General features: G+C 38.5%; 1 protein-coding gene across 1 annotated transcript; it reads left to right on the forward strand.

Annotated features, from left to right (window-relative positions):
- Positions 1-3,451: 3,451 nt before the first annotated feature.
- Positions 3,452-31,276, forward strand: LOC123252405 (leucine-rich repeat-containing protein 66-like). Its single transcript, XM_044681734.1, has 6 exons — positions 3,452-3,539; positions 9,246-9,316; positions 11,258-11,384; positions 13,807-13,943; positions 25,486-25,672; positions 28,231-31,276. The coding sequence occupies exons 1-6, from the start codon at positions 3,452-3,454 to the stop codon at positions 30,156-30,158; spliced, it is 2,538 nt and encodes an 845-aa protein (XP_044537669.1). The 3' UTR covers positions 30,159-31,276.
- Positions 31,277-72,089: the final 40,813 nt, after the last annotated feature.

The raw sequence follows: 72,089 nt of genomic DNA on the forward strand, positions 1-72,089 counted from the left end.
GCTTGAAGTTAGCAGGAAGAAGTTAGTTATAAAGAAATGATGAATTTGATTTTTTTTTCTAATCGGAAAGTAGCTCAAAAAATGTAATTAAAGAACATAATAGATTTAGAATGGAAATCATCACCCAATCATTTTTTTTTATTTTTTAAACCCCTTACCTTCTGTCTTAGAATCAACTCTAAATATGGGTTCTAAGTCAGAAGAGTGGTAAGGGCTAGGCAATGATGGTTAAATAACTTGCCCAGGGTCACACAGCTAGAAAGTATCTGACTCCAGGCCTGGTTCTCTATCCAGTGAACTGACCCGCCCCTCACCCAGTCATTTTTAAACAAATTAAATATTTTATGGCAAACTTAGAAGGGAAATGTGGAATAATGGATAGAGAGCCAGCCAGGAAATTGGGAAGTCCTGGTTTCAAGTCTCATCTCTCATATGTATTGACTGTGAAACGTTGGGCAAGCCACTTAACCTTTCAGTGTAATTCAACTCTCTGAGACTATATAAATTGCAAAGAATTACTGACCTTCCATAGTAGAGTTTTTCCCCACCTCATACTGCTGAAAACCATAATTCAGTTGATCCCTCTCCCTGTTAACAAACACCATTCATCAGCAATACTACCTTGCTTAAAAACAAGTTAAATGTAAATTAAATAATTTCATAATTTTTCCATACATTCACTCTTCCTCCTATGTGACCATAGCCAGTGTGTCACCTTGTATTGACTCATAAAAGTCTTCCCATATCTCTGTATTTTCCTCCTGAGTCTTAACAACACTGTATAGTATTCTAGTTCATTAATGTACTATGATTTATTTAACTACTTCTCTGTTACAACCCAGCCAGGTTCATGTGTGAGGATAAGGAGCCAGGGGGCAATCTGGGGAGCTTTTTCCAAATTAATTTAAACCTAACTCTTCTTATAGAATATATACACATGAGCATACCTCTCCCCCATAGTCTGTGGGCTTCCCCTTTGATATCTTGGAGAGAAGATGTAGAAAATTCCTATATCTCAGTGGCATCCCTAAGATTGGTGATTGACTGGAATTCTTGTCAGAGGACCTACAACGAGCCATATGACTTGCTTCCAATATTTTTGTCTTTTTGCCTTTTTCTTTGCCCCTTTCTGTGGAAGCATTATAAGAATTGGAGATTTCTTCTTTCAGACTCTCTCCCCCCAGGAGCAGTTGATAACAACTTCCAGCAGAAGGACATGATGGAAGGAGATAGGCTTGTCAAAATGGCCTGATAAAAGTTGAGGTTTCCCAACCCCAGGTATAGCAATAGGCTTGGCAATGATAAAATTACTGCAGAAGCTATTTGGAGAGAGACAAAGGAATTCAAGGGCAGTATTCCTGAATTCTAAACTCTTATGTATAGAAGAAGAAATTTCTGTTTCCTAGGCAACACGATCTAGAAACCTTTCATTCTAGGTAGAAAAGGGACATTTCCTTGGAAGCGACCACCTTGTGGGTAACCTCCAGTTTAAGTTGGAGAACAGACCTTCTGGAGAAAGGGATTCCCTGAGCAACAGGAGAAATAAGATAGTGCCTCGCATGGTCCTAAAGGCAGAAGAACTAAGAGAATTGAAGCCATTTCATTGAGTGGAGAGTAAGGTATTGGAATCCATCACCTTTTGCTGTTTTCAGTGAGTTATTCAGAAAGTGAAAATATAGAGGGAAAGGTATTGCTTGGTTGGAAGTGTGTTTACTTTTGGGGAGGAATCCAAACCACAGAATGGTACAAGTCTCAGAGAGGACTCTGTAGGTGTCTGTAGGAAAGAAAGATCTCCCTGGAATACCAAAGTATTTCCCCAGTGGCAACCCTAAAGTCCATTTCTTTCCAACATGGAGTTTATGGACTTTTTTGAGTCTTTGAGTGCCTTTTGAGTTCTTTGTAACTGTGTATAGATTCCTATGAGTGCCATGTATTTTCTTCTGTGCAATGAAATATAAGCTATCCTCTATTCAATATGCATTTGTTTTCAGGAGTGCTTGTATAGGAGCTGGGGATCCTTTTTATCTACATTTGTGGAAACCTAGACATGAATTTTCCTAGATCAAATTCTAGGCAAGAGCAATGCACCCCAAAGGAAAAAATGCCTTCTTAGGTCAGCCCCAAGGACTAAACTTTTTTCCATATATAATATTTTATTTTTCCAATTATATATAATAACAATTTTAGCATTTTTCTATAATTTTGAGATCTAAATTCTTTCCCTCTCTCGTCCTCTCCTCTCTTCCTGAAACAGTAAGCAATTTGATCTAGGTTATATATGTATGATCATGTAAAACATTTCCATATTGGTTGTGTTGTGGAAGAAGACATAAAACAAAAAAAACATGAAGGAAAAAAGTGAAAAATAGTGTGCCTCAATCTGCATTCATAAACCTGGCTTTTATGAGGTTAGCAGTTGGGATAGAGGAATAGAGGGAAGGACAAACAAGGACCACAAGTCACAGTCCAAAAATGAAAATTGAATTTACCTTGGTGGGAATTTGTATGCTTCCTTGCTTATTAAAATAAAGTATTTGTGAGGACACCACAGCATACAGGAATCAAGCTTGGCTCAACTCCTTTTCCATGGCCAATATGAAGCTCCTCCTTTTTGTCAGTGCTCCATCTCAAAACTGATTTGATTTTACTTATAAGTGTGTCCAACCAGTATAATATAAAATCCCCAAGAACAAGGGAGGCTTCATCTTTTGGTCACTGTATCCCCAACCTCATGAGTTACACTTACTTCACAAATGTTTGGTGAGTGCATGCAGCTAATGTTCATGGGATATAGCCATCAGTTTGTATATTCAGGAGAGGATGCCACACATTTCCAAAAAATGATGATGGTCTTCATGTCCTGGTAGAAACCATTTCTTTGGGTAAGAAGCTCTGGACTTGGAGACTGAAGGTCTGAGTTTTAAGCCTCCCAGCTATTAGTAATGCCACATATTTCCAAAGCACTTCATGGCTAATGTAGCATATTCTTCCCAACCCTCTGATGTAGACAATGTAAATAGCATTGCTTTCATTTTTATAGGCTCACAGAGAAGTGATTTCCCCAGGGTCACACAGTTAGGAAGGATCAAAGCAGTCATTTGAACTCAGATCCCTTTTATGTCAAGACTAGCACATCCTTTAAAATGTTCTTCAGCTATAAAATTTATGGCGGTTGGGCTAGACCAATGGTGACAAACTCAAATAGAAACAGGGCTACGTAGCCCTGTAGCTACATATTGACTTAAAAAAAAACAAAAATTGACACCATCTATGTTTTATTTTATTTTTACTTGTTTGGTTAAATTTTCCCAGTGGTTCAACAAAACCTCTGGAGTAGATGATTCTAAGACCCTTTCCAGGGCTGCCATTTTGTGATTCTGATTCTGTAAAAAGTTGATCTCATTCAACAAAACTCATTTCTAAACACTAAATGTCACCTGTTCCTGACCCGATGACAGCGATTTCCCTGAGATCTGTGACAGCTGTGATGCTCGCAGCATGTTGCAAGTTTGGACAAAACCCAGGAAAAGAACTGGCAGGTGCGGCTGAGAGAAGCTTTTGGTGAACTTAATACGGGTGAGACATCAGCCCTCTTACACATACTTTTTCCCTACAATATTCTTGGCTCCCCTACTCCCAATCAATTTAAAATGGTTTTAAATCATGGAATCTATCCCAGGTCAGACTGTCCCAGCTTAATCTAGCAATCCCTTCCAAATGCCTGCAGGGGACTCAGCGGTGTATTGGCCAACAAAAATTTTTATTATTCCAATTAAGTTTATAATCCTCATGCAACCACCCATGATTTGGTGAACATTAGAAACAGAAGATGAAAACTATATGGAAATAAAACGCACAGCCACTTAACTTTGAATCTTTATAAAAAATAAAACGTAGTTATTGAAACATACTGAGATGTTTAACCACTGGATCTTCAGGGGGAGAAATGAACCCATGGCACTTTTAAATCTAATCTGCAATTATTAGCATTTTCCCAGTCATTTTTGTTAAGTATTAGAAATGGATCCCTGCTAAGTGGATAGATAGAGAGCCAAGTCTGGAGAAAGGAAATACTGGGTTCACATCTGAATTCCAATATTTCTTTGCTGTGTGACCCTGGGCAAGTCACTTAACCCCAGCTCTAGCTCTTCCCACTTTTCTGCCTTGGAACAAGTATCAATTCTAAGACAGAAAGTAAGCATTTTTGTTGTTTTTTTAGAGAAAAAGAAGAAGAGATGGATCCCAAAAGCCTTATTTTGACTTAGAAAACCATAAATTATCATAAATTATCTAAGTTTTGGTGTATGTTTTTATGTATTTTATTAAATATTTCAAATTACATTCTATCTGGTCCTATCTTCTCTTTTCTTCTCTGGTCTAGACAATCAGCAAAATAATAACTGAAGCACCGATTTATAGCATTTACTGATATCCAAGGTATAAATGCTGGCATTGGAAAGTTAACCATTGACTTTTGAGCCGGTACCAGCTGGCTCCAGCACGCCTTTGATTGTTCTACAAAAGAAAGATGCAGTTTTTAAACTTAGAGGCTTTTGGTTACAAATGGTTCCTCTTTTTGTTTAAGTTTTCCTGACAAATGTGGATTTTAAAATTAATATCCAATATTCCAAGTATTATATTTTAAAAGTTTATTAATAATAATTAAAGTAAGAGACCGAGCTATTCAGCCTGCTCAGGAGAGAAAACGAGGAGGAAGAGGGAGGAGCTACAGAACTCATAAAACAATAACGTGACCACGCAAACATGGAGGTGCAGGAGAGATTAAAGAGAATTTTAGGAAATACTAAGGGACTTCTGGGGGATAAAGTCCAAGGTTCAAAATCTCCATTTATACAGAAGTTATACTAATATTACAAAAATTGCTCCCAAAAGTAAGCTCTGAGTTACTATTGCATATAAGTATGTGATACATGGACTTATGAATTTCAATTTGATTCAACAAACATTTTAAAGTATTTACTATATACCCAGCACTTATAGATGCTGGGAACACAAAGATAAAAATGAGCAAGTAGGAACACCAGTCCCTGCCCTCAAGAAGCTAAGAAGCTTACATTCTTTTATTTTAATTCAAAGATATTTTATTTTTCCAATTACATGTAGTAATAATTTTCAACTGTTTCCCAAAATTATATGATCCAAATCATCTCCCTTCCTCTCTTTCCTCCGCCAATATAGCATTCTCCTTCATAAGTCCTTTAGAATTATCCTAGATCATTGCATTGCTGAGAAAGCCTACATTCTATTTGTTACTATTTAATTGTTTAAGTCGTGACTCCATTTGGGGTTTTCTTAGCAAAGATACTGGACTGCTTTGCCATTTTCTTCTCCAGCTCATTTTATAGATGAAAAAACTGAGGCAAACAGGATTAAATGACTTATCCAGGACCAACCAACTAGCAATTGTCTGAGACTAGATTTGAACTCGGGTTTTCCCTACTCTGGACCAGGAACTCTATCCACTGCACCACCTCATTGACCTCCTAGATGATATTCTATTGGGCCACAATGGAAGAAAGAGGAAATGTGCCAAATATGTAGAAAATCAGGTAGGAAGTGTTCAAAGAGAAGAGAAAGGAGATCAGTGCTTTGGGAGCCTTTGAGGAGAGAAACATTTTAGGATGGAAATCAGGAAAGGGCTTTGTTGAGGTGCTACCTGAACAGAGCCTGAAAAGCAAAGGAGGATTCTGAGGCTTATTTGGGGAACTCTGCTCAGGAGAGATTTCAAGTAACATGGGCTATACAGCAGGCAGTTCTTTCTCCAGTTCCTTCTCTTGTTCCCAGTGCTCTTTGGACCTGACATAATTATATCTGCGTCCCGTTGAGTTGTGTTTCAGGTTACTAAAACTGGTTCATTATTCAAAGGAAATGTTTACTCAGGGAGTGTTCCCTCCTTAGCAGAGAGCCTGTTGGGGACATTTTTCAATTAAGTTAGAGCCAAGTGGAATGAATTTTTCAATTCACTTTAGCACGCGTTTATTAAATACCTACCACGGACAAATCTCTATATCAAATTGTTCAAAACATATTTGACAAACTATTTCTTTTCTATTATCTTAAATTTAAGTCATTTTCACCTCAATTCTACAATATCCACTTGATTCTTGCTACTTCCAACCTTTTCCCCAGTCCGTACTACCTTACATCTGGCTGATAAATTTTACTGAAATACTTCTAAGCATTCCCTGCTCACAAATCCACTGTAGTTTCCTACTGTCTATCAAACTAAGTTCAGACTCCTTTTCTTGGCTTTCAAGTTCTTCCATAACCTGGCCCCTTAATCCTACTCTTATTTTATTTTCTAATTTTCACCAATAAGTTCCTCTGCTCTTATGAGGCAATGATCTGGGACAGTTCTGAAGGACTTGGGACAAAGAATGCTATCCACCTCCAGAGAAAGAATAGTGGGAGTCAGATGCAGATCAAAGCATATTATCTTTCACATGAGTTTATTTACAGTTTTATTTTGGGATTTGGGTTCTATATGGAAATTCTCTTACAATAATAACCAATATGGAAGTATATTTTGCATGATAATACATGTGTAATCCAGATTGAATGGTTTACCATCTCCAATAGAGGGGAGGGAAGGGAGAGAGGGAGACAATTTGGATCTTATAATTTCAGAAAACACGTGGGAAATTGTTATTACATATAATTGAGAAAATAAAAAGTTTTGAATAAGAAATTTTTAAAATAACCATCAAAAAATAATAGCACCTATCTTGCAAGGTAATTGTGAGGATCAAATGAGATATTTATAAAAATGCTTAGCACAATACTTGGCAATTATTAGGTGCCTTAAATCCTGCACTCCCTCTGAGGCTCAGTTTTAGTTCCACTTTTCTTTGAAGATTACTAATGAAGTACGGTTGACATCTTCCATCTTCTCCATTGAAGCCAAAAGCCAAAAGTGACTGGAAAGCCCAAACAGACTAAAGACCCTTACAAAGACTTTACAAAGAAGGACCAGCCTCTCCTCTCACCAACTTGGCACTGCCCCTCACACAGAGCCAGGGCGTTGATCCTCTCCAATGAGGAGAGAGCCCCATACCAATGGTCTTTGGAAGTTGGGTTCCAAGAAGACTACGTCAGTCTGCAGTGCTCACATCACTTCTCTGCCAAAAATGCAGCTCACCCCCTTTTTCTGTACATCTCNTGATTTTTAAGAAAAGATCCCTTCTATAAATTAGATACAGATTTTATAAAAAATAATAAATACAACCACATTTTTGGTTATTTTTCAAATATCACAAGATTAAAGGAACTTCTTCCATATGTGCTGCTGACATCATGGAAAATTACCATTAGGCTCAACCTATACCTTCTCATGAGGAAGGGCACTAACAGTTAGATCTCTGGATAAGGCAAGAGTGAAGAGACTCTGAGGTTGCCAGGGTTCAGCTTGGCCACCCTGAAAAACAGCTGGTCACCACAGTAGTCACAAAATTGTCTATATAGCCACAAATTGTGGATCAGCACTGATGTGGCGTCCAGTGAAAGGCAGGGATAAGAAGCCAACAAACTGTCTTTTATCAGAACTATCTTAGCCTCACATTCCCTGGATATCAATGCAAAAGATAATATCCATTGCTGGTGAATCTCCCCTAATTTATCATTCCTACAATATTCTTCCCTAAATTCTTGGACTAGTGCCTGGATAGAATCTTTCACGGTTTGGATTTCCATTTTGATATAGACAAAGGTTTAGGTAAAGATTCTACATTTATGAAAGGGCTACATTCCCTCTGAGATTTCTTTCATTACAGAATATCTCACTGTGACTACTTTTAATTTTTATCCCTTTAAATAGCTCAACCATCATTTCATGCTATCTTCCTGTAAGTGGAATAAATAATACCATAAGTACCATCCCTCTAAAGTACTTTTAGCTACAGTAGCTATATGTGTACTTCCTCTACAGGGATTCTGAGTTTCATGTGATGGGCTAGTGGAGCCCCATTTTTATGCTTACTTGCTGCTGCTAAGACAATTGCATCCTGCATGCTACTAATCCAACTATGTGAAATGTGTAACTAATGGAGTGAGTGATGAGAGAATAAAGAAAGAGTCAAAGAAGTGAATGAAAAGCCATCTATAATCCAATCCAACATTTATTTGATGCCCCTATGTGTTTAACATTCAGGTGGCATTGACATCCATTTAGCAAATAGGACCTAGCTCATAGGACCCTGACAGTTATGTGTCCATCATTCTAATTACCCCAGAATAGACAGCCTTCTGTTCTTCGGCTGCTTTGCAGGTTTGGTTCAGCTTACAATAGAAAGGATATTTATTATGGTGGATTTACCCAATCAGAATTAGCTATAGAGTCTCCATATCTGCCAAATCCCACTTCTTCTCTGATGCTATTGTATTTCACGGAAACCTAATAATAAGACTTCAGAATAATCTAAGTGGCTCCCCATTGGAACATAAAGAACATTTTTGGATGCTATGTGTTGTCATTTGCTTTTTGCAAAAAAAAAAATTTAAGTATACAAGAAAACATCTGAATAGCTATGTAATCTTCCTAGTGCCTGGGAATCCTTAGACGGTACATATATTACTCAAACCCCAGAAGTTCTAAGGACTACCTACCTAGAATTGGTTTAGTTACTCAGTCATTCCTAGAGTATTGTAAGAAAAGAGATGTAGAATAAACTCAGCTTATGGATGATGTTAAATTCATGCATTCAGTAGAGCCCTGCATCAAATGAGGACTCAGGAACTGTAGATGCAGAAGTTTTCCTGGGTCAAGGTCTGAACTCAGTAGCAAATATGAACTATGAAGCCTGAAGGAGTTTCCTGTTCTTAATTGTTCTGGTTCTGGTATGGATCTCTAACCAAAGCTAGACCACTGCAAAGGAGGGTTAAATATCCCAAGTTGCTGTTGTTCGTCCTGATTTTGGTCTTGCCCTTGGACTGTGATGACTCTAGAAGAGAGAGAGAGAGAGAGAGAGAGAGAGAGAGAGAGAGAGAGAGAGAGAGAGAGAGAGAGAGAGAGAGAGAGAGGCTGATGACTTTGTACAATCTTTGATTAGATTTCAGTGGTTTAAGTGACATCTTTGATGTCTAAACGATCTCTAGGAGCTCCACAGTACCTGCTTCTGCCACCTTCATGACCCTTGGAACAAATTGTTCTGACCTACCTCTTTCCTTAGGAAAAGTCTTCACATGCTTGGGATAGCCATCCGCATAACTCATGTATGGGTTATCCTCAGCTTGGCTTGATTCATCGGCCAAGAAAGTTTTACTTGAGTGCGGCTGTTGCACATGCTTTTTGAAGCCACGGGTGAGGGTGGTACATGGAAGGTGTTACAATGGCAAAACCATAGTCAAAGGAGAAAATATTTTGAGATAGGCAGCTCTTTCAATGTCTCCTTAAATTGCATCACATAAGCATCTGTTCCACTTATCATACTGCTGATTCTGTGGAAGAAATTACACTTCAAAACCAATTCAATTGAATTCATTCAGCAAGAGGTGTTTACTGACATTCTTCTAGTTATTAACACACCACATACAAAGAAGAACACTAAATGCCTTTATCATCAAAGATGTGCTAATTTATGTCACAGGTAAAAGGTTATTAAAGATACTTCCAGATACTTCTCAGTTTATTAATGTGCCTTTCTAAATTTATAACAGGTCTCCTATTTTTGTATAAGACCATGCTTATACTTCTTCCTGGAAGTATGTATGTGGGCATGAGAGAGAAAGCAACTGGAAGAAATGGAATAGTAAAACACGTTTAATCAGCATCTGGTTGCCTGTATTTTTGCAACCAGTAGGATCCATGCTGAATCAGCCATAGGAAGCAGATCTGGGGTAAACCTGTTGAATCATTTGCTATCAAGGTAACTTTTCAGGGTGCACATATAGAAACATCAAGATATTGTGTTGAAATGCGCATTCTTTTGTGATAATAGTTAAGAGCATAAAAAATTTTGAAGACCAAGTAAAGATTTCTTGGCACTATTACATTCCTTTGGTTGATTAGGTTGATTTAAATGCTACTGATATTTTTGTGTTTCATTCCTTTCTCCCCTGTTCCAGATGCTCTTCTTGAACTACTTACTTTGTGAAGAACTGATTCAACTACCTTTCTTTCTTCTTAACTAAGTTCACATGTTAATAATCTTTTGGATGGTACAATTCTGCTTAGCTTCTTCATTTTCTCTTTTTTATATTTTAAGACATGATTATTAAACATCTTCCAAACATTGCTACCACATATCTATTCCTGTTGGATAAATGTACCACTCTGATTTGAATGCCCATCTTAGTTCAAGCTCTGATGAGCAAAGAAAAAATCGTTGACCCTTGAGATTCATGAGAATGCCAGTCCTCCACTTAACCCCAAAGAAGTCAAAGATCAAATAGCATCCTGTGTACCAAAATATTTATATCAACACTTATCCAGGGGAAAAGTAGGTAACTATTGATTTAGGCAATGTGAACAAATCATTTTAGAAAGTAATAGAATAATATAGCACTGTGTAAAATGATAAATATAAGAAATTTAAAAATAATTAGGAAGGTCTATATGAACTTGTGCTGAGCAAATTAAGCAGACTCAAGAAAACAATAGTAATGATGATCACAGTACTATAAATGTATCAGCACTCTGAGACATTCAAACTCAGAAAACTACTATGATCAGTTTTTTACTTCAGGGGACCAATGTGCATATATGTATGGCTGATTCAGCATGGATCCTACTGGTTGCAAAAATACAGGCAACCAGATGCTGATTAAACGTGTTTTACTATTCCATTTCTTCCAGTTGCTTTCTCTCTCATGCCCACATACATACTTCCAGGAAGAAGTATAAGCATGGTCTTATACAAAAATAGGAGACCTGTTATAAATTTAGAAAGGCACATTAATAAACTGAGAAGTATCTGGAAGTATCTTTAATAACCTTTTACCTGTGACATAAATTAGCACATCTTTGATGATAAAGGCATTTAGTGTTCTTCTTTGTATGTGGTGTGTTAATAACTAGAAGAATGTCAGTAAACACCTCTTGCTGAATGAATTCAATTGAATTGGTTTTGAAGTGTAATTTCTTCCACAGAATCAGCAGTATGATAAGTGGAACAGATGCTTATGTGATGCAATTTAAGGAGACATTGAAAGAGCTGCCTATCTCAAAATATTTTCTCCTTTGACTATGGTTTTGCCATTGTAACACCTTCCATGTACCACCCTCACCCGTGGCTTCAAAAAGCATGTGCAACAGCCGCACTCAAGTAAAACTTTCTTGGCCGATGAATCAAGCCAAGCTGAGGATAACCCATACATGAGTTATGCGGATGGCTATCCCAAGCATGTGAAGACTTTTCCTAAGGAAAGAGGTAGGTCAGAACAATTTGTTCCAAGGGTCATGAAGGTGGCAGAAGCAGGTACTGTGGAGCTCCTAGAGATCGTTTAGACATCAAAGATGTCACTTAAACCACTGAAATCTAATCAAAGATTGTACAAAGTCATCAGCCTCTCTCTCTCTCTCTCTCTCTCTCTCTCTCTCTCTCTCTCTCTCTCTCTCTCTCTCTCTCTCTCTCTCTCTCTCTCACACACACACACACACACACACACACACACACACACACACACACACACACACACACACCAAAAAACCCCATTTACTTAGAGCTATAGAGACTCTGAAGTATACAAACATGAAAGAACCTAGAATTTAAGATTCGGCAGCCTGGGAATTAAGTTTTAGGTTTACCATTTACTAGTGATGTGGTCTTAGGCATGCTGGTCACTTAAGCTCCCTGGGACACAGTTTCCAAATGTGTACAATTAGAATATTGACTCACGCTGCCAATGTCACAAAATTGTCAAAATAGAATATAAATCCCTTGAGGGCAGGTACCGATTTCTTTTTGTATTTGTATCTCCAGCACCTGGCATGTAGTAGTAGATGCTTACTAAGTGCTTCTTGGTTGGTTGATCGAATTATAGATACAGTGAATCTAAAGCCCTTTACACTAAGCTGTAGGGCGGTAGTAAGTCCTGGGACTGGAATTGATATAATGGAATAAATGAGTAATTTGGGCTGGAAAAACAAATCCCATTCATATGATAAAGAACTGGTCCAGGAAAATGTGCAAGAGAAAAATGGGTATCATACAGGACCAAAAGCTGAATATCCCAATGATGTGTTATTTTTTAAAAAGAAAGCATGATCTTGGCATGTAGAAACTAGAGTTTAACATTTGAAAATCTTATGAGACTTTCTCCCTGATATAGAGAACCCCATTGCAACAAATTCCAAGAGTCACCAGAATTTTGTAGCGTAGGCAGTATCCTGCTGACAAAGAAATGAGAACTGAGTTCAGATTCCAGAAGCTTATTTTCTAGCTCTGCCATTAAGTACTTCTTTGATTTTGAGGAAGTCCATTAATTTGTGGAGACATGAGTTTCCTCATCTATAAAATGAGTGGGTTGTATCAGATGAAGTCTAAGGTTCTTTCTAGCCTTAATGAGCTTTGCTTTTTATTATTATTATTCAAAAAAGAGAGCTATGGTCCATGTCTCAGAAATATTTTGGTCAAGTTTATAGGATTTCATAAAATCACACATTCAGCGCCGGCAGGGACCTCAGGATCTGACCTCTCTAAACTCTTCCTTTTAGAAGTCGGAAGCCCCAGGAGGGTCTATAAAACCTGCCCAAGGTCACACAGATGACAACAGAAACAGATTTGAACCCAGGTCCTCTCATCCCACAACCAATGTCTTTTCCACCGTAGCATGTGTCATAGTAGGGCTTCCCCTCTCTATTCAGTGCTAAGCAGGCCACCTCAAAATGTTCCATAAAAGATGCTATCCAGAGGCAACACCAGCTCTCAGGTCCATGCCAGCTGTGTTTTCATAATCCCAGAAGCAATAATAGAAAGCTTTTGAATTAAGGCTTAAAGGCCGTGTCACCGTATGTGTCAGTAACAAATATTTGTCAAGATATCAATAAATATAAAAATATTTATACACAGTGTTGATTACTGGCAATGCAAAGATGAAAAATGAAATGGGAATGAGCAAGAGGGGAAAGCCCGTGTGTGTACACACACACAAATTAGATGACAGAAAGTGAATAGAAGTTAAACATGGTAGTCTAAGAGATTTGACAAGGGAGCAGAGATCTTGAGAGAAGAATGAGTATTTGAGTTCAGCTTTGAGGAAAGAAGGATTTAAGGAAATAAAGATGCAAAGTCTCTTCCCTCGGCATGTACTAGAACAGGCCATTACTTCAGGGACACCATGACAAACTTTCCCAAGGCATAAAGAAAGAAAGGGACCCTAGACTTAGGGCTGGAAGGGAACTTAGAGGTTATCTGGTCCTTCATTTTCAGAGAAGGAAACTGAGGCTCACAGAGGGTGAGAAACTTGCCCAAAGTCTCACAGGTAGCAGCAAAGCCAGTTTTTACTTCACCCAGGTCCTATGATACCAATTCCAGCATTCTTTCCACGATACTATGTTGGCTTTGGAGATGTGCCAGTGTCCTTGCCACTGCTTCTACCCAAGTCATTGGAGAGTTGTTTTTTTCCTCACTTTAGGCTATGACCTAGAACCTTAATCCATTTCTGTGTGCCTATAGCATAGCTGGGTTTCTGAAAGGGGGTTTGCAGGACACTGTATGCTCAGTAACTTGTTCAGATGTAAAATTTTCTACAGTATGAGAGATTTTGAGGCATAAGCTAATTGTCACCAAATCTATTTGCAGGTCATAATCTCAAATATTTGGGTTAGTTGTTTGTTTTGTTTTTCTCCAGTTTCAAACTATTTTGTCCTCAGGCCAAACAGCTACCTCTTAGTACCAATCCTGATGAAACCAGTTCCTTTCTGCCTAGCCTCCAAACCCAAACTCCAACTCCAGACTGACCATATGCCCAGCCACCTGAATCATCAGGTACTGAGCTGTCTGCTTTCCTAGATTCAAGGGCCAGGATTTCTTTAACCAGCTTCATTCCCCAAAGCATTTGCTACCTAGCTCAGAGTCCATGATGGATTTCTTTCTTCATTTCTTTCTCTTTCTTTCTTTCTTTTTTCTTTCTTTCTTTCTTTCTCTTTTTCTTTCTTTCTTTCTTTCTTTCTTTCTTTCTTTCTTTCTTTCTTTCTTCCTTTTTTGCTTTGACTAACTTCCACTGTTCTCTTTTAAAGCTTTTATTATTTGGTGCCAAAGACAAATAATTTGGTGAAGTGAATAGTGGTCCTGCCTTGGAGTCTAAAAGATGGGCTCAAGTCCCGCCCTGAACATATACAAATTAAATGACCACAGCAAGTACCCCATGGCAAGTCTCTAAGACTGTAAGTGTGGATAAGTTGCCAAAATGAATTAGTGGAGGAAGTTTCTACACTGGGAGTTACCCATATAAATGGAATCACAGACCCAGAAAAATATCTCCTTTTTTATACTTCCTTTCTACCCATGGGTAGAGCCATTAAGGAGGCATTTACATTGCCAAATCAAAATCTTTTATTATTTTTATAGTCAACTAATAATAAGCAAAGTAGGATCATTTTTTCCCCTCACTCTCTTAGAGTATGACTGTAAAAATGTCATCTGCTGTAGAATATAATTTGCAAAAGCCTGCTCTAACACTTTCTACAAGATATCCCTCAATGGGAATATAGATTAGATTCATGTGCAGCAATGGAAAAGTAGGCATAATGGTCAATAATTATTAATATGTTCTTAATCGTTTTTGTAATGATAAAGTCTGTTACTTTTCCAAGCATTATCTTCTCCTCTTTCATACAGCTTAAGAATCATTTCCTTGATGTCCTCAAAGTTGTTTTGCTTCCAACAGACCTCAGCTATATATATTTCAAAAAATCCAGCTACCTTTCCCATCTTTGTTTTCTTTAGAACAATTTCTAGGTAGCACAGCGAGTAGAGAGCCAGGCATGGAGTGAAGAGAGCCTGGGTTCCAGTGTGACCTAAGTTGTGTGACTCTGGGCAAGTCACTTAAACCCTATTGCTTAGCCCTTGCTGCTCTTCTGTCTTAGAATTGATACTAAGACAGAAGGTAAGAGTTTGTTTTGTTAAAAAGAACTATTTCTCCTTCCTCATGAAGCAATAGAGATTGTGATTTTAGAGTTCAAAGGTAATAACACTTTTGATGAAAAAGAGTTCGCTATGTAAATCTTACAGATCTTTTCCATTTTTTTCTTTGTCTTCTTCCCTTCCATTTCATTCTTAAATGCTTTCAGAATGGATAGGTTTACTTGGGCCCCTCAGCAAGGTTTTTGTAAACTTGCTTTCTCTCTCCTGATTCTCACTATTTTTAGCAATAATATTACCTAAAATCTTCCACCATTCTTCTTTGTCATATAATAAATTTATAGTTTAAGCCAGTGTTACCTTAGCTGTAATGTTTTCCATCTTAGCAAAAAAGATCTACTGGTTGAGGTACTTCTAGGCTTTTTGAGACTCCTTGTGGTAGCAATAGCTTTGTGGGATGAAGCTACTTAGGAAATTGTAGCAATCTATACTTTTTCCATTTCCTATTTTCATCACTATGTTTATCTAATTATCCTCTTTAATTCATGTAGCAAGAAATTGTAATTATCTTCATGGCAGCCTTTTACAAATGTTTATCATATGTGCTATAACATAATGATCAAGTATCCCATGAAATTTCTCATTGCTTTTGGATGCAAAGTAATACCAACATCACACATGTTTTTTCTTGTCCTCTCCAAAATGAACCTGTGAACCATCTTTCCATTAATTGCAGTTTCATTTTTTGCTTCTGGTTTTATTTCTAGGGAGAATATCTAGATTGATCTTATTCAGTTCTTCTGAATGTCAGTTGATTGGCCATTGGACAAGGGTTTCACATTTAGAGTACCAACATCTAAAATATGTTTATAGGTGGTCTAAAAACTGTGTAATTCTTTGGTTATGCTGGCCCATTTCCCATCAATCTGTCTCCTTCACTGTATAAGGAGAAAGAAAAGTGCCATATTAGATTGAACCACTTCGTATTTTTCTTTTTTCACAAGTTGTTACAGCCACAGAATTCAGTAGCAAGTGACCAGTCTGGTGATTAATTAGGCTAGCCTTCAAAAAGCAAATTCATTCCATTGAAGAGAGTATACTTGAAGCCTTCCCATCATGGTCGAATGTACCAAGACCTGGGCTCCATTAGCAATGTCTTTGAGAACTTAAGATCATCTTCACACCACAATAAGGCATCAGAGTAGGATTTCACGGAGGTTGTAAACTTCAAATACTATTGAAATGTTAATCATTGGATTTCTGGTCAAGAAGGTGGCCTGAATGGGAAGTCTATTACACACCTCCCATATACCACCTCTAGCAAAACCTTAAAGTTTGCACTAGCTTGCATAATAATCAATAATTTTAACTAAAAATTTATAGTTAGTGATTTCTTTTATTCCAGAACCACATAAAACATTCCAGAATTCTGAATACAATAGGAAAAAGGATTGCCAACAAAACTAACACTAGTACAGAAGAGACCAGAGTGACCAGAGATATACTAGGGATATTTGTAATTTGTAGAGCATTGTATTCAGAAGCATCAAGAAAGGAGCTCAGCGCATCTAAGAAAGCCTCAGGGTGGCAACTTTGAAAGTGCCAAGGAGTATTATCAGGAAGCAAGTAACCAGGGAAGAACTCTGCCCGGAGATGCCAAAGAAGGCCAGGAAGATCTATCATTCTGAATTTCAAAGATTTAGTGGGAACTAAACCCAGTAAGTAAAAGTCAGCAAAGAAACTCAAGTGACTGCTATAGACCAAGCAGTACTTACAATCTCTTGAACAAGTGGAATCCAAACCCGGCAGGAGAAAAAAATCAGGAACTAAAACTGGGAAAATGTGCATTTTAAGACTTCATTCTATTATTTCTGCTTTTCTGTATTTGGTTGTGAAATTTTTATGCCTTAATACATGGTCAATTTTTGTATATGTACCATTTGCTGATGAAATGTAGGCATATTACTTTTTATCTCTATTCATTTTTCTCCAGATATCTATAAAATCTAACTTTTCTAAAGTTTTGTTTACTTCCTTTATTTCTTTCTCATTTATTTTTTGGTTAGATTTATTTAGTTCTGATAGGGGAAGGTTGAGGTCCTACACTAGTAGAGTTTTACTATCTCTTTCCTCCTTAAGGTCCTTTAGTTTCTCCTTTAAAAATCTAGATGCTATTCTATTTGATGCATACATATTGATTACTGATACTTCTCCATTGTCTATACTACCTTTTATTAAGATGTAATTTCCTTCCTTATCTCTTTTAATCAGATCCATTTCTGCTTTAGTTTTGTCTGAGGTCATGATTGCTACTCCTGCTTTTTTTAAATCTCAGTTGAAGCCCAAAAGATTCTGCTCCAGCCTCTTACCTTTACTCTGTGTGTATTGTTGCCTCAAATGTATTTCTTGTAGATAACATATGGTAGGATTCTGGTTTTTAATCCACTCTGCTATCCACTTCTGTTTTATGGGTGAGTTCATTCCATTTACATTCACAGTTATGATTGCCACCTGTGTATTTCTCTCCATCTTATTTTCCTCTTTTAATCCTGCCCTTTCTTCCTTTCACTCTTTCCCTTCACACCAATGTTTTGCTTTTAATCCCCTCTCCACACCCCACTTCCTCCTTATATTACCTTTTCCACCATTTCCCTTCTTTTTCTCTCCTACTTCTCTTTGGGGTCTTTTAATCACCCCCCCCAATTTCTCCCTCTCTTGTATTACTCCCCTTTCTACCACCCCCTTTCTTATTCCCCTTCTACTTCTCTATAGGGTAAGAAAGGATTCTATATCCCAATGAATCTGACTATTCTTTCCTCTCTGAGTCAATTCCAATGAGAGTATAGTTTAAGTATTACCCATCACCACCCTCATCCTCTCTCCACTATAATAATTCTCCCCTGCCTCCCACCTCTTTATGTGATATAATTTATACCATTTTGCTTCTCCTTCTCTCTTCCCATTTCTGTTAACCTAATCCTCTTTTTCACCCCTAGACTTTTTTTAAAATATCATCCTTAACAGTTTACTACCACCCCCTCTGTCTATGTATAATTCTTCTAACTACTATGATAATGATAAAAATGTTTGTGTTATAAATATCATCTTTCCATATAGGGATATAAACAATTTAACCTTATTGAGGCCCTTAAATTTTTTCTCTTTCTTATTTACCTTTTTATGCTTCTCTTGAATTTTGTATTTGAACATTAGATTTTCTGTTTCAGTCTGGTCTTTTCTTCAGGAATCCTTGGAAATCTTCTATTTTATTAAGTGTCCATACTTTCCCCTGAAAGTATATAATCAGTTTTAAGGGGCAGGTGATTCTTGGTTGAAGACCCAGTTTTTTGCCTTCCAGAAAATTATATTCCGGGGACAGCTGGGTAGCTCAGTGGAGTGAGAGTCAGGCCTAGAGACAGGAGGTCCTAGGTTCAAACCCGGCCTCAGCCACTTCCCAGCTGTGTGACCCTGGGCAAGTCACTTGACCCCCATTGCCCACCCTTACCAATCTTCCACCTATGAGACAATACACCAGAGTACAAGGGTTAAAAAAAAAAAAGAAAATTATATTCCAAGCCTTCTGGTCCTTCATCACGGAGGTCCTTCTGGTCCTTCATCAGATCCTGTGTAATCCTGACTGGGGCTCCATGATACTTGAATTGTTTCTTTCTGGCTGCTTGCAATATTTTCTCCATGGCTTAAGAGCTCTAGAATTTGACTATAACATTCCTGGGAGTTGTCATTTGGAGATTGATTGCAGGAGGTGATCTGTGGATTCTTTATTAAGACTTCATTCTAAAATTAAAGCAGTTGGTAACACAAATGATAGAGTACTAGGCCTGGTGTCAAGAAGACCCTAGTTTTAAAACAGCTTCAGGCTATTTGAACTAGGCTATTTGAACCTGGGTACATCCCTTGATTCTATTTGCCTCCATTTCCCCATTTTTAAAATGAACTGGAGAAGGAAATAGCAATCCATTTCAGTATCTTTACCAAGAAAATCCCAAATAGGGTCATGAAGAATCAAACACAACTGAAAATGATTAAACAACAATAATAAATTTTAATTATGAAATCTCTAAAGATCTCCACAAAGGAAGAGAGTGATTCTATAACAATTAGAAGCATAGATTCAAAGGAAAAATGAGAATTCTATGAAGACCACATGAATATTTTAAAGAAATTAAATAAAAGATAAAAAAAAAAGAAATAAAAATCATTGATTAGAATTAGGAGAATAAATTGCTTAGAAAAAAAGTGACCAATCTTATCCAAGTAACAGTCTCTCTAAAAACTAGAATAGTACAAGCAGAAACCAATAACTCCATGAAACAGCAAGAAATACTAAACAAAATCAAAAAATTGAAAATAGAAGAAAATGGAATCTATCTGCTATTTAAAATGACCTGGGGGGGGGGGTTCTGGGGGAGCAAAAGAGAAATACTTTAAGAACCTAAAGACTAAGACAGCTAGATTGCTCAATTGTTAGAGAGCCAGGCCTGAAGACTGGAGATCCTGGGTTCAAATCTAGCTTCAGGCTCCTCTTAGCTATGGGGCAACTCATTTAATCCTATCTAGTCTTCACTGCTCTTCCACCTTGGAACTGACTCAGTACCCATTCTAAAACATGAAATAATGGTCCTAAGAAGGATGGTGTTCTTAGGGTGTAGAGATACTGAGGTTGATTTGATTCCTCAGTACCCCTCAGTGAAGTAAGCCTGAGAGCTTCCTTCACTGGGCTTGCTGTAAGTCTCCCAGACAGGCTGGTAAAAACTGGAACGGGGATTTATTCTTGAGAAACAGGGTATTATGAAGGGAGGATTAAGGAATAGGGGTTCCCTAGCTATAAGGGATTCTCACTAGCCTCCCACCTCCTAAACCCCACTCATGAGGGTGTCTTCTTTATTTTGATGCTCCCTAAACCTGTCTGTCTAGATCTAGCTAAACCTGACACTATTTAATCTTCCCAAGTTGATTAGTAGGATGTAATAACAGGTCTCCAGATATATTTTGGAATGAAATCAGGATGGTTGGATTCACCCTAGCTGGGTCAGGCCAGAGTTGGGCTCGGACCTCACCAACACTGAAGTTCTGCTCAGCCTAGCCAAGTAATAGGTCTTCTTAGTAGACAGGAACACTTTCAGCATACAGGAACAGTTTGGTTTTACTTCTAAGAAGGGTTTCTTTCAACAGGAACAACAGAGGTAAGTCTATTCAGCTCCAGGGGACAGGAAGTCAAACTCCTCAGCTCAAGAGACAGGAAGCCAAAAAGTTCCAGTTACCTCAAAAGACAAGAAGTCCAAGAGTTCCCGTGGGCAGTTTGTATTCCCTTCTTATACACTCTCTATGTTCCAGATTCCATACATAATTCTTTGGTTCCTGGCATGAGGCCAACTCTTCTTGCAAAACTCCTTCTTTATCTATCTTTCACCCATTCCTCTCTCTTCCCCTCTAACAGACAGAAGGTAAGGGTTAAAAAAAAAAAAAGAACCTCTGGAGTCCCAGAAAACTATAATTTAAAAAGTCCTAGTACTATATTTCAAGAAACAGAGAACAAAAAAAAATGTGTTTTCAATGGAGCAGAGGAATTTCAAGCATTTTTTATGAAAAGGCCAGATCTAAGAGGGAACTCTGAATTACAAACACAAGGATCAAGAGAAACCTAGAAAGGGAAATTTATTTGAGTACTGGGAAGATACTGGATGGATGTAGTGCTCTTATAAGCTCTTTAATAAGGAGAAAGAAAACAAATGTCCCCATAGTCTCTTGAGGATATGAGAAAGGGATAGGGAAAGGATAATATAAGGAATATATTATTGTAGAAAAGATGTTGGAAGGGATAAAATGTGGTATTTCTTTTCATTGGAGTATATGAAGAGTAAACCAAGATGGAAGAAGTAGAAAGAGCTGGTATTAGATAAACATCATTTTCATCTACAGAAAAGCAGTGTCAAAAGCGTACACATGCACAGTGTGTTGCAAAATACATCAAATTTAATTGAGAAACAAGTGGGGATAAGGAACAGGATTGATTCCAAGATGGAAGGTAGGAGTTTAAAAAAGAAAAAAAGTAATTGAATACAAGAAAACAGCCTCACTATGAAGAAATACCTCCCAATAACTAAAACTATCTAAAAGCAGGTACTCCCTCAGGGAACAGAGGGGCTTCTCTTCACTAAGGTCTTTAGCTGGAGGCAGGTTGATCTCTTCGAGGTGATGTAGATGGGATTACTGTTCAACTATAGATTAGACTAGATGACCTCCTCAAACCCTTCCAATTCTCAGATTGTAATTCTTAACATAAATGCTTGCACATATATTGCTGCTCTCCCATTCTTGCATATAGGGTTTTGATCCAGTGAATTGTCGTTGTGGTCTCTTTCTGCATCTCTGTCTCTGTCTCTGTCTGTCTGTCTGTCTGTCTGTCTGTCTGCCTCTCTCTATTGTGCTCAAAGGAATAATAAACTGGAGGAATTCCATGTGAACTGGAACGACCTCCAGGAACTGATGCAGAGTGAAAGGAGCAGAACCAGGAGAACATTGTATGAGACTGATACACTGTGGTAAAATCAAATGTAGTTGGATTTTTCAAGTCTATATATTAATCACCATATGGAGACAGAATGAAATATGCTTCATTGATATTTCCAAAAAAAAATGTCCCTTTTCTTAGTGTCATCCCATTCTTTTTAGATGTAGTGTTTTGTGCTGCAGCATATCATGTCTCTTTTTATCTTCCCTTGGACCATAAACCCTCTAGTTACTAGTAGATGGCTAGTACATGCTTCTGCTTCACTCTATTAACATTCTCTCTAGTAATCTTTTCTCAGAAGTTATTTCTCCCAAGACTTAAACAACGTTGTTCCTTTCCTTCATCTTATCAGTTTTGTCCTCAGTTATCCCATGAAATGTTTTGCAATATACTACAAGACTAGACTATGCCAGACCCCAGATAAAATTATAAAAGTAGGCAAAGTTTGTCTTTGGCATCCTTTAATCCTAATCTAAACCCTAACCCCTACTCATCTCCCATCCTCACTCTAATAACCCAGTAATGGCTTTCTCGGCTCTTTTCCCACTAAGAACCAAAAATCCCTTCAGGTTAAAGCTGTAAGAGCCATACTCTCTGAAATTTCAGATTAGGTGGTGATATACTCCATAAATTCTCATCCAGGTCACTGTACAGGAGGCTCCTGCCTAGTGTACAATGATTCAGGATTGTGAATATAATGACTATTGTTACGATTAAAAATGATAAAGACTGATAAAATAAGAGAAATTAATATTTTAATAGCCATGGCTTTGTTGGTAAAACATATATATATATGACCGCGCTTAACTATCTTTTAAATTTACCGCTGGAGCCCATCCTCTCTCTCTCTCGTACGCCAACCAGCCACCCAGGAAAACCAAGAGACCTTCTCTAGGCCCTCCTCTGAATTTAAGCTGCCCTATGCGTGAGGATGTTTGATGTCCCCACGCTCAAAAACCAGAAACCGGAAACCCATTGGAATCACTGGAAATGTAGTCTCACAGTCCCCACGTGTCCGTAGGAAATTTGTAACATACTTTTAAATTGCATCTCCCCAATTCCAAACATACGCTATAGCTTGTAAGTTAACTAAATTAATAACTGAACAAATGAGTGTATCATCAAGTTGGTTTTCAGAATTCTAGGAGCCCTTAGGTAGGCTTGGGACTAGATGATCTCTAAAATTTTTTAACTTTATGATTTAATTCAATTCAACAAACATGAATGAAGGTCTCATTATGTCCAAGCTATGAGCAAGTTTCTGGGGTCGCAATGAGAGAAATTAAGAGTATCTGCCTTCAAGGAACTCATTGAAGGACTGTGCTTCTGTCCATTCATAGGAGAGGCACAATATAATGAAAAGAAGTCTGAACTTGGATTTAGACCAACTCATATAATCTTCTTGAGTCTTACTTTTTTAATTTATGAAATGGGAAGCATAACGCTTAACCAAAAGACTGGCTATATTTTGTAAACTGCTGGAAAATATTTTGTAAATTTCAAAGTGTTATATAAAAACATGAACTGTTATAACTTATTTAAAATTTTCATTTAATGGCTCAGTGGATAGAGAGCCAGATCTGGAGACAAGAGATCCTGGTCTCTAATCTTGCCTCAGATACTTCCTAGCTGTGTAATCCTGGGTAAATCACTTAATCCCAATGCCTAGCCCTTGCCTTTCTGTCTTGGGGTTTTACTAAGACAGAAAGTAAAGATTTTAGAAATAAAAATTAACGAGCACCTACTGTGTGCAAAGTACAAAGGAGGGAATAAAGAGATGAGTAAGACATACTCCCTGGCTTCAAGGGGATTATACTCAAGTAAGAAAACTTACTTTGAACTGCTGAGTTCCCAAATAGTAATCTTTCTACACCTTATCTCTTCCCATTTTCTAATAATAACATGATGCCAAATGGATAAAACTAAGGGTTAGTAGACTAGAAGAATGACCATAATTCACAATTACCTAATGCTCTAAGTTTTACAAAGCATTTTGTTTGCAACAAACAATGAGGGAGTTCATAATAGTTTTTCTTCTAGTTGACCACCATTATTGTCATCACCATTATCAACAGAGCCAGTGTGTGGTACGGATATAAACTCAGTTTTAAAACCAGGAAGATGAGGGGTTCAAGTCCTATCTCTAGCACACAATGATGATGTGATCCTGGACAAATCATCTAATCTCCCATTGCTCTAAAATTTACCTGTATTGGAAGAGGGAATTTCCTCCCTTGAGAAGTTCTCAGTATCAATGAAACGTGGGAACACACACATATTTTGTTCCAAACCTATGGTTTTATTGGCATATTGAACTCTCAGGGAGGAAATTAACTCTACCCGTGCAGATGAGCAATTTTTTGGCATCTTATGCTCTTAAGGGAGTTGCCTAATAATAATAGCTCACTTTATCGAGCACTTTAAGGTTTGCTAAGAGCTTAAATCAATCAACAAGCATTTATTAAGCACCTTCTGTGTGCCAGGCACTACATAAGTTCCTGCCCTTGAGAAGCTTAAATTCAAAAAGGGGCCATAATCTATATATATCAGCATCTATAAAATAAGGCACAAAATACAAAGTGATTAGGGAGAGGACTGGCTATTTTGAGGATAAGGAAAGGTTTTATACAGACAGTGATACTTGAGTTTTGAGAGGGGAAAAAGAAATTTTAATCATTCCATGGGCAGGCATTTATTAACCACTTAGGATGTGCTGCGTAGAGTAATAGGTGGGTAGAAAGGGGCCAGGTTGGGAAAGGGGCCAGGTTGGGAAAGGGGCCAGCTTTCAGTTCCAATCAGAAGAGTTGATAGGATTCTAGGGGTCATAAGAAGCTACTAGAGCTTATAGAATATGAAAATGAAATGGTCATACCCATTCTTTATGAAAATCACTTTGCCAGCTGAATGGAGAATGGTTAGAAGGAGGAAAAGACTTGAGGCTGGGAGACCAATTAGGCAGCAAGACAAGGAACTAGGAGGACAGGATGCTGTCAGATGTGGTCAATGGATCTGTCATTTTTGCTTAAATGTTCTTCTTCCTCACAAAGGAGGATTAGATACAGGGAGAGGCTAAAATGATTGTGATGGAAAGGCATCGATAAACGTATATTTTAGAAGAGCTGATGGCATAAGGGACTCTCAGAGCAGGAAGAAACCTCAGAATTCATATTGATCACTCAACAGCCATTTCCAGGCTAAGTTCTTTGGCACAACCTAGCTCTCTCCTTCCTTTCCATACTTCCTACAAATTACTCCCTGCCATGTACTCTGTGATTCAGAGACGCCAGACTCCTTGCTATCCCCCCCATTAGGGGCTTCATCTCTAGACTCTGAGTATTTTCACTGGCTATTTTTCATCTCCTTCCTCATATCTGCCTCCTGGCTTCCTTTGATCCCTTTAAGTCCCATCTAAAATTTCACCTCCTACTAGTTGCCTTTCCTAATCTCATTCATCTTAGCACCTTTCCTCATTCTCTCTCTTTTCTCTTGAATGTATCTTGTTTGTTCATGGGTGTGTGTATGGTATCTCCATCATTAGACTGGGAGCCCCTTGAGGACAAGGACTATCCTTTGCCTTTCTTTGTATCCTCCACACTCAGTGAAGTAGCTGACATATAGTAGGTGCTTAATATGTGCTTATTCACCTGGCCAACTGGCTCAATGGTCTTCACTTCCATTTGTAGTACCTCTTAATTCATTGACAGCTGCTTCTTTCATCATCACATCCTTTCAAATTTATTAACAAAAATTTTATTGGAAAAAAATTTCCAAGGCACAAAAATGCAACTTATATCTACTAGCATGACTTATAACACATAAAAAGTTCATAAAGGTATAGTATTCATTATTGTCTTTATTTTTTAAAAATAAATGTAATTTGCCAACTATTCCCTCCTTTTCTCTCTTTTCAAGCAGATTGTGAATCTTAGCATCAATGCTTTGACAACCATCCTACCAATGATGTTCATTGCCTTAACTCTGCCACATTTGGATGCCGACCTATCAAACAACCAATGGCAATGTGACTGTAACATGTCGGTCTTCCAAAATTTCATTTCTGAATCCTGGAGGAAAAGGTGGAATACCATTTGCAATGAGTCCATCAAGACTCCTGGAGTATCTTTTCTCTCTCTACAATGGCTCCATTTGAATTGTAAAATGCAAACGGAAGATCTGATCTCTTTTAAAGAAGTTACTGTCCCCCTTGGAGCAACAGCCCTGCTAGACTGCGACTTTGGTCAACTTTGGGGTAGGTCCCAGAAAAATCATGAATATCTGTTTGCTTCCTCCAATTCATTCAGGATTGACTGCAGGATGGGTAAAAATACTTTAATCAAGCAGGCAAACAGAGTCCTTTTAAATGGAGAAACCAGAAAGGGAGTGTCAGTGGTCATTTGATGCTGCACATTCATTCAGCAATCATTTCATAAGGATCCATGATGGGTTCTACTTGCTTGAGGGGTTTTGGGGTTTGTGTTTGAGAGGCATCATGCCCCAGAGAAGAGGGGATGACTTTGGAGTCAGAAGAAGAAGCTGAGTTCAGTTGTTCATCTGTTGTGCCACTTACCTTAGCAGTGGTCCAGGTAGCCCTCTAAGATGGTGCTCCAATTGAGTAGCTCCTATGACAAAGCAAGTTTCTATGAAGTCCCCACAGTGATAAAATAACCAACCCATTTTTAATGCATAATATTCTTTCCTAGGTGCTGGGGGAGTTGCAAAGCTAAATCATATAGACCAAGACCTCAAGGAATATCACTCAGCTAGAGGGAATATAGAATGTGGATACAGATTAATATATCATTTGGAATATTATAAATGTATAGAAAGGGGGCAGTTAGGTGGCTTAGTGGATAGAGAGCCAGGCCTGGAGATGGGAGGTCCTGGATTTAAATCTAATCTCAGATATTTCCTAGTTGTGTGACCCTGGGCAAGTCACTTAACCCCAGTTGCCTAGCCCTTCCAACTCTTCTGCCTTAGAGCCAACAGTTAATATTGATTCTAAGACAGAAGGTATGGGTTCTTTTTTAACATAAATAAATAGGAGTAGTACAGTCTGCTAAGAAATCAGATGAGAGAAAAACTTCTTTGTGAGAAAAGGAAATAACAAGATAGTTTCATTTTACTTTCCAGGATCATTAACCAAAGAGTCCTTTATTTTGAAATAGTTATTGTGATGTTTAATTTGGTTCAAATCAACAAACTCGTTAGGCCCTAAGACTTATTATGAAGACAAAAAAATTATCTAGTCCTTGCTTTCAAGGAGATTGTTTTTCTGAGAGAATGAGACAAGAGAGAGGTATATATAATTAAGGGAGATAAATGTAAGTATAAAGCAAGGCAGGGTGTGATGGGGCAAAGGAGAGGTCCAGAAAAATGGGCTCCAGGGAAATGGAGGAAAAGGAGAAAGCTCTCATCTGAGCAGATAAAAGGGAAGGTTTCATGGAGAAGCTGGCACCTGAGCCAAGCCATGGAGCAAAGGAAATCTTGAAAAGTACATATTTTGATGAAGTGGATTCTTTTGTTCATGCACTTGTTCCTTCTTTTGCTAATGAGTACAGGCAAGTGAGGTCCTGTTCACTGGGAAATTCATTGTTAAAATAAAAGCTTCTGGTTCGAAATTGAAAAAGAAGTCAGACTTTACTCCAAGGACTGCCTTTTGTACCATCCAAATGTTTTGTAACATCAAGTAACTTCAGGACAGAAAGAGGTAGAAGTATGCCAACCACTAGACCAGGATCAATCGATCAATGAGTTTTTATTTATTTATTAAGTACCTGCTATATGCCAGGCACATCCCCTAGAGGAAATGGATACAAGTACAAAGAATGAAACAATCCCTTAACTTGAAGTGAGTTTACATTCAAATGGGGGAGACAAGTACATATGATAATATATACAGCATAAATAGAAAGTTAATAAACACACACATACACACACACACAAGAGTTAAATATAAGAGGTCGTTTGGGAAGAAAAGCCCCAGCAATAGGGCATGTAGAATTTGTAGACTTGTATGATCCCACTTTAGGGCAGAGTGTAGGAGAGCCTCTTCTTGGACAAAGACATGACTGACTAAGGGGTCTGGTGCTTGACTCTAGTCTGGGCACAAGAGAGGGACGTACAAAGTCTCCAAGAGAAAACACCATGATCTTGGGGCATAAACACCAATCCTATTCTGACTTCTCTGACTGACCAAGATGAATGAATGCCCTAGTCCCAGCCTGGCCCTAGAGACTGGTTTGGAAGGACGTCCCATCCCACAGTCCTGGAGTGTATTGATCCTCTGTCCCAGCTCACTATAACAACCCTGAGATTTTTGGGGCGGAACCTCCCAGGACCAGATTTCCCCCTTCTCATTTACAGTGCTCCCCAAATTCAAGGACCAAAGTCTAACCCTGCACAGAACTCTGGGACAAGCACTCCCATAGTATTCCTTACTACCACCACCACCCAAGGGATGAGGATGATGATAATCTCACTCCAAATGCATGCCATCATCTCCTTCTCCATAACATATACAATCATGGTGCTTTGCACACCTAGAGAACAGAGCCTAGGACTAAACTAGAAAGACAAGCATGAGTTTCAAAGGTAATTTAGAATAAAGTTCTATTTCAATATCTGCCTCATTCTTCCTTATTTTTATTTTCCTTCCTTTTTTAGGAGAAAATGAAACATACTGGTGGACCCCTTACAAGAGAATTTCTGAGAATACCCAGATTCCTCACATTAGTCTAAATCAAATGAAAAAATTAGTGATAAGCAAAGCAGAGAAACCCCTAGAAGGATTGTATGTTTGCTTTTCAACTTCTGGAAGGAAGAAACACATCATGTATGAGATCTCTGTGAAGCAGGAACATTCCCCAAGATGGGTAAGAAGGGCCAGGGAGATTCTTGCTTCCACCAGGGAAGCAACAACGTCGCAAGACCTCACTTTGGCGGTCTGTCTGTCTGTGATCATTACTTTCTGCTGTGCTTTTGGCCTTGGTGCTTTCTCAAGACCTTACATGGATCGGCTATGGCAGCAGAGGTGCCAGACTAAAAGCTCTGTTTCAGAAAATGCATATTCTAATGAAGGGTTCTATGATGATGTAGGGATTATGGGAAACCCCAAACCATTATCTGAGATTCAGCATCAAGATTCATCTAGTATGTATGAAGATACAGAAGCTCCAGACCTATACGCATCTGTCACTGATGATGGGAAACCCAGAGCAAGCATAAGGGGGAAAGACTGTGGGCAGAGCAGAGGCAGAGCTACCCCAGAAGACTGGGAGAGGAATGAGAACAGGCTACCAAACCACCGTGATGCCCGTTCAATTGACTCAGAAGACATGAATGTGATCTATGATGATGTCATTACGATAAAGAGGGAGCTTGTCTATGGAAATGACATTCTCAGAGAATTAGCAAGGGGTGATTCTTTCTACGAGGATCCAAGGAGAACCTCTTCTGTAGACAAAATCTTACAAAAAGACCCTGGCTCGTTCCAAAGCCATTCTTCTGAGTTAGATCGGTCACTCTCAAGGGAAAGGATATTTCCTCTCCCTCAAGTGCCAACGCACCCAAAAGCACAGAACTTTGAGGAGACTGGAGAAATAGATGGGGCTGCACACATGCCTTCAGAGGTTATAGGGGCTCAGAAGGGGTTTCCTAAGGAAACGCAACTGAATTCTTCCTGGCATCCACTGACCTCTCAACAACAAAGGCACAGTAGGAGCAGCTCTGGACCACAGTATAGGATGAATGATGAGAATAGGACCATACTCAGTGATAATCCAAGAGATTTTTATCTCTCTAGCCCATTTTCCAGTTGGGAAAATGATTCAGATGTGGATCATTCTAGTCATGATCCGACACCAATTTTCTCTTCCGATCATCAAAAGCAGGAGCCAAACTCAGAAAGTATCAACGATGACGATGTAGTCACACATGACAGCTTTGACTCAGATGAAGAAGGGTCATTATTTACTTTAAGCTCCTCTGGTTCAGAGGATGACTGGAACAGTATTCAAGAACAGCCACATGATGAGAGAGATCATGGAGCCACATGCCCATCAATAGAACAAGACTGTGTAAATAAAGATTCGTCTGATAGAATGGACTATACCCAATCAGAAAATCCTGGGGATGATGCCAGCATTCAGAAGACTGTGGATAAAGGTGAGAATGAGAAAAAAGAACATTCTGAAAACATTATTTCCAGATTAAATATTAATTTGTCGGAGACAGATCTACCGACCTATCAGATTAGTAGTAATAGTAAAACTAGGACACAAGAATCCCCACCTAACTCAGCAGCCAGCAGTCCTGTAAGTGTTGAAATTCCCGGCATGTTCATATATGATCATGTTTTGACTCTTAGTCCTGAGCCTTCAGAATGGCATCATTCATGGGGAAAACAGGAACAAGTCTCCACTAGGAGTTCTTCACCCCAGCAAACCTCATTCATGTGTCCTGAAGACCCATTAGATAGTGAAAGCAATGCTGCACAGATTTATAAATATTCCTATATGCAGATATCAGACAATGTTAAAAAGGAAATTCTTCCTGAGATCAATCCAGAGGAAAAACTGAAAAATTCATGAGTTTTGAAGGTAAAGACATGGAATTAAATGTAATTGACTCTGCTGACCTAAAAAGGGATCTTCTATTTCCCTATGGACTGGTACAAACCAAGCCCAGTCACTACAGTCCCTAGTGATGAACATTCTTTTCATTCTGAAAGAGATGAGAAATATTTTGAAGTCTATACAAGAAACAGCCACCATTACTACATTAAAAGCTTACTAATAAAGATAAGACAAATTTGCTAAGAATACAAGAGTGATAATAATTGGGGCCAATATTCAGAAGAAGATATATTGGAATTGGATTAAAACCCTCCTAATTTTGGTACAAGTGAACCACAGCTCCAGAATTTTATAGATTTTTCAGCTGGTAGCACCTATTCCTATGAGAAACAACTCTATGGTGATAAAAAGAGGGGTGTCCAAATTGATAATAAAAGAGAAGGAAATTAACATTTTTAAAAGTATATTATGGAGTATTTAAATGAAAAGATTTAAAATAGTTCAGGGGATTTACCATGTAGCAAAGACTGATTGATACAACCTCAAGGAAATGGGCCAAGAAGTTATGGAAAATGCGAATGTTAAGAAGAATTCCAAATATAAGTGACATAGTTATAAATATTTAATCAGTTAAGAAGAAAGACTTTTCATGAAAGAAAAATGCTATTTTCTCTGGTAGTATCAGGCAGAGTAGAAACATACAGTTGGAAACACATACTGTAATTCAGAATATGCAACAGAAAAAGCACTATCTTTCATGTCAGAGCTATAATTTCAACTCTTTCTTCTTAATGCTCACTACCTTTGTGACCTTGGGGAAGTCATTTAACTTCCCCTCAATGGTCAGTTCCTTCCTCTCTTGATTTGAATCATAGCAATATGGTAATAGTGATGATCCAATGAGACAATTTATATAAATTATTTTAAAACCTTAAAGTGCTTTATAAATAGTAGTCATTGTTATTATTATTTATTTATTTATCTACTTATTTACTTGTCAGTGTCTCTCCCCTCCCCCCATAGCCTATCTCATATCTTCCTTCAGGGCTTTGTCTTTTGATTTAGTAAACACTAAACAATTGCTTGTTGACTGACTGATTGACTACTCTGATTCAAGTAAAGTCCTACTCCTACCTGGGTTTTTTTCTTTTTCAGTACTCAGTCTTTGCTGAATGATACCCCAAAGTTTCTGGGTTGGTGGTCTCTTTGATATTTTCCTTCTGTTGCCACCAAGTCATGACCAATATCAGCATGGGCATTTACAACTTTCTCATTAGCTCAAATGAGACAGAGATTAGGCTTTGCACAAAGGACTTTGCTAATAATTAAGGGAAAGCGTTAAATTTTTAGCATTTATTAATTACCTTCTATAATATGTGCTGGACATGGTGCCTCTGAGGCTACAAAGACAAACGTGATTCTTCAAAAGAGCTTACATTCTATGAGAGGAGACAACATGAACATGTTTCCAAACCAAGAGTCCATTTTTTTCCCAAATAATACCTCTTCTTCTTTCACCCACTATTTCCAGGTCAATGTTTATAGGTCACATAAATCCTCCACATTAGTGAAGTATGAGAATATCTCAGTAGAGAGATTGAGTCTTACATTGCAAACAAGCTATCAGACATATTGCCCTGTGGATTCGTTTGCCTTACTGTTATGTCCTTGTTATGAAGAATTCTCTGGGAGAGTGACTGTCTATGAGAAACTGATTGACATAAAAAAATAAATAAATAAAGGCATCAATCAATCCCTTATTCCAAAGAGCAAAGGAGAGAGTAATTAATTCTCTTATTTCACAAATATTAATGAAGCTGCCACCATCCTAGGTACTGGAGGAGGTACAAAGTCTAGATAAGGCAATGTCCCTGCCCTCATGGAGTTTGTAGTCTGATAATCCAGAACATTTTTACTTACAACTTGTTGGAGGGTACTAAGCAAATTGCTGTTGACCAAAACCTAGGACCCTTTTTAGATTCTTTCATTCTTTCATTTTCCCCTCATTCTTTCATTTTTCCCTCTCAAGTAGACTTCTCTCTATAACACACTTCCTCTTTTAAGTTAATTATTTTGGGGGAGCCATATTCTAAGCTATTTCAGACAGTCATCAAGAATTGGCAGAAGAGGTAGCAGCTAGGTGGCTCAGCGGATAAAGAGCCAGATCTTGAGTCAAATCTAGTCTCAGACAATTCCCAGCTGTGTGACTTTGAGCAAGTCACTAAACCCCCATTGCCTAGCCCAGTGATTCCCAAAGTGGGCGCTACCGCCCCCTGGTGGGTGCTGCAGCAATCCAGCTAGGTGGTGATGGCCACACTTTTTTTGTATATATTCTATTCTGAGTTCAATAAATAGTTTCATAATTTCCAGGGTGCGCTAAGTAATATTTTTTTCTGGAAAGGGGGCAGTAGGCCAAAAAAGTTTGGGAACCAGTGGCCTAGCCCTTACCACTCTTCTGCCTTAGAACCGATACTAAGCATGGATTCTGAGACAAAAAGGTAGAGGTTAAAAAAAATTGTAGAAGATGGTTCCAACAAACACAATGCCCAACTATTCCTATCTTATTCCACATGCTGAGGTGGTGATAGCTATTTGCCATTTAATTTAGCCCCAATTTCAACAGTTCAGGCTCAAACCTCTAGACCCAGATGATTTGTGTTCTGCTGTGATCAGTCAGCCTTGGAGGCAAGTAAATTTACTTTCACATTCATACTCTCAATCTTTCTTTCCAGGGATTTGAGAAAGGATAACCATTTATTCCCACACACCCCTTATCTCTTCCCTTTCAACAGAATACCTCACAAATTTCCTCCTGTTCTCTTGGTTCTGCTTGGAATAGGCTGGGCCACTACTGCTGGAATATCTATTCTTCCCAGGGATAAATAACACCATTATCCAATAAAATTCTCCTTCAGGAGACTTTTTTTTATTATTTTCAGCAGCCTAAGGGAGTCTATACTGAAATCTTTCCCACTAAAAACGGAGTTGACCCATCTGTAACCTTGCTTCCTTGTTTCCACTGATGAAAAGCAGCTGTTATCATTTTGTCTGCCTTTTCTTAAAAAGCACCAAGGACTCATCGTCCCTAGCTCTAATAGGTTGGAGCAAAATTCACATGCACAAAAGGAAAACTATTCCTAGAATGTTTCACCATAATCCATATAGATTCATTAAGCAATCTAGGAAGCAAGCATTGTGCTGGGCATAGGGGAAACACAAGTGAGATAGTGCCTGCCTTCAAGGAGTTTACATTATATAAGTTTGGGGCCAGCTATAGAGAATGGGTTTGATGAATTTTTAGCTGAATGACCCTCTAATCAATATCTCTTGGTCTCTCCATCATTCCTGCCAGGATTGGTTATTTATGGTTTTTATTTAAAAGGGCTACCTTTGAACATCCCCAAAAAAATAGCTAACTTTTAAGTAGGTTTTAAGATCTACAAAGCTCTTTCCATCACTCTCTAGGTCTCTGAGTTCCACCCCAGTTTAGAACATAAGCTTCTTGAAGGCAAGGACTAATTCCTTTGCTTATATTTATTTGTATCCCTAGTACTTGTAGGTACAAGTTGTCGTTCAGTCATTTCAGTCATGTCCAATTCTTCATGCCTCTACTTGAGGTTTCCTTGGCAAAGATACTGGAGTGGTTTGCCATTTCCTTCTCCAAATTATTTTACAGTTGAGGAAACTGAGGCATACAGTGTTAAGTAACTTACCCAGGGCCACATAGCTAGTAAGTGTCTGAGACCAGATTTGAAATCAGAAAGAGGAATCTTCCTGACTCCATGCCTGGCACTCTATCCATTCTATTCATTGCACCACCTAACTGCTTGGCACATAGAAAGTGTTTAATAAATGCTTTATCATTCATCTATTATCTTATTTTAGACTCACAAGAACAATGAAGGGTAGAGATTATTTTTTATTTATTATTATTATTCCAGTTTTACAAGTGGGAAAATTGAGACTCCTCCCAAAGGTTAAGTGACTTGTATATGCAAGCCCTGGCACTCAGGAAGAACCAGTCACTGCATTCAAACCCAAATCTTCTAGGCTGCCAGTAGTGCATTGTATCCAAGATGCTAAGCTATTTCTGGTGACATGAGTGAAGCTTTACTGGGAGACATTTGCCCTGTCAAAGGGCATGGAAAGTCCTTCCATTCTGCCATTACCATTAAGCACATACCAGTAATAGCTATAAAAATGCCTGAGTCAAAACTTAGGCAATGATTTACAAAATAACAAAGATGGAAACTCATTCATACTCAAATCTAGAAACCAAAACAGAACACAGAGTTCCACTTGTATTTGCCAAGTAAAAACTTATTTAAAAAAAAATCATTACATCTCTGCAAAACAGTTTACTGACACAGAAGAAGGGTCATTCCTATGAAAAAGACATTATGTAAGAGCCTGTGCTCTTGGGATTCTTCTGAAGGAAATTTTTTATGAGATCTTTTCATTCTTATTTTAAGAGACTTTGAAATTGGCTGCCATCTTAAATTCCCAGATTCACTGAGCCTATTCTTTTAGTCATCTTCTGGTCTGAATATACAGGATCATAGAATTTAGAACTGGAAAAGTCCTTAGAGGTTATCTAGTTCAACATCCTACTTTTACAGATGAGGAAGCTGAAGCCCAGTGGCTTTGTGTGCCTCCTCCAAGGTTATATATGTAGTAAGTTGTAGAACCGAGATTTGAACCACCATCTTCTGAGTCTGACTCCAATGCCATTTCTCCTGCATCACACTGTCCATTAGAAATGTGGAACTATGTAACAACTCTAGAATTGTCATATTCTGCTTTGGATCAAAATATAAATCAGGAGCTATTAACTTTTTGGGGTGTCATGGTGCCTCCTTTGACAGACTGGTGAAGCCCATAGACCCCTTTTCTCAGAGTAATGTTTTAAATTCATAAAATAAAACGCATACTTTTGCAAAATAAACCAATTAGATTCAAATACAGTTGTCAAAATATTTTTAAAGACCAAGCTCATGGGACCCCTGGTTGAGAACTTGTGCTACAATAAAACACTGTTCACCCTCTGGTGAATGAAGGACAAAACAACAGCCATTTACACATCTTTAGAATCTCTTGTTCCTCCTTCCTGGACCGTACTTTACCATATGCTCCTCCCCATCTTCACCTTTTCCTATTTTTGCCTTAAAGTTTAAAGTATCAGAGTTCATGTTTGATATGGATTATCTTTTACAATGAAATTATAAATAGCCTCCATTTTATAAAGGACTCCAATTTCTAAATTTGCTAATTATTTTTTCTTTCTTTACTATTAGTAACTGACCACTAATGAGTCTCATTAACTGTATTAAACCAAATCTTAAAATGTATTAGACATTCTTTTGTAAAAATAACTGAACATGGATAAAGACTCTGGATGTTTTAAGCCTAAAGTAAGAGAGGATTAGGAAGTAAGTATGTATGTTTGGGTAGACTGGGATAGAATTGGAGGATGGGAAGGAAGACTGCAAGTGTAGCCCACAGTATATTTGAAAATGCAACAGAGTGAACAAAGTCTTAGTGTATGTAGCATCATGGGGAGATATCTTGACTTGTATCTGAATTGGATTTAAGTGAGGCAGAATTGCATAAAGTCATCGGCCTCACGCTCTCTTTCAGAGTCATCAAAGGGGGCAGCTGGGTAGCTCAGTGGATTGAGAGCCAGGCCTACAGACAGGAGGTCCTGGGTTCAAATCTGGCCTCAGACACTTCCCAGCTGTGTGACCCTGGGCAAGTCACTTGACCCCCATTGCCTACCCTTACCAATCTTCCACCTATAAGTCAATACACAGAAATTAAGGGTTTAAAAAATTAAAAAAAAAAAAAACTCAGAGTCATCAAAGTCCAGTGCCAAGACAAAAGTCAGGACAACTGGCCCCAGATGTAGTGGATGACTTTGGTGTCTTCATTGTCTGACCAAGCTCTAAGAGATCCATAGCACCTCCTTCAGCAACCTTCACAGCCGCTGGAACCAATTATTCCCATCCACCCATTTGGTCAGGATAAGTCTTCACATGCTCAGGCTAGACATCCCCCTAACTCATCCATAGGTTTCAAACCTCTCAGTTCCCCTCAACTTGGTGTAGCCCATCCATCAAGATGGTTTTACTAGGGTATATGGGCATCTGACGAGGACTAGCACATATATTTGGGGAGGGTTTGCCAAGCCCTTTACAGGGCTACTAATCACTTCTGGTGTCCATTTAACGCTCAGCTCTCAGCTGTGGTTTCAAGAAGCTGTAGCATGTGCAGTGGTCATACCCCAGGTAATGGATAGATTATAGAGAAGCATCATGCCTCTGTGCCACATAGAGAACATGGAGAGCATCAAAATAACTGCACAAGAATGAATGAGGTTTGATTTTTAACAAACAGAAAAAGACTTGTGACTGATGTGGGAGCTATCTCTGAGTCAGCTGTCTGGGTACAGTCACCCCATTGAGTTGTCAGAGTAAAGATGAGAATGAGGAAAACACAAGAAAAAGAAGGATGAGAAAAAGAATATGGCATATAATGGAAACAATCCTCAATATTTAAACAAGTTACCATCAAGAAAGTTTCTGAAAGCCTTAAGGCTTGTTGAAAATTATTATCATTATCAGTAGACCACACTATTCTGTTCTTGGCATGTGTTCTTCTAAGAAGAGACAGCGCACCTAGATGGCACAATGTATAAAGTGCCCAGATTGGTGTCAGGAAGACTCATCTTCCTAAGTTCAAATTTGGCCTTATACACTTACTAGCTAATGTAAGAATTAAATTAATATCAGTAACTCCAAGTTCTTATTTTTCATAAAGTTTATTAATAATCACTCAAAGTAGATGAAATAAAAAAAATAAGTTCAAAGCCTAATATTCTAACTTAAGTATGACCATGTGTGTAGATTCTCCTGACTGACTCAGCCAGCTTCTGCAGTGGCATTCAGGGAAGAAGAGAGAATGGGGCAGGGTCACACCAAAACTTTATCCTCCATATGTTCACGCAGCGTTCACACACAGCATAAGCAAGTAAATGGGATGCTGGGTAAGAGAATTTTGGGGAGTAAGTTCTATCTACCCAATCCCCACTGTGATTCCACTGGGAGGTGAGCATGTTGGAATCTCCCAGATTTACATGCCTAGACTCCCCAATGAATCATTATACATAACCAGCTTATATCTCTAAAGATCTTTTACTAAAGGTGCATACAATGTTGCACTTTATAAGGGGAAATTACAATAATTTGGGGATAAGAGGGAAATAAAAGAGAAAGAGAGCAAAGCCAATGTTTGTTTGGCACACTGACAAAAAGCCAATTAGAGGACAATCCCCTATGGCATAAGAGTTTACATTCAGAGTAAATGTATTCAACCCCTCTCATTTCAATTCATTACAATCCAAAGTTCATTCTGGATCTTTTGATGCAGTATGTGGTTTTTGCAGGCATCTCCCTGGTCTGATTTTACCTTTGCTTTCAGAGATAGGGGAGCCAAAACAGCAGCCAAACTGAGGTACTTGATAGAAGTCTGGATCTGGCACGAGGGAATCCTGCATCTGACTTTGCAAACAGCTGCTTCCTTGAACCCCAAAATAAGTTCAAGTCCCCTCTTTTGGTGCAGAATCTCATCAAGACCACAGCGATTGGTTAGTCTTCTTGACCTTGTGTTCCTTGGCTCTGTGCAGTGGCATTTTGTGATCTCTTCTCCTGGAATCAGACACAATCATTAATCAAAGTCCCATAATATTTAACAATCAATGGCAGGTTCCCAAAGTCTAAAGCTTTTGGGTATGCATTGACATTAGGGCTAATGAACTAAAATGTTCATTAAAACTTACCCTAGTGCAAAATTTAAAAAACCATTAACACTAGTATCATGTGCTTCAAGTACAAAAAATGAGAGAAAAAAGAAAACTCAAATACTCTATGGCATATACAAGGAAAAACAATAATAAAAAAATTTTTAATCAAAAATATATAGTTCACAATCAGTGGCACACTGTGTTAGCCAAGGAGAGGCACAATACAAAGGTTTTTCACCCAAAGATGAGATCCATTTCCTTTTTAACTTGGCCATGATCCACAGTGTGAGTGCACATAATTTTCACCAAGTAACAGCTTTTTAAAACAGTAGCACAGTAGCTAATGCACATTCAAAGAAGTACCAAAATTCTCAAAATCACAATAGCCCAGTTAATGACAATAACAAACAAACCCACTAGCATTAGGATTCACATGAGTTGCTATGTGACATTTAAAAAACCTTTGAAGCTCATGAATACTTGTCACAAGTTTTCCAGATCTAGCCAATCTTTCAACCTTGGCTGAGATATTGCTAACAGAGTCTATTACTGCAATCATTCCAAAATTTGGCAGGACAACCCAGGAAAAAAAAGCAACTTCTGTACTGCTGATTGAAAAGGTAAAATGCAAAAGAAAAAGCTTTTGCAGAGGTTTGTGAGTTACTCTGCAGAGCTGGGTTAGCTCATGCATGGAACAGAATAGGAAAGGTTCCAAAGAATGTAAGGAATGAATTTAAGGAGACTCCAAGAGTCGGAAGGGGGGGGGAGGTGTTCCTGTCTCTTGTGGAGTTTGGAGGGATCACTTCCTACCTGGGCTAACAGACTTTCTGTTGGAAGCCATTGGCCCTGCTCCTGAGATTCCCATTTTCAACCATCTGTCTCCAAGGGAGAGATCAGATTCATCTGGATTTCTCCTGTGCCTTGTCCTAATTCCTGTGTTCCAGTGCCCTGATATATTTCCATCTACTACTAAAAATAAGCCAACTTGTACCAAGAAAGCTGTCTGTCTGAGCTGAGGCCCAGACAGTTGACTGGACTTTGAGTGGAGCCACTAGGGTGACTTTGCCAATCCTTTCACCTTATCCAACTGAACTATAAGCAAGTCAACCAACTATATTGAGGGGGCAGTCGTCAAGAAGCTAGATAGGGTTTGGGGGTTTAATGTAGGCATAATAGATTAAGAAGCTGCAAGAAACAGAAGAAGGTTTTGCGAGAACCCCCTATAGGTTGGAGGGAGGAGTTAGAAACTTAGAGATTAGGGAAATCCTCTGCTCCTCCTTCCTTTCCTTGTTTTGGATTTTGAAATAAACCTGTATTCTTTTTATAAACCCAAATAGCAGTCAGATTGCATTTTTCCAGACAGTCATATTGTCCTATAGCCTGTTACAGACAGACTAACTTACTTTCCTAATATACCAGCAATCTAGAACAAGTAACCCATTTATTTTATTGAAAACCTTTTGGGTCTAAAATATCACCAAGAATCTAGATCACTCTGGTGAAAGGGTAGAGTAAGCTGAAGAATTACAAATATAAAAACCCATCTAGGGGTTACAAAGCCCTCTAGGAAAATCTTCCCACCTCCTGAATGAGATTATAACCCATCACGGGATAACCAAGCCTCTCAGGAAACCTCCCTCCTCTAGTACGAGAATGTAGCAGTTATAAAAGGCATGTCTTTATATGTCACATCCATTGCAATGTGGAGGTAAGGACTACAATAGTGAAAATCACTTCAGATGTCTCATCCATTACATTTTTAGTAAATGTAGAGGTGGGGAATACAACAGTGCTATACACTTCATTTCAGCTACTAAATGGACCCTTACCTCTTGTTACAAACAACTCAAAGATTGGAAAATGATCTGAGGTAGTGGTTCTACTAGATATCTGATAATCACTTCTGAAGATCTCTTAAAATCAAATTGAAATTTTCAACTCATTAAATTCTCCAAAGGTTGTATGCAGGTAACAACCAGTTTGATGGAGTCTATACATCATCATCTATGTGACAATTAACAAAGGCCATTAAGGCAACATGTGACCTTGATGGATCTGGTGACAAACACAGCATCCATAAGGACCTATGGTTTTGCCACAGAAAAGGGTTTGTCTAAGTTGTTTATGGACTTTTATAATGGTATTTTCTTCAGTCCAGTCATAGAGGAGGGTACAAATAAAGACAGTGCAACAGAATATATAGCTAATGGTCAAAACACAGTAGTTGAAAATGTTTTAGTATAACAGAAGATATCAGATTAGATTAACATGTGAACTTGAAAAACAAAATTAAATCTTAAAACAAACAATCAGTGAATACAATATATGTAACAAAATACAGGCACTAAATTCAAGAGTCCTTTTCTCCAATTCTGATAGCTGAGTTACAGAGGCTTCTTCAGTATTTTGAGGGGAACAAATTGAAGCAGTTAACATCAATAAGGCAAATGAAGTCTGAAAAGGCTTAAAATTCACCTCCAGACTCTTTAAGGTTCCTTCCCCTCCTGAGTATCATCATCCATTTATATTCCATTGGTCACACTTCTGGGGTTCCCCATACAGGGGTAAATTTCCACACTGAGCATAGTGTGGACAAACCCCATATTGGATGTATTATAGAGACTGGGCAGGCTAAAATGCAAGGGGGTATAGGGAGATCAATCTCCCATATGCATGTCATGATTACTTAAACTAACAGCAAGGACAAGGGCACCCAGGAACAGTAGGAAGAAAAAACATCCTAAAACTTTGGTAATGCACTGTTCTTTCAGAGTGAGCCATGCTTGCAATTTTACTTTCTGTTTGGAGGTGGCGCTCCCCTAGTATGTACTGAATGGGAGTAAAGTGAAGAGGTTTGGAAGAGTAACCTTCCTTTCCCTCTTTCCAAGGGGTAAAAACAGTGACCCCCTGACACCTCAGTCCCCACCCACACAACCAAGAGCATGGAGGCCCCCCTAGGTTAGCTAGGCTAGGGTTGGGGTGGATAGTGTAGAAAGGTTGCTCCACACCGTGTTCCTCTGCTGAAAAGCAGCTAGCACAGGCTTGAGACTCACAGTAGGAGTAGAGAGGGGAAAGGGATTTATACATCACCCTCTGTACAGAAAAAACAAGGTGCTTCTAAATGGCTCTCAAACCCTCAGGCAATTGGGCACAGAGTGCACTAGCTTGCAGACAGTAGAAGAGGTGGGAAGCAGCTTATCCATTTAGGCCAGGAGCCCCAGGGCAGAGTGACTTGTGAAAAATGAAAAAAAAACCAGCATGGGGGGAAAAGCAGCTTATCAGCAGGAGCAAAATTTATCTGCTCCCTATCCTTTACTCAAAGGCTTTCTTTAAAAAATTCAAGGATTCTATCCCTTTGTGGCTCGCCAAAAAATGTAAGATTAAAATGAACATCCAATAACTCCAAGTATTATATTTTATAAAGTCTATTAATAATCACTTGAAGTAGAAGAAATAAAAGGACAAAAGTAAAAGCCTGAGTAAAACCTACTTTCCCAGCCACGATAATGGGAAAACAGAGCAAGAGGTGGGGCTACATCAAAATATATCCTCCCTATGTTAGCACATAACATGAGAAGGAACATGGGAAGCTGGGATTTAGAGTCCTGCCTGGGCTGCAAAAGTCTGATTACACAGAAGCAATTATACACTTACCCAAACAGCAGCCAGGACTACAGAAAAATTGCCATATTATGAAAGAGAAAAAAAGGACTAGACTTTGAAGCAAAAGGGAAAAAGCATTCCCTGGCCTGATTTTACCTTCACTCACAGGGATAGGGAAGTATTGTAGGGAAAGTGTATCGAATCTGGCACAGGGAAATCCTGTGTCTGACGTTGTCAAACAACCGCTTCCTCGAAACCCAAAACAAGTCCTCTGTCTTGGTGCAAATTCTCATCAATTCGACTGGGATTGCTTGGCCTCCTTCACCTTGTGCTTCTCAGCACTGTACAATGGCTCTTTTGTGATCCCTTCTTCTGAAATCAGATACAATTATTAGTCAAAGTCCCATTAATATTTAACAATCAATGGCAGGCTTCAATAGTCTAAAGCTTTTGAGTATGCATTAATATTAGGGCTAATGGATATTTAAACTAATTTTAGTGCAAAATCAAAAAAACAAAAATACTGGTCACATGTACTTCAAGTACAAAAAATAAGAGAAGAAAGAAAATTCAAATATCTTTTTGCACATGAGGAAAAACAATAATAAAATTTTAAAAAATCAAAAATCCATAGTTCATATTCCATGATAATGTGTCAGCCAAGCAGAGGCACAAAACAAAGGTTTTTCACTTAAAAATTAGATCTATTCCCTTTTAACTTGGCCACGATCCACAGTGTGAGTCTATATAATTTTTTTTACCAGGCAACAGCTTTTTTTTTAAGTAGTACAACAGCTAATGCGCATTCTAAGTACCAAAATCCCCAAAATTATAAGAGCTCATTAAAGTCTTCAAAGGTTACTGATACAAGTTGTAACCAGTTTGATGGAGTCCATTCATCACCATCTATGTGACAATTAACAAAGGCAAAAAGTAACAAAAGGCTGTTTAGACAACATGTGACTTTAATGAATCTGGTGACAAACCCAGTATCCATAAGGACTCATGGTTATGCCATGGAAAGGGTTTGTCCAACTAGGCTATGGACTATTATAATGATATTTTCTCCAGTCCAGGCATAGAATAGTACAAATAAAGATAATGTAACAAAACATATAGCTAATAGTCAAAAGATAGTAACTGAAAGTGACATAGTGTAACAAAATATTTTAGATTAGAGCAATATGTAAACATAAAAACAAAATTAAATCTTAAAACAATCAGCAAATACAATAAGCATGACAAGATACAGTCACTCAGTGTCTACAGAAGGTATTTGTTTACATGTGAGCTATGGATCCAAGAGTCCTTTTCTCCAATTTTGATAGCACTTGGAGTGGTTAACAGGACTTGAAATGGACCTTCCCAAGCAGGCTGACTTCTCCCAATGTGCTGGAAGTTCTTTATATATACCTTGTCTCCTGGATGTAGGTCATGGAGTGATATAGGTCCTGCTTGTACACTAAAGATTCACAACTGTGCAAAGGTTCTCTTGAAACTTGTAAATCAGGAAGCAAAGTTGCAGGGTTAAGAACTGTACAGCCTTTTAAGATAATATTTTCATTACCTAACAAGGTTACCTCATACCCACTGAGTCTTTGATCAAAAAATGCCTATGTTCTACATCTTAGCAACAATGCTTTGACTTCATGTGGGCAAATTATGGTTAATGGACATCCCAAGACTAAATCAGCAGCTTTAGTTACTAACAAAACTATAGCAGCTACGCCTCTAAGACATGGTGATGCTCCTAAAGGTACTGGGTCTAGCTGGGCCAAATAATAAGCAACTAGACACTGAAGAGGTTTCAAAAGTTGAGTTAAAACACTTGAAGCTATCCCTATCTATTCATATGCATACAAAGTAAATGGCTTTTGTAATCTGGAATGCCTAGAGGAGAGGCAAACAAGATAGCCTGTTTTGATTTTGAAAGAGCTGACAGGTGTTCCATCTCTAATTTAAGCAGTCAGGGGCTGAATTTTTGTCAGAACTATAAGGGGCTTGGTGATTTCCCCATAACAAGGGATCTACTGTCTACAAAATCCTGTTGCTCCTACAATTGCCCTCAACTATTTCTTAGATAAATAAATAAATAGATAAATAAAGTGTAAAATATCCAATTAGTAATAGCACTCCCAGGAATAGTACTAAACAAAGCAATTCTGAAGCTGTGAGCAGTTCAAACTCAGTAAAGTTCTCTGGGAACAAGAGCTGTTTCAAATGGAGAGGAAACTGCTCCCTTAGAGTCTGGGCCATAGTTTTAAATGCCATACTTAGACACACCCCACTTAACTAGTTTAAAAATGGGGGGCAGCTGAAAGACTTTAGTCAAAGGTTAAGTTTGGGAGGGAAAGCAAAAAAAGGCAAAAGCTTTCTCCTCACCTTCATGGTCAGGAGTGTAGATGCCTAGGCAAGGGGGGTTAAGTGACTTGCACACAACCAGGAAGTTTCTGGGGCCAGATTTGAACCTATTGCCTCCCCCTATCTCTAGGCCTGGCTCTCAATCCAGTGAGCCACTCAGATGCACCCCCCGGGGGTTAGTATTAAAATTTACTTGGAAGCTAAACGGGGTTGGGGGTAGGCAGCATGGAAGGAGCTTCTCTTGACTCAGTGGCTTCCCACACTGTGCTGCTCTACACGCAGGGGGAGCACTAAGCTGGAAGTTTAAGAGGCTAGCATACACTTGAGACCCACATGGTAGTGGGTGGGGGAGGCAGGGGACCAGCTACTCAGCTGTATTCAGCCACTCACCCTCCATGCAGGAATCTCAGGGAATCAGCAGTTCCCAGGAGGCCGCTGCAGCAGAAGCCGTGAGAAGGAAGCTGGGGTAGGCAAAGAGGCCAGGCGGGTAGATGAGCACAGACTACCATAACTTGTGGTGGGATACAGTGGGAAGCGGCTTATCTGTTTTGGCTAAGTCCAGTGGGCAGGCAGACAGACGGGGCGCCAGAAGCAACAGGAGAGAAACATGTCTTTGATCTACTCCCTATTCTTTATTCAAAAGTTTTCATAAAAGAAAATTAAGGATTCTTTTTCCATAGTGGTTCACCAAAAATGTAAGAATTAAATTAATATAAATAACTTCAAGTTCTTATTTTTCATAAAGTTTATTAATAATCACTTGAAGCAGAAGAAAAAATAGTTCAAAGCCTACTATTCTAACTTAAGCATGATCATGTGTGTAGATTCCTCTGCCTGGCTCTCAGCCAGCTTCTTCAGTGGTGTTCAGGGAAGAAGAGAGAGCGGGGCAGGGTCACACCAAAACTTTATCCTCCCTATGTTCATGCAGCATGCCAGGTAAGAGAGTCTTGGGGAGTAAATTCTATCTACACACTAAGTGACTCTGGGCAAATCACTTAACCCTATTTGCCTCAGTTTCCTTATCTGTAAAATTATCCAGAGAAGGAACCCCAGATGTGGTTATGAAGAGTCAGACATGACTAAACAACTGAATGATGGAACAATGACAGAATAGAAATGACTGAATAAGAAGAAGAAATAGCTGCCGAAGTCCTGGTGTTGGATTAAAAAATTTAAACCTAGGAGGGATCTCAAAGTCAAGGGTCCATCAAAAAACGGTGGTAATAGGGTCACCTATGAGGAGAGGAGAACCTCAGGGCGGTAGGCTCTCCTCCATGGCATAGCCTCAAAGGCCCCCTTTCATCTCTGTATCTTTGAGCACATAATTGCAAAGTAATTCCAGGATGAAAATGGGAGGGGGACTACAAAAGGACAGTGGAACCATTTTAACTCCAACATCATAGTCCCAAGGGCTCTTAGAGTGGAATTAGAAATGGAAAAATGGAAGTAAAAAGACAAAGCAAGAAAAACAGCCAAATTAGAATAAGTGTAGGAGATCCATGCTGGGGGCAACAACAGTGAGAAAGTTGAGGGTTGTAATATAGAAAATGGCAGCATGGAATTCCTGCAAAATACAGGGTCAAGCCTCACCCAGAATTCCAGGGGACCCCCCCTGGAGAACTTTGGGTGAGGGGGCAGTTGGTAGGGAGTTAAACAGTTGATTTCTGGGAGTTGAAGGGAGCAGATCTCTCTGTTCCTGATTTGGGGTTCGCCGGGGAGGCCATAGTGGCAAAAGTCATTGTGGTTTCTACTCAGGAGTTTGCCTGTCTAGTGGGATTAGACCTTTTCAGCATCAATATAATAATTATTTAATTATTTAGATATTAGAAGTAATTACTATTAGCTTTGAGGGCAAGTTAGCTAAAGGTCTGCCGCTCCCTCCTGGGGGGGAAGGGGCAGCTTCAACCCGACAGTTCAGGGCTTCCCAGTTCTTATCCAAATCCTAATTACCCCCTCTTGCTTTCCCGTTCTTTCTTCTATCAATATAAGCTTTATCTTTGATAGCAGTGCCTGGATATTATTTGGGTATACTCACTACAGCCATTAAGCTTGATTCCTGTCAGTTGCCAGCCTAAGAAGTCTGTTCCTTCTCAGTCCTTAACATCAAGATATCTAGCTTCTACTCAGTCCTCAATCTGACCTGTGGGGAATATAAATTGAGAACATTATTAGAGATAAGCTTTGCTGAGCCTTGTCAGAAGTCACTGCCCTGCTTCCATATTCAACTGAAAATTAACTGCTGAGTAGGAGGGGTTTGAGAGCAACGAGTACTTGCCCCCTCCCCACTCACTCAAGCCTGTGTGGGGGAGGAGAGTGTCTTGCAGGCATCTGGCCCTGGCCAGACCATCAGCTTCCCGACATCCCTGTTATTACAAACATAACAGGGTTTAACACAGGAGGCATCTCAAGGTGGGGAAGATATCAAAAATGTACAAAAAAATCTTGGACCTTATTATCCCTCTCCACAAAAAGTGACTAAGAGAACACTGATGTCTACTGGCCTGTTTACTTTCTTACAAAATCTTAATGAAAGTTGTTTATATGTGAATTGAAGGCATCATCAATGAAGGTATTAGAAGAGATCAAGTAGGCATTCATAAGCAATATTTATCCTTACCATTTTATAATTAACTGAAAAATTTAGAGAATATAAGATTACATGGTGCTTATTGTTTCTTGAAAGCATTTTATTTCTTATAAACCCTGGATGGCACAGTGGATTGAGTACTAGACCTAAAGTTAGGAAGACCACAGTTCAAATCCTCAGGGACTTAGGAGCTGTGTGACTCTGGGCAGTCACTTAGCTTCTGTCTGCCTGAGTTTAAAGAAACTATAAAATTGGGGTTACATAAGTACCTCCCTCCCAAGGTTGATGCTAGGATCAAATGAGAGAATATGGTTAAAGCATTGTGCAAACCTAAAAGCGGTCTATAAATGCTAGGAACTAAACAAAACCACAGGTTGGTTTCCCCTTAAGTTATTCATCATCGTGGTGGACCTTCAGCACAGAATCCAGGTCAGAGGGATTCCTTGTGATGAGGTCCTCCAGGTGTTCCAGTTTGCAGACAAAATTGTACTGATTGTATCGTGCCCCTAGAACCTTACAAAGCCTTCTGGGAGAGATTTATAATCACTTAAAAGAGTTTGTCCTGTCCACCTGCTCAGGAAAGATAAAGTAGAGAGAACAGTCATCCTCAGATCTCCACATGCATTTTGAAGGATGGACACCCCACAGAATGATTCCATCATGTATATCTGAGACAGACAATAGAGAGGGGGAGAAGGAGAACACAAAGTTGAATTGGAGGAACAGAATAGTTTGGGTTGCCATTGGGAAATTACAAGTGTAATAATAAAGGGGGGCTCAGTAATGGATGCTCCTTTACTGGTCCAAGCTTCCCAAGAAAGCAAAGGTCTATCTCTACAACACCAACATTCTATCAGTCTCTCCATATGACAGGGAGACATGGAAAATGGCACCTCTGGAAAATGAAAACTAAGTGCGTCTTGAAGAGCAATGGAGAGGGGCATGGTGGGTATGAGCAGGCTGCAATGGAGATAACCAATGAAGAACATGGTGAAAGAACAGGAGTAAGACTTATAAGATAAACCAGCCACATAGGAAGAGTCAGAGAAGACAAGGGCCAGGCCAGAGTGATCCAAAGGTAGGAGAAGGCAAAGATGGCCTCCAGCACATCGGGTGGACATTCTTGTTATGAACTTATGGAAGGATAGACTGAATGGGTTGCAATCTGCATTATTGAAGGCAATTTCCAAATTAGTGAAAGCATAGGTACATTTGAGCATTGCAAAAAAGAGGATCCCTGGTCAGTTTAAGACTCTGTTTCAATTCAGATATTAATACATGAAAACATGTTGTCTGAGTCTGGGTCTCAGCAATGAAATATAAGACAAATACAATTCAAATGCAATTGTAGAATTCAAATTTTAATTTGCTCATGGTCTATTCTACTTTTAATCAAGGTAGGAAATCTTCCAAAAAATAAATGATTACATTTAACAACAGAAATGCAAACAGACCCCAATTCATACATTTTCTAATTTCGCTTCTTTGATATTGTGCCATCTTTCAACTTGAGATCCATTGGAGGGAAAATAAACTTTGCAAAATGTTATAAAAGACACATATGGACATTAAAGAGGAGAGACTTATTGGGTCCCAGTCTTTCCATCCATATACATATAGTTTTATTGGTATACTACCAAATTTTTAAATAACTCTTTTAGGAAGCAATTCCTCTGAAATATAATGATTATAGTGCCTCACTTGGAGTTAGAGTTAGAATCTAGCCTCAGATACTTAATAGCTGTGTGAGTCTGAGAAAATCATTTCGCTTCTCTCAGCTTCAGTTTCCTCATCTGTAAAAAGAGAATACTAACACGTCTCTCAGAGGAGTGTCATAAGGGTCAAATAAGATAACTAGGTAAAGCACTTTGAGAACTTGAAAGCACTTCGTCAATTGTTATTCCTGACTTTTAAATGGTTTTTTTAAAAGTATAAATATATACATTAAACATATAAACAATAAATACTTCTGATACTTGAGGTGACTTTTTCTTTGCTTAAAATTTATCTCAGTTTTCAATTTTTTTAACATTTTTAAATTTTTGAATCAACAATTCTCGGGCAGTGTACAAAGCTCCATTTGAAGAACAATTAAACTGATACATCCTTTCCAAATTCAGCAAGAATATTTACCAACTATTTTATTATTGTTAAAATTGAATCAACTAAATTAAAATTTATTGTGACCCTGTTGAGTTGTCTCGTGAGTCTGGATAGGACTAATTTCCACAAAAATTGCACACATGTTCTGACATAAATGCTCTCATATCACACTCAGTTTTTTCCCTAGCACACATTATATGTGTTACATATGTGATACACATGGTTTAGTATCCAGTTCCCTATTGGTTTACTATGTTGTTCACATTCCAGAATGACTGAGATCATAGAGTCCTAATGGACAGGAACAGGCTGCAATGGAGATAACCAATGAAGAATTTGGAGGAAGAACAGGTGTAAAGATGGGATGGGCCACCTTGTTTCCTGCCAAACTGCTGAGGATTTCTTGAGTTCCAATGAGTGACTTGATTCAAGTCTTGTTAATCAATGAAAAGTGATAAATTCTGATATGAAAATACTTAAATCTACATGTTATCACTAATAGCCAAATGACAGTCTTGGTCTTAATCAGAGAAGAATAATTAGCAAATTCATGAGTTGTGTCTCTTTTTAGACTGCTATTCCCAGAGCAAATAATTGCTTTAACAAAAGATTTCTGCTTTGTTTATAGCCCTTGGTAATTGTGGATTTGAATGTCACAGGATCAGAGAATTTTAGGACTAAAAGGAATCTTAAAGATCAAATTCAGCTAATCATCCTATAGAAAGGGAAAAGGAGACCCAGAGATGTTCAATGATTTGCCCAAGATCATCCAGATTAGTTAGTGGCAAATGTGGAACTATAATCCAAGACCCAACTCTCAGTTCTGGGTTATTTCCACTAAAACACAACATGAGATACTGAGTGTGGTGCTATGTTCTAAGAATTTTAAATAAAGCAGGAACTTTTGCTTAATCAACCTTGGGTTTAGAAAACTTATGTAAAGGCTGTGTGGGTGTTTGCTGCCTATCTAGTTTGTGTGTGTCCACAGGGGTTTGCCTAGATGTGGTTCGCAGGGAGGTGTGATTAGATTTCTCTAGAGCCTCTTCTTCCTACTTTTCCCCAAAAGACATTGATTCTGGCCAGGAGAAGAGTAAGAGACTGGGGTTTCAAAGCCAGCCCCTCTCCTCTCCTCCACCCCACCCTGCTAAATACTGCTTATCTAAGAGAAATCGTTTTTTTAGTTAGAAGCTCTGCTTCTGGTCACTAACTATCCTTTTAACAGGAAAGAATTGCTCCAAACTACATATTCAAAGGCTTGATTATCTTCCCACGAAATGCCAGTCACCAGAAAACAATTGCACTTAGTGAATAAGCAAATAAACCCATTTATCCAAGTGGACAGCAAACAGAAATCATAAAATTTACAGATTAGAATCTCCTACACAATATGAAGAGTGTCTCCCTCTGAGAGACATCATAAAATAGAGAGTCCTTGATCTCAACCAAGAGGAAATTCTCTAAAGTTTTTAGAATGGTAAACTGGAAACAGAGCCAAGATCCAAGACATCGACTCCTGTACATGTCAGCTTCTTCCCAGAATCTCTCTCCCTCCAGAGATCTCTCCCTGAAAGAACTTGGAACCATGGGTGTCCCATCTTGACTCCAGAAGCCAGAAGAATTAAGATCTTGCCTGTCCCAAGTTCTCACCAGCTTCCTTCTTCATCCAGGCTCACCATTGCAAGGTATCATTCTTCACCAAGGAGAATCTGGTGCAAATGGCCTTGAGTTCCAGGCTAAATTTAATAAAAATATAATTTGCTCATTTTCCCTCTGCCTCCACAGTTTTTATTCTAGAAAATACAGAGAATCATTACTCTAATATGTAATAGTATCTATTGTTGTTAATAATAATGATAATCTAATGATAATCATGAAAATTGATATATAGGTATCTCTTCTACTTCTAAGGGGTTGCAAGTGAGGTGCCCCCGTGATGTCAAAAATCAATGAAAAAATTTTAGGCCCTTCCTTCATATGGGAGAAGTCTGAATTTTTTCTTTTTCTTTTATGGGGTATTTATAGTACCTTATTGTAAAATTTGAGTTAAGTATTTGGTTAGAAGCTATAGATAGTCAATGCTAAGATATCTCTACATTTCTGGATCATTATGTGACATCTGCTGGCTTTTGCAATCTTTTCACAAATTTTAACTTTTTACTTATTTTAACCTAAAAAAAAGAAATTGTATATATTTATGGTATTAAAAGATAAAATATTGATATTATACAATACCATACATCTATTTTATGCATTTATGAGTTTCTAAACCTTTTTCTGTGTAGTCTACAGCTTCCAAAAAACTCCCTAAAAATTCCTATTTAATTTCTTATGCTGACCTGTGAAAGATGTGGAAGGGATATCTATCCTACTTTAAGGTCTGCAAAGCAATTCACATTATCTCATTTGATCCTCACAGCATCTACCTAAGGCGGGTACAACCAGTGATAATGTTTAAATTAAATGTTTAACAACCAGCTTTCTGGGGAAAAAAATAATAAACATAAGCCACACTTTTCAGTTTAGGTCACGTTAAATTAACATTTTCTTCATCACTTTTTAAAATCTGGACAATCAATAGTACAATAAATCAAGTTCTAATTTGTAGCACTTGCCAATATCTGAGATATAAATACTCACGCTGAAAATTAAACAATCATTTATAAATAAAATTAAATTAACATAAACAAAATTAAACTCTTGAGCCAGTATAAGCAGGCTCCACCATAATCCTGGGTACAGTAGATGATGTTCCTGTCTTATAGGCAATAAAACTAAGCTTAAGAGAGGATTGATGACTCCCCCATGGTCACAAAGCTACTAAACAGCCCACTTAGGATTCAAACTCAAGTTTCTTTTTCTGCTTCAAAACCCAGCACTCTTTCCACTACATCTCACTGGCTGCCATGATGTATTCTGATTTTAAAGCATCTTATGAGCCTGCATACCTATCCTCCTTGGTTCTACCCAGTCTTGGTCCATCTCTCCAGCCATGGGGAACATGCTCTCAAGGTCTTCTAGTTACTCTTAAAAATCATCTTATTTCTACTTCTCTCTATACTTCCTTAAAAGTCTTTGGCTCTGGAACAGTTCATATGATATGTTCTGGTGAGGTCAGAGCAATGGAGCTTTTCAGCAGCTGGACACTCATTGGTCATTAATCTTTGGTCTTCCTTTTTTTCTGCCTCCCAGGCCAAGAAAAATGAAAAACATTTCCTCTTTTCATCTGCACCCTTAAAGAGCAGCGAGGCCCAAGCAGACCAAGATTTCAATATTAAGTTATGGGATAAACTTTCTGACTTTTAAACACACTAAAAAAAATATCGAGCAATGAGAAGGTACGTCTGAAGCAAGTTACCTGTTCATTATGCAAAGAGAAATGGCTATCTTTGTCCTTCCAGTTGTTTTGACACAAGATGGGAAGGAGTTTCTAATAATAAGACTGAACAGACATTTTTAAGGAGCTTGGTGATTTACCAAGAGATTTACAAACATGGCCCCATTTGAGCCTCCTGTCATTTCTCTCTGCCTTATATCTAGGAATTCTTTCTTTTGGATAAAAAAATGAGATGGAGCAGTGTTGGAGAGGAGAGGAGGCTGGTGGGAGGGGAAAGGGCAGTCATGTCCTATTACTCAGCCATTTGTTCACATGCACTTATGCCTTAGCCTCCCCAAATGGACCATGAGTCCCAGTTGCCCAGCAGCTGTGTCTTATTCTTCTAAGTGACCCCTTGGCACAGAGTGGACTGCTCTGCACATCCTAGGTGTTCTGTTAATACACTGCCTTCTTATAGGAAGAAAAGTTGGGTCAGTATCAGGCAAAGAACTAGCAGGCTTTCCAAATGCCTTCATTTTTATTACCATGTGCAAAATTTCATCTAAAGATAATAGCAATAACAACATTGACAACAAAATAGCTGGCATTTAGGCTTGCAAAGTGCTTTATAACTATTTTTCTCATTTGATTCTTGCAACAATCCTGGGAGATAGGTGCTATTATTATTCTCATTTTACAGATGAGGAAACTGAGGCAGACAACAGTTAAGCAACTTGTCCACAATTAATACTTCTGTCAAGTGTATACTGGATAGAGCAAGCAACTTGGCTTCAGAGAGATCTACCTACTTGCTGTGTGGCCATGGGCTAGTTATTTAGCTATTTGATGCCTCATTTTCCTTGTCTGTAAAATGGGGATAATAATAGCATTTACCTCTGAGGGTTATTGTAAGGATTAAATGAATTAACATTTGTAAAACAATTTGAAAGCTGAAAGCACTAAATACCAGCTATTAGGAAGAGGAGGAAGCACTGAAATGGGTCTTCCTGGCTCCAGGTTCAGTGGAGTGAGGTGGCAGAATAAATAGAATGTTGGGCTGAAGTCAGGAAGACTAGAGTTCAAATCCAGTCTCAGATACTTATAAGCCATGTGACCCTGGGCAAGCCACTTACCCTTTTCTTTGCCTCAGTTCACTCATCTGTAAAATAGGGATAATGATAGCACCCATCTCTCAGGATTATTGTGAGGGTGAAATGAGATGATATTTATAAATTACTTAACACAGGCACATAGAAGGCACTATACATGTTATTTACTATCATTATCCACTGAGCCACCTCTTCCAATTCCATCTTGAGATAATATCACACTATCAAACCAAAGGCTTAAAAGAGCAAAAATCATCAAGAAATCCAAGAAAAACACAACTCTTGTATTGCTTCTAAGTGTTCCCCCTCGAGTATACACACAAATTACTTCTCCCCTAGCTCCTGATAATATCTGACATTTATACAATGCTCTAAGGTTTACAAAATGAAAGATATTATTATCAGCTTTACTCCTCATAACAACCCTGTGAGGTAGGGAGGGAGTTTTCCAATCCTCATTTGCTCTGAGTCGTAGCTCAGAGGTATCTAAAGTGGGAATGGAATCCAGGTCTCCATTCCCTGCCTCTCTTACAATAGAATCTTTTCTCCCCAAGAGAGAGTCTTTCTAGCTCATCTCCTGGTTTTATTTGAAGGGGTGGAAACACCTTGTGAATCCACTTTATCAGCAGTAGTGGCCAGATAAGAATTATTACTTCCTTGATTTTGCATCTCTGGGCCTGAAAATCAACACCAGATGGCTCTTGGGGAGTCATGGCTCTTCTCCTGTCATAACCCACGTGGAGAATTAGTTGACTATCAGGGCGGTGCCATGCAATCCCGTATGCACTCTGAACCAGGCAGTAACACAAGGCCCATGACTCCACTTAGAGGAGGCCAGAAAGAAAGGGAAAAAAAAGGAATTCTCATGGTAAAATTAAAAAACAGAAACAAAAACCTATGCAGGAAGAAGCATCACCCACAATAAGCCATTGTTCTCTTTCTAAGTCCTCCCCTAAATCTGAAGAAAGATGGGTCAAGGCAAGTCTAAAGGTGTAACCCAATAAATGAATCAGCAGGACTGATTCTAGTTGTTGAACATGGAATGACATGTTGAGGGAGGCTAAACCTGGAACATCCTGCTGACCAATCTGTTCCCACAATCCCTTTCAGGGAAGACTCAGCAGTGGGAACTGTCCGATACATCTGAACATTTCTTTGTTGATTCAATGGGGTGAGAAAGGTCCAGTGTTCCCAGGCAAGCATGCCAGAGCAGGAAAAGCTGGAGTGGGCGGAGGTGGACTGAAGGAAAACCAGAGGTGGAACAGAGGTCATAATAAGGATGAGAAGTAGCTTTTGTATACGCGAAAGGGAGGGAAAGGTAAAAAGGATTAGAAGATTGTAATCAGAGATGGAGACAATAAAGTTCAGCATCTTGGAGATGGAATCACTCCTAGAGACAGTGAAACCCAAGTAATGATGCTAGCCTGGGGCTAAAATATAATGGAAAAGGTCATTTGAGTTGAACAAGTTGAGGAATTTGGAGGTCATTTGTCACCACACCGTGACCGGTCAATGAATACCATCAATTAGGAAAACACCAATGTCAGGGAAGGTTATTACCTACCTAGGAGTAGCAGGGACAAAATCCAAATGAAAAGTCAAGCAAGTGTATATCCACGGAGCCATCTTAGCTGCCCCAGGGTCACAGAGCTAGGAAGTGTCTGAAGTCATATTTGAACCCAGGACCTCCTGTCTCTGAATAGTTTTTGTATAAGTGAAAGGGAGATAAATGTAAAAAGGATTAGATTATGATCAGAGATGGTGACAATGAAGTTTACCCTCTTAGAGATGGGAGGTCCTGGGCTCAAATCTGGCCCCCAGACAGTTTCTAGCTGTAGGACCCTGGGTGAATCACTTAACTCCCATTGACTAGCCTTTATTGCCCTTCTGCCTACTTAGTAAAGGTTGTTGGGTTTTGTTTTGTTTTTTAATGTAGGGGAATAATAAGTTTTCTTTAAAACATGGAAATCCAAGGGAGTGAAATGGATGAGAAAAACCAATTGATATAGTGGAAATTCATGCCTCATGGTCAGTCCTGGACCAGAAGGCACAAGAGAGGATGTGGAGGGATGTCTCATTTAACTCATCTCCCCAAAGCTTTAGTCTTTCAAGGAGATTATTTATAACCCCTGCCCCAATCTGGTCCCCATGTGCCAATGTGATCAGTCATCCTCGTCTGGACACAAATACCCTAGTAAAGACACGAGCTCCAAAATCTCTGTCCCCTGGAATCCTCGCCAGTCCTTCAAATCAAAGCTTATTGGGTTCTGGTGAAAGGTCTGAGGAGCGGTCAATCTGAGGATAGATGAGGGAGAGAGCCAAAGGCTTTATTATAGCCCTCTAGTTAGCCGTGGAATGCCAACTTGCTCATATATGAGGCAAGAAATGCTTCAGAGTAGAAGAGACAGTGAAGAGCAATGGATCTGCCAACCTTTCTCCTGGTCCTATAAGACAGGGAGGAATGGTAGGAGTTGTCAGAGGAATAGCCTCTGGGATAGAGAATACAAAGGGATGTAATTTCCTAAAGGAAAAGGCTACATTTCACCAAAAGCAAGGAAGAAAAGGGCTATCTGAAAAGCCCAAGGTCATGTTTGAAAGGGCTAGGAAATAGGTTGGAAAGGTCCCTGCGAGGAAGCTGGTGGGAAGAGAGATGAGGACTCTGGAAGTGTTGTGTAATTTAGGGTGCTGAGACTAGATGACTGGGATTAAAGAAGCAGAGGGAAGGGAGGGTAGGTGGGCATGGCATGCCCCATTGACTAGAGTCTAAACAGATGGGATCACAGAATAAATCTTCTCCCAAGTTTGAAATAATTCAGAAAGTTAATCATGTGACTGAATGAAATTGTACTTTAGGACCTGGTGGGTTCCCCCTCTCTGGAGGTCTTTCGAGAAATGGCTGGAGGACTGTTGGTCAGGTATGTTCTACTATAGATTCCTGTCCGGTGTGGCATGGGCAGGGTGGCAGAAAAGCACTTTTCCAGGGTTGGAGATGAACTTGTGGTCTCTCATCCTACCTACGGGCAACCAAGAAACAAAGACTGTTGAAGCTATGACACTCTAGCCCAAGGCTTCCCTTGGGGCAGACAAAAAAGGGATGTCAGAGACCCTCTAGTGCAACCTCTCATTTTATAGTTATGGAAACCAGAAGGGGGCAAGTGACTTGCCATAGATCCCACAAGTATAAATGACAGAGGAGAGCTTGGAACCCAGGTCCTCTGACTCCAAAATCAGTGATCTTTCTATTACATTACTCTACTTCACTTTGCAGCTGAGAAAACTAAGGCCAAGAGAGGGCTAATGAAAGGGGTTACACAGCTGGACTAGGACTGGCACCACAACCCAAGTCTCCTGATACTCAATTCATAGATCTTTCTATTCCATTACTACTAAGAAAGAAGTAGTCTCTATGCCCAAATACCTCCTTTTATCTCAAAATGGCAAGAAATATACCAAATAAAGAGTAAAGGCAGCAGGGTGGTGCAGTGGATAGAGCACAGGGAACCAGGTAGACCTGAGTCCAAATATGACCTTGGACCAAATTTGGACTTGGGCTTCTTGAATCCAGACAAAGTGCTCTATCTACTGAGTCAAATAAATCTTCCAACTGACATGGAGACAGAATGATATTAATTTAAATGGCATATGACTCAAATAACAAATTGTAGAAACAATAAATATTTTTTATTAAAGAAGGTGATGGGGGCAGCTGGGTGGCTCAATGGATTGAGTTCAATGGGTTCTAATCTGGCCTCAGACACTTCTCAGCTGCGTGACCCTGGGCAAGTCACTTAACCCCCATTGCCTAGCCCTTGCCACTCTTTTGCCTTGGAACCAATACATAGGATTGATTCTAAGATGGAAGGTAAAGATTAAAAAAAAAAAAAAAAGGTGATAATGAGATAACATCCTGAAACTTATTAATTTTACTCTTAATTCTTTTAGCTTCATTTTGTATCTTTGAATATATGTTAACAAAAGAAAGGAAATACTAATGAATTAAACATCCAACTAAAGGAAGAACTTGAAGAAATCAACAAATTGAATAATATTTTTTTTTAAAGCCTTAATGCCTAAATTCACAAAATAGGAAATCGAGAAGCAAATACTATCCAAAAAAAGATGACATTTCCATATATTTCAAAGTTTAAGGTTTGAAAAGTGATATGAATATCTGATTCTCACAACCCTGTGAGGTAAATACTATTATTATACCCATTTCACAAATGAGGAACCTGACTCCAGGTCCAGTGTCTTCACTGCTGTGTATCACCTTGCTGTAGAATATCAATATATTACCCAAATGATTTTTCTCGCATCTGATTTTTATCAGATGGTCTAAAGACTTAATTCCTCTCAAAATACAGACTCCCCCCCCCCCAATTTACATTTTTGATGGATTCAATCAAGGTCTAATCTGTATCTGCTTTCATTGGAATGGGGGTTTCTATTCTCACCTTGTAACTAAATAAAGGACATACTTTAAAATTATAAATGTTTTGCCAAAATCAAAGAAGACCTAGTAGTTGGAGAAAGATTCCTTGTTCAAGGTTAGGCCATTCTGATAAAGTAAAAGTGATGGTGTTACCCAAATTAGTGCTATCCCAATCAAATTGCCAAAAAGTAACTTTATAATATTAGACAAAACAGTAACAAAATTCATTTGGAGAAATAAAAGGTCAAAAATGTGAGAAAAGGTAGGAACTATAAGTAAATATAATAATAAATAAATAATAAACCAGATTCCAAATTATGCTAAAAATAACAAATGAAATTATATTTGTAAAATGCTTACAGCAGTGCCTTTGCATGTAGTAGGTACATAATAAAGACTTATTTTCTTTGCTCCACACCTACCTTCTACAAGGCAATAATGATAAAAATTACAAGGGATTGGATTAAAAACAGAAAAATAGATCAGTGGAAGTAATTAAATTAACAAGGCCTAGGAAGAAATCCACAAAAATGGTTCCCCTTCATCCAATATAAGAACACAAATTTTTAGGGAATGGATTTATAATTCTTCTAGAGCTGCTGGGAAAACTAGAAAGCAATCTGAAAAAAAAAAGTTTTAGGTAAGCACTTTATACCATATACCACAATAAATTCCAAATGAGTAAATGATCTGAATATAAAATGTCACACCATTAAAAAACAGAGGATGTTAAGAAGTTATATCTTTCAAAATTATGGTTGTAAAGGATTCATAGCCAAAGGACAGAAGAGATCATTAAAGAGAAAATAGATAATCTCAGTTATATAAAACAAAATAGCTTTTATGCAAATAAAATCAATGCAGATAGATTCAGAAGAAAAGTAGTAGATTAGGGGAAATTTTTGCATTAAATATATCTGATAAGTCTGGCATCCAACCTCTATGGGAAATTAACACAAATCTTCAAGATTAAGACCATCATTTTTCAAAAGAAAAATAACCAAATGATAAGAACAGTTTTCAAAAGAAGAAATAAAGAAATACAAACTACCCACAACCACTTGAAAAAAAGTGTTCAAAAAAAGATCAAAGAAATGCAAATTAAAACAACTCTGAAATATCCTCTCCCATCCATCAAAAGCTAACTAACAAAGACAAGAGAGGAAATGGCTATGAGAAAAGATGTATTCTATATCACAGCTGGTAGAACTTTGGATTGACTCAACTGTCCTGGAAAACAATTTGGAATTACACAAAAGATTCCATGTATGCAAAAATGTTTAAAATAACATTGCTTGTGATAAAATGGTGAAAACAAAAATATATTACCAATGATTTGGGAATAATTAAACAAATTGTGGAATATATATGCAATGGAGTATCACAGTGAGTATGAGAATTCAGAGAAATGTGGAAAGATTTGTATGCAAAAAGAAGTATAGCAATATATATGTATATATGTGTATATATACATACACTCTGCACTCAGTAGATATTCTTGATCATATTAGGGAGAGAGACTCTTGCTCCTATGTTTTTTGGTCTTTATATGAGCACTGCATTTTGTCTAAGGATTTTTCAGCATCTATTGGCATAACTGAGAGGCAACAAAGCTCTGGTCAAATATTATGGTAAATGTAAACACCATACGGTCAGACTAAAGATATGTTGCCATTTCCTGTTAACAAATGATTTTTTAAAACTGTTTTTAATTAATATTCTTTTAATGGAGTGTTATTTGGGCATTCGTTGGGCAGTTCCTATTACATAAAAATAAAATGCAAAACACATTTAGAAATTTACAAAGATTACTCTAGTTCCCAGTAGATAACTAGGCAGATGTTATGAATAATTTTCAAAGGCAGAAACACAAATTATTAGTAATCCCTTGAAAAATGCTCTATCTCACTAATTATTGAAGAGATGCAATTTAAAACAACTGACTCCCATCAATCAATTGGTAAAAATAACTGAAAAGCAAGGAAAGTCTTTTGAGAAAGCTGCAGTCACCGTTCTCTACTCCATCTCCACAGTCTCACCCTTTCCTATCTTCCTCCACCCCTGAAGGTATGGAACCATGAATTAATTATAATCCCATCAACTCAGCCACTAATGGTTCCAGGATGAGACACATCAGGCTGTGTCCCTGTATCCCCATTCACCATCCCAGTAACTTCCCAGTCCAAACTGCTCTTCCTTGGCCACCATTTCCCTATATGTGTTGCCTTGCGCACTGGAATGTAAGCTCCTCCAGGTTGGGTCACTTTTGGTTTTGTACTTGCATCCTCCCTTAGTACAATGTGTGATATATAGTAAGTGTTTAACAAATGCTTTTTCATTCATTCACCATTCATTCATTCATTCATTCATTCAAACTCCTGCAGGCAGAACTGCAAATTAGTAGAATCTTTTTTTCCCTAAACTGGCTCTAAAGGCAATTTCCCAAAAAGTTTTGGGTAAGGGCAGCACTGCAATTGTTATAGTCAAAGGATCTGTGATGTTGTCAACATGAGGAATCTTCAATATGGAACTCCCTTCACCAATACAGATGCCAACCCATCAATCAATAAATATTTATTAAAGTGCTGCTATTTACCAGGGGCTATGCTAAGCCCTCTGGGGTAGTTCAATCATGTCCAGCTCCTCTTGGTCCACAAATCATACTGTCCATGGGGTTTTCTTAGCAAAAATACTGGAATGGTTTGCCATTTCCTTCTCTGGTGGATTAAGGCTAACAGAGGTCACCTAGGAAGTATCTGAGGTCTTCTAGACCCCAAGCCCAGGGCTCTATCCATTGAGCTACCTAGCTGCCTCTGAGCTAAGGATACAAATGAAGAGGAAAGACAGATCCTACCCTCAGAAAACTAACATTCAAATAAGGGAAGACAACAAACAAAAGGAAATGGAAGAGGGAAAGAAGAGAGACACCAGGGTACACTCAGAGTTGGAGGTATCTCCTGGAGTTGAAACCAGACAGAACTATAGATGCAAAGTGGGTTGAGCTGAAGAGGAGTATACTACTCCCCCCTCCAGTCCTCTAATCAGAGAGATGATGGGGCTAAGAGAGTTGGTGGCCAAGGCTTGAGTTAGCAGCAGGTGATGGTGATGAGATGTAAAGTGATGAGCTTATCCTGGGAGGGGTCTCTGGAGCTGCAGATGGACAGTGGAGTGACCATCAGGGACTTATGAGGAACCAGACTAAGAGCTCCTGTCTTATAGAAATATTAAGAAAGCACTTTTATCTGTCACCTTTAGACTAATCTGTTCACTTTGAACATTTGCTACAGACAAGGCATGATCAAGCACATGATTTGTACCATCTGGATTTTCTAAGGTCAGTAGAGCTCAGTCAATGCCACTGGAAAAAAGAGACTTTCCAAACCTTTGGACAAAAGAATGAGAAATCTTATTAGTCTACTTTAAACTATCAATTCCAAAATGATGTCCTGCGTTGAAATCTTTTTACATTTTTCTAATCAAAGGCCTAACGAGTTTCAAACCCATCTTCAAGCCCCATTCTCCTGCTCAGCCCAAAGTCTTTGATTATTTCAATTAATAGAAAAATTTCTTGAGTTATATTTGAGAAGGCAGAGAAGAGGTTTTTTTGTTTTTTTTTTTTTAAGATTGGGTCTCTCCATCACATCCAGGTTGGAAATATAGGGGCTATTCAAAGACCTGATAAGTAACTAGTAATTGGCATGGGAGTTTTGACCTACTCCATTTTCAATCTGGGTCAGTTGGACTCTTCTGTGGTAATCTGTTAGACCCTAGAAACTCACTCTATTGATGCCAGACAATGTGGACACCCAGTCAGTTTAGCTCCCTACAGCTCAGAATACCCAAGCTCAAGAGATCAACCAGTCTCAGACTCAATGGTAGATGGATCACAGATAAATGCCACCACATAGGGCAAAAAGAAGATCTAACAAGGGAACAGGTTCTAAAAATTGAATCTATTATTCTGTTTGATGGAGCAAACTCTTTCATAAACTCTGAATTTTGCTCAACCTTGACCATAGATTTTGGTGTCCTGTTTGAGAATATTATAAATCAGAATTCCAAAATAGTTTGTGTTAAAGAAATTTGCAAGGGTCTTAGTAGGCATTCCTGCTTTGGGGTTTTCTCTTTGTAAGCAGAATAGAGACTATTAATGTTTGCTATTTATATTATATTAATAAAATGTATTATTTAATTATTGATAAATTTAAATATATTTTTGTAGGAGTTGGCCATGTCTAAGTGACACAGGGACTATTAGCTCTGGTGTCAGAAAGATATGAGTTCAAATCCAGTTTCAAACACAACAATTTTGTGAGCCTGGGCAAATCAATTCACCTGTCTGTCTCAATTTCCTCAACTGTAAAATGGAGGTAATAATAACACCTACCTCTCACGGTTCTTGTGAGGATCAAATAAGATAATATTAAAGTATTTTGCAAACCTTTAAACACTATATAAATGCTAGCTATGATTGTTCCTGGTATCTGTCATGTCATAAATTCAACTCAAAGGTTTTATGAGTTTATATATTGTTTGTTTAAAACTCAGCCTTGTTGTTTGTAGTCATACCACATAATTTGTTCCTTATAAACAGATTTTTAAAGCTGGGCGGGACCTCAGAGATCATCTAATCCTATTCTCTAATTTTATATATGATAACAAAGAGGTCCAGGAGGTTCAGTCATTTGACTAGAATCAAACAGTTGGACCAGTGGGAGGAATGAGGAGATGATCCCATTTTCCCATCTCCCAGGCCCATGCTCGGCTCATAAAATCCCTTTACTTTTTTAAGACTGTTGTGAAAGCAACTAATAATCAAGTTAATTATAAATTAGTTAGCGGGGGACAGTTGGGAATTTAGAATAATGTAGCACAAAATGGCTGAAGATAAGCCCATAGTTCCCAAGTCTTTTACATTCAGTTGAGGGGTAGGGAGAGTTGCAACCTAAGGTACAGCCTTGGCAATTCTGTGGACACAACATCTAGTCAATGGAATATCCTGGTGACTCAGCCTCACTTAAAAGCACAGCCATCCACCCTAAGGAGGGCAATGGAGCATCATGGGGCATCTGGCCCTTCCAGTTTTTTGTTGTTGGGTTTGTTTTTTTGGTTCTGTTTTGTTTTGTGGTTTGTTTGTTTTTTCATCTCACCTGCTCTACAACTGAAGACTCAAGCTGCCTAAGAAGCCAGGTCTGCATTTACAAGTACCTTTTAAAATATTAATACCCATGTAATTAAATTATATAAGATGAGCCAGGATTACATCTCACTTGTTAGAACCACTGCCCAGACAAGTAGGAACACTGGCAATAATAACACAAATCAATTTGGACTCTGGGAAACAAAACAATGCTTTGCCATCTGCTGACACCCAATTGTTACCTGAGTTGAATGCATCTAGTTCACAGACATCCTGGCACCCTGAGCCAACCTGAAATTCACACCTTGGGACTGTGCTTTGTTTCTTTTTGAACCATTTTTTTAAATAGCAAATATTACCAGAAAGAAACGAATCATAATTATAAAAAATATTAGCATTTTGGCCACTCCAGATGGTTCTGGCCACTGTCTATTTAGCTGCTGACTTAATTCAAGGAGGTAACTACCCTTCATTTGTTTAGAGACGATACCAAGCCAGGATGGAATCTGAAACTCTGAGAAGGTTATCTAACCTCAAAGAAAACAGTGAAGGAGGCAAAACCCACATCTTTAACTCAGAGGTTTGCTAATTTCTCAGCTCAGTGGAGAGTTAGAAGCTGTCAAGATTCACTTAATTTCACTTTTCTACAGATAAAAGGAGAAATTAAAGCTTGGGGGGGGGGGTCTTCTGACTAAGAAAAACAGGAAATGCCTAACGGGCCCACTGGGGAAAGGCTGATCTCACAAAAAAAAATGTCTCACTGCTTTCAGGGATATTTGAATTCCATACTTTGAATTTGTAGAAGAACAGATTTGGGGAAGAAAGGGCTCCTAATATATTTCTTTCATAAATCAGTACTTAAGAGTGAGAAGCAAGCCCTTGAGAGAGGTCATAAACAGCTACTTTTTTAGCCTCAGCCAAGGTATGGAGGAGAGCAGCTTCTCCTCTGCGCAGAGAGCTCCTAAAATGAAGCAAAGCTTTTTCAAAACCCTTCCCACACCAGTCCAAATTGATCTTCCTAAAGGAAGTCTGAATATATGATCTCCCTCTTCACTCAAGTCCAGTGGCTCCCTATTGCCTCCAATGTGTATTGGGGTATGTGGGGTGTTGAGGTGTGAGGGCTTGCCAAGCCCCTTTCAGACCTCATCCACCTTTGACATCCACCTCTCACCCAACTCTCAGGTGTGACTCCAAGAAGCTGTAGCAGGAAGAACAGTCACCCCCCAATAAAACCATCTAGGCAGACAAGCTAAACCAGGTCACTGAGAGGTCTCAAACCTATCGATTAGGGGAATGTCTACCCCAAGCACGTGAAGACTTCTTCATGGGCAGATGAGAACAATTGGTTCCAATGGCCATGAAGAAGACTGAAGCAGACCTAGTGAAATGTTTATGGCGTGGTCAAGTTATCAAATAGACCAAGATTATCCACTGCATCCTGGACCATCACCAGTCATTCTGACTTTTGTCTCACTACTGGACTTGGATAACTGGAAGAAAATGAGGCTGACAACTTTGTGTAACTCTGCCTCACTTAAATCCAACTCACCAGAAAGTCAAGACTTCACCCTTGTAAAGTCATTGGTCCTCTTTGAAAGTGGAGGACCACCGCCAACAATAACTGCAACAACATTGCCTACAAGATCAACTATAACATCCTCTGGTTTTTAAAGCCCTCCACAATGTGGCCCCTTACTACTTTTCCAATCTTCTTATGTCTTGGCCCCACTAGTTTGTTTTTTGTTCTTGTTTTTACCTGTTCTATTACTGAAGACTCAAGTTCTATAGCATTGGCTTCGTGACTTTTTCTCAAATTAGACCCTCTACCTCCTGACTTTAAGTGGGAAATGACTGTTTCCTCATGCCTGGAACTGTTTCAAGTCCTAACTTGGGTCCAGCCTTCTACAAAAAGCCTTTCTAAAGGAGGAAGAGAATTTGGAACTCAAAAGAAATATTTCTTTCAATGATTGTTAAAAATTGTTTTTACACATAATTTTTTTTTTTATCCTGGGATAAAATGGATATGCTCCATTCTAGGAGCATAGGGCCACAACCAGTAGGCAATGGGTTGCTCAGGGTCACCCAACTGGGAAGTGTCTGAGCCCAGATTTGAACCTAGGACCTTTTGTCTCTAGGCCTGGCTCTCAATCCACTGAGCTAGCCCAGCTGCCCCTACTTTAGGTTGCAGTTTCTTTAGCAGATGTAGTTTTTACAGGGTGGGGTTGCTAGCCCCACGCCCAACCCTCCTCCTTTTTCATCCAGGCTAGGGACCGTCCTTGGCCCAGGAGTGGTAAGGGTGGGGGATAGGGGTCAAGTGACTTGCCCAAGGTCACACAGCTGGAAGTGTCCGAGGCCGGACTTGAACCTAGGACCTCTAGTCTCTAGGCCTGGCTCTCAATCCACTGAGCCACCCAGCTGCCCCTATTACACATAATTGGGGGAAAAGAAATATTTTTTAAAAGTCTAACTCTTCCTTAATATTTCTGCCTTACCTTTGTTGATTATCACCAATTTATCTTGTAAAAATCTCGTTTATGGGGACCGCTGGGTAGCTCAGTGGATTGAGAATCAGGCCTAGAGACAGGAGGTCCTAGGTTCAAAGCCGACCTCAGACACTTTCCAGCTGTGTGGCCCTGGAAAAGTCACTTGACCCCCATTGCCCACCCTTACCACTCTTCCACCAAGGAGCCAATACACAGAAGTTAAGGGTTAAAAAAAAAATTTTTTTTTAAATCTTGTTTATATATAATTGTCATGTTGTCTCTCCCATTAGTCTATGAATTCCTGGGGAGCAGAGAGTGTATTTTCTTCTTTTTTCTTTTTTGTATCCCTAGTACTTAGCCTAGTACCTGACACATAGTAGGTATTTTGAAAATACTTGTTGATTGACTGATACAGCTGTGCTCTTAGTCAGACAAGTTAAGAACAAAGCCCATGGGATCAATCCAAGATATTAAGACACTAGTCCACAGAATTTAAAAATATATATTTTTTTCAAACAATGAAGACATTTATCATCTGCACTGATAAGAAATTCTCTATGAATGAAGTAATTAGTTCAGGTTTTTAAGAAATATATTCATTTAGCTTTTCATTTTTAAACTGGATATGTGGTTTAATTGCTGTTGGAAGCTCCTAGTGAGGGACTTCCTTTACCAAGAGGGTTTCCTGGAACAGTAAAAGTTAAATAATTTGCCTAGATAGGATCATAGCTAATATGTCCCAAAGGCTACAGTACTTGGACTCAGATCTCAAGGTCTCCAAAAATAGCTTTCTAGTCACTTAACTACAGTGCCTCTTATTTACGTTCATGACCAATTTAAAGATTTTGTAGTTTGTTAAAAAGCTAAAAAAACCCTCTTTCCCCTCCCTCTGAAATCCCCTCCCTCTATTATTTCTTAGATTTGGGTGTGCTATCAGTATATCTTACTTATATATCACAGAAACAAATATACAGTAGGAGGTTCCCTGTTATGGCATAGAGTTGAGTAGATCTTCAAAACCTATGTTAGTAAGGCTCTGCTAGGTCCTACTGATCTACCAAACTATGAGTCTTGCCCCTGTTAGTCTGAGTTCATCATCAGAAGACTGGACCTCATGTGATTTTTAAAAAATTATTGTTGCTTTTTTTTTTAACCTATAGCAACCTATGAAACAATATATAGGGATAGCTAAGTGGCTTGGGGAATAGAAAGCCAGGCCTGAAGATAGGAGGTCTTAGTTTCAAATCAGGCCTCATATACTTCTAACTGTGTGACCCTGGGCAAGTCACTTAACCCCAATTGCCTAGCCCTTACTACTCTTCTATGCAGAACCAGTACTTAGTAGCAATTCTAAGACAGAAGATAAGGGTTTAAAAATGTGAAAGGGAATTCTTTATTCTCTTTGTCTAATTTGAGTTAATTAATCTAAGAAACCCCTACTTAACTCCTACTTAACACTTTGTTATCAAGAGAATTCACAAGTCACTTGGAGAGCTCTGCCCTTTTAGCCCAATCAATCAGAAACTTGTGAATCCTTTGATAAGACTTGACACCTTCAGAGGATAATAGATGGATCCCTCAGACACTGCCCCCCTGGGAAATGCTAGGCAATTTGGAAGCTGTGATTGGCCCCTGTGAAGAGGGGAAGGGAAAGGAAAGGACTATAAAGTCCTGAACTTCTTTGGCTAAGGAGTCCAGCTTGAATCTTGGGCTTGGAGCTTTGGCTGGTGACCTACCTCTTGGGGGCAACTTTGGATTTGGACCTCAGCTTTTAACTTGGGACCTTGGCTCTTGGACTGTTTCTTGGGTGAGTAAGTAGCTGGCCTTCCTTTTCCGGCTTCTGGAGAGATTTCTTCTGGAAAGGAGGGTTAACAAGCCCTGCCAGACTGAGCCAACCACAGGAGCAATATTTAGTGTGATAGGTTAGACATCTTCTCTACCCTCTTTTTGCATTTTTCTACTTTCACTCTTCCCACCTCTTTGTAAATAAAAGCTATTAAAAGCCATTTTGACTTGAGCTATAATATTTTAAATCAGCAACCACCATATTATTTTAGAATTCTCACATATTTAGTCAAACCTCTAAATTTAATTCCTTACGAAAACTAAACAATATACAAACATTCAGGGGGAGTTGTAATCTGCTACATAGCACAATGAGTAGAGTGCTAAACTCGGAGCAATAATATGCAAAATAAATCATGCAATAAAAACAAAACTGGATTTGGAGTTAAATAATCTGGGTTCAGAAGCTGATTCAGCCATGTACTTGTATGTCCTTAGGCAAGTCACTTTAACCTTTCTGGGACTCAATTCCTTCAACCTCTCTGGTTCTCAGCTTTCCCAACGGAAGATGAAAAAACTTGACAGGATGAAATCCAAGCACTCATTTCTAAAACCAGGATCATATTAGCTGTGTAAGCCTGGTAAAGTTGCACCCTCCTCTTTTCAATTTTCTCATCTATAAAATGGGAATCAAAATATTTGTAGCACTTACCTTGTCAGAGGCAAAAATTCTCAGTGGAGGGAAAAACCTGTATCAACAGCAGCAGCATAGCTAGCATTTATATAGTAATTCAAGATTTGCACAGTACTTTGTAAATAAAACAACCCTGGGAGGTAGGTACTATTTTTATCCCCATTTCACAGATGAAATTAATGAGGCAAATTGAGATTGAGTGAGTTGCCCAGGGTCACATAGCTGATAAGGATCTGAGGTTAGATTTAAACCCAAGTTTTCTGGACTCCATGATCAGGGATCTATACGCTGGACAACCTACTTGTAGCCATAATTGAAGCCACAAATCTTAACAGGGGCAAATTAACTTCATTTAGGCATCATTATTTAAGGTGTCTGATTTCCGTATAATTAGAGAGCTATGCTGAAAAACCAGGTGGGGGGGGGGGTGTTCACAGATCTTCTCTTGATACTCTCAGAAAGGCAGAGCTATAACTGAAGAGCTATTCACTTTATATAATAGATAATGTACATTCCAAAAGTCAAAGATAAATTGAATTTTTGTGAAACAAATATTTCCCTACTGACAAACAATTTCCAAGTGGCTTTATCTTTATTTTTAGTTGGAAGCCAACTTAGAGCACAACAGCTTTAAATTCATTCAGCCCATTTCTCTGATTCTCACCCTTCAAGTGGATAATGATCTTTAAACAAAGACTTAAACATTCTCAAACAGTTCATCATTTAAGCCAAAACTCTTGTAAACAATCTCCTGTTTCTTTTTTCCTCTTAAATATATTTAATATTCTTTAACTGCATATGTATGTATATGTGTGTATTTCTAAATATGTATATCTTTCCGTGTCTTAAAATAGGGCGTATCTATAGAAGATACTTCTTCTGGGCCTCAGCGACTTAACATTTAATTGGGGGCTGGGGATGAATGGAAAAAAGAAGACATTACAAAACAACCCAAAGTTAAACAAATGGCAGTCTAGGACAGCTTTCTGGAAGGAAAAAGGGGCTTAGCTCAAGGACTACCTCCTTCAGAAGATCTTTTCTGGTCCCAGGACCATTCCTCACTCCCACCCCTCTACTTTCATCTCTAAGGTTGCCTCCATTGGCTTGGTATTTATTTTGTACATATTGATTTACCCATACACTCTCCTCCATTAGAATGTAATTTCCTGCAGGGAAAAGATTGCTTTTGCCTTGTTTGTTTGTCTTTTTAATCCCAAGCCAAGTACCTGGCTCATAGTAAATATTTAATGAAAGCTTATTAATTAGTTGGTTCAATTCTGAAAAAAATGAATTCATTGGATTAGGAAAGAAGTGAGAGAATATTCCAAGTAAGAAGGAAGATGATTGAAATGAGAATAGGCCACATCAAGTCAAGTCCATAACTTTTATGAAGGGCTTACCAAGCACCGTACTAACACTAGGGATACACACACAAACAAAAAGAAAGACAGCTTCTGCCCTCAGAGAGAGTTTACTTTTTTTTTTTAACTTTAGCTTGTGTCTCAGAAGACAGAAGACAGAAGAGTGGTAAAGGCTAGGCAATTAGGGTTAAGTGACTTGCCCAAGGTCACATAGCTAAGAAGTATTAGAGGTCAAATTTGAAACCAGGACATTCCCCATCTCTAGGTCTGACTTTCTATCCACTGAATCACCGAGCTGCCCCTGATTTGCAGATTTTCTCAACAAGTTGCCAGTTCCAAATATTCTGCTATCTTCCTAGCTATTATTTCTTGCAGCTCTGCACTTAGTTGACTTACTCATTCTTTATAAAGTTGATCTCTGTTGGTTTGTGAATTCTTTGTCAAGATTTGACATTTCATCCAAGCACTCCTTTCATCCTTTTTCACTCTCTTTATCATCCATTTATTTCTGAGCTATCCCCATCCTCAGAAACCAATACACTAAAATAAGATACCATCATGGCCCACATGAAAGCTATGTGTGTGTTGGGGGAGAGTGGAGAAGGAGATTTTACACAGGATGCACAGACATCTTAGGAGCTCAGTTTTTTTTAACCTTTAACTTCTGTATTTGCTTCTTGGTGGAAGAGTGGTAAGGGTGGGCAATGGGGGTCAAGTGACTTGCCCAGGGTCACACAGCTGGGAAGTGTCTGAGGGCAGATTTGAACCTAGGACCTCCCAGATGCACAGACATCTTGAGATTGCCTTTCCATTTTAAATTTCAATTGCTTCTGCCTCCATGAATCTGGACCTCTGGAAAAAGGAAGGTCACCAGAAGAGTAAAATGATTTAGAAATCATATCATGTGAGCACCTGGTAAACTTTACCTTGGAAAATCAGTCAGCATGTATTTATGTAATTAATAAATGTAGAAAAAGTCTGATAAAATGCAATCCTCATTCCTATTTTTTTTAAAAACCACTGGAAAGCATAAGTATAAATGGAATTTTTCTTAAAATGATACTAAGCACCTACCTAAAACCATCAGCAAGTATTATTTGTAATGGGGATAACCTAGAAGCCTTCCCAATAAGATCAGGAGTGAAAATCAAGGATGCCCATTATCACCAATATTATTTAACATAGTATTAGAAATGTTAGCAATAGTACTAAGAGAAGAAATTGAAGCAATCAGAATGGGCAAAGAGGTAATAAAGAGATCTCTATTTGCAGACAATATGATGTTATATATGGAAAATCCTGGAGATTCAACTAAAAAGCTGGTTGAAACTATCAATAATTTTAGTAAAGTAGCAAGATCTAAAATAAACCCACATAAATCATCAACATTTTTTATATTACTAACAAAGTCATGTAAGAAGAAATAGATAATGATACTCCATTTAAAATAACTACAGATAGGGGCAGCTGGGTAGCTCAGTGGATTGAGAGCCAGGCCTAGAGACGGGAGGTCCTGGGTTCAAATCTGGCCTCAGACACTTCCCAGCTGTGTGACCCTGGGCAAGTCACTTGACCCCCATTGCCCACCCTTACCACTCTTCTACCTATAAGTCAATACACAGAAGTTAAGGGTTTAAAATTAAAAAAAAAAAATTTAAAAAAATTATTAAAAAAAATAAATAAAATAACTACAGATAGAATACCTGGGAGTATACTCATTAAAACAAACCCAGGAACTACATGAACATAATTATAAAGCACTTTTTACAGAAATAAAGTCAGATCTAAATAAATGGAGAAATAGTCATTGTTCATAGAAAGGCAGAACAAATATAATTAAAATGACCATCCTACCTAAACTAATCTACTTGTTCAATGCCATCCCACTGGAATTATCAAAAAATTATTTTATTGAGCTAGAAAAATATAACAAAATTCATTTGGAAGAAAAGATCAAGAATATCAAAAGAATTAATGGAAAAAATATAAGTGAAGAAGGTTGGATTTTAAACTGTATCATAAAGCAGTAATTAGCAAAACTATGTAGTACCAGCTAAGAAATAGAAAGATAGATCAGTGGAACAGACATGCAACAAATGGTAGTAAAAGTTATAATAACCTTGTATTTGACAAAAGTATAAATCTAGGCTATTGGGATAAAAAGAAATCACTATTTGGTAGTTTGGCAGAACTAGGTTTAGACCAGCATCTTAAAGTATTCACTAAGATAAGATCAAAAGGGATACATAATCTAGACATAAAAGGAGATATCATAAGCAAAGCAGAAGAACAGAAACATATTACCTATCAGGTTTTTGGGCGGGAGAGGAACTTATGTGTAAACAATAAGAGAGCATTGTAAAATATAAAATGGATTATTTTGAGCACTATAAACCTTTGAAAAGGTTTTGTATAAATAAAAGTTACCAAGATTAGAAGGAAAGCAGAAAATTGGGGGGTGGGGGATGGTTCATAGACAATCTCTTGGATAGAGGTCTTATATGTAAAATATGTGATAAACTTTGTCAAATTTTGAAAAGTGGACCAAAAAAAATGGCCAAAAGATAAAAAAAGTTTTCAGATGAAGACATCAAAGCCATATATAGGCATATGAAAATAATGCTCTAAATCATTACTGATTAGGAAAATGCAAACCAAAACAATTCTGAGGTCTCATCTCACACCAATCAGGTTGGCTAAAATGACAAAAAGACAAAATGACAAATGTTGGAGGAGATGTGTAAAAGTAAGAACACTATTACATTGTTGGTGGAACCATGAATTGATCCAACCATTTTGGAGATGTGAAGATGGGATTAACTCTCCCCTGCCCACTTTTAGATTTAATCACCAGAAGCAAATACATCCCTTAAATGAGGGGAGGTCTGCAACCCACATGCTAAACTGGTGATGACTGACTGCCTTGTAGGCAGTCCTAAGAAAATTCTAAAACTGTAATTGGTCCACATAAAGTGGAAGGAAGGCACAGGAAGTGACACAAAGAAGGGTCTTTAAAAGTAGTTGCAACTTCCTGTGAGGAGCACTTTCTCCTTCAAACTTGGTCTTGGAGGAGCTCTGGCATGGGACTTCGGACTGCTCTTGGATCTTCCTTTAGGACTACCACGTGGGTAAGTGAAAAGGCTGACTCCCTTCCTGGCTCCTGGAGAGACTAGCATC

This window comes from Gracilinanus agilis, chromosome 6 (genome assembly GCF_016433145.1).
Source record: "Gracilinanus agilis isolate LMUSP501 chromosome 6, AgileGrace, whole genome shotgun sequence".
In the NCBI taxonomy this organism is placed as follows: Eukaryota; Metazoa; Chordata; class Mammalia; order Didelphimorphia; family Didelphidae; genus Gracilinanus; species Gracilinanus agilis.

Coding starts and splice junctions, on each gene's coding strand:
- LOC123252405 (XM_044681734.1), top strand. CDS start 3,452: ATGACAGCGATTTCCCTGAGATCTGTGACAGCTGTGATGCTCGCAGCA. Junction 3,540..9,245: donor CCCAGGAAAAGAACTGGCAG/GTGCGGCTGAGA, acceptor GGTTATCCTCAG/CTTGGCTTGATTCATCGGCC. Junction 11,385..13,806: donor GACTTTTCCTAAGGAAAGAG/GTAGGTCAGAAC, acceptor GTTTTTCTCCAG/TTTCAAACTATTTTGTCCTC.